Genomic DNA, 72089 nt, shown 5'->3' with positions numbered 1-72089 from the left:
AGACGTTTTGGAGATCTGGAGAAATATATGACTTTGATGTTGGAACCCCTAGTGAGCATAATTGTGCAATTAAGCCCTGTTGTTCTTTATTTAGAAGCTTTTTCATGTCATTAGAGCTAATTATCTTTCCTGGTTTCCCTATGGTACCCCTTAATTCAACTTCATTTCCTTCCCAAAAAAAATTCAAGAAAATTTCTTGAAAATTGAAAGCTATCGTCCCCAAAGATTGTGACCATTGGACTCCTAGTACAACATTAGCACCACCCATGGGAATGGAAATCATTAGACTATTCAAGACATATTCCCCCATGGTTAGGTTGATATTATGTCACTTTCTAGAGCAATTTATAGTTCCTCCATTTGAAACCATCACTTTACACTCTGGCACTAGATATAGGAAGCAATTCAATTCCTTGGCTATCTTACAATGAATAAAATTATGGGTACTACCTGAATCAATGAGCACTATTACCTTTTTCTTCTTGATATATCCTTCTATCTTGAGAGTTTGAGGAGTGGTAATTCCTGCCAATGCATTACAAGATATGCTTGGATTCATTTCTTCTTTCTCTGGGGTTTGTTCCTGGTGTATATCATCTTCTTTTGATGTTTCTTGTTCCTTTTCTTCCTCCTCTTCACAATAAATGTAGAATAATTTCTTCTCAACACACTTATGACCTTTAGTGTATTTTCTATCACAACTATAACAAAGCCCTTTTGCTCTTTTTTCCTCCAATTTTTGTGGTGTCAACCTTGTATGTTATGGAAGACTATGAGCAACAACACTTCCATCTTTATAGTTGTGAGTGGTAGACTTCCTTGTTGCCATAATTTTGCTTTCAACTTTTCTTGCCACCTTGAATGCCTTCTCCAATTAATCAGGTTCCCAAAGGCGAACCTCATGTTGGATGTTATCTTTTAAATTCCCTATGAAGACATCAACCCTATGCCCCTCTGGAATATCAGTTACCCTACTATTCAAATTTTGGAAGTCTTCAATGTGATTCGCCATTAAACCCTTTTGTTTGAGATTTATCAGTTGGCTAAAGAAGGTGCTTCTCTTTGTATCTTCATCATGTGCTATCATTTCCTCCATAAAAATTGACCAGGTGACAAGTGTTTTACGAGAACAAATCCATCTATACCATACAAATTGATTGGGTTATAAATATAAAGATGCAATGCGTACCTTTTGTGAGGGTTTCACATCATGTAGATCAAAATATTGCTCCATCTGTAGTATCCAAGTTACCAGATCATTTCCATCAAACTTCCTCATCTCTATCTTTGGAATGTGGTGGTTCATAAACCTTGCATTGGATTCTTTAAAATAAAAATTCATATTTTTTTTGCCTTCATCATTATTTTCATGGATTTCCTTGTCACCACTAGGACACCTTTCTTCTAGCAACTTTGCCAAACCTTCCTTCAACTCCCCTATCTTGACATTCATCATTGCTTCCATGTATACTTTTAAACCATCATTCAAAACTTCCACATCCCTTTTTATACCTTCTATCTTAGCTTCCATTCCATTCTTCAAACCATCCATCTTAGCTTCTATTACTTTTTGTGAGAGAGAAAGTTGTTGCACTTGGGCGCGTAATTTTGATATATCATGTTGCATTTTGTCCTCTTCTTTATGCGTAATAGTAGATATTTTGGGTTTCTTACTATGCGTTTCCATTTTCTTTCTTCGGGTCATAAATTAAGAATATTTATGCTTCCATATTCCCTTTGAATCACTTCAAACTAAATTTTTCAAACAAAACCTCAGCAAATTTTAAAAAATGCACACCTTTTTTATGCCTTGTAGGAGCTCGATATTGAATTTGTTCTAGCTCTGTAATTTCAGATCTCTAATGCTTGAAATTTCAACATGTTGTAGCCATATGAGTCCTATTTCCAACCCCATAGGTCTGATCAACATTGGAGTCTTCAAGGAAGCTTTAGGCCAAATCTCCCACGATGACCTAATTATAGACTAGTTCAGTAGAGTGAACTTTTAGAAAGTGTCATGTGTCATTGTTTCAACCTTCAGACCTAAAAACGTTACACAGAAAACTATAGTCCATCCTCATTCTATAACTTCTTATGAAATTTCAATCTGATACTGAGAGAGAAATATATGATTATTTTCCCAAGGTCACATGTTTGGGATGTAATCAGAATGTGGCAAAAACCCTAGCTGCCTTGGATCATATATCCTAAGAAATTTGGACCCCCGGTTCAGTTAGATTTAGGCTCAAATGGATTTTTCTTTGTCTTCTGAAACTTCTTATAACCAAATTTATATCGAAAATCCCACAATGACCTGTTTGGAGCAGTGAAACCCTAGAATCCAAAGCTTTGATACCAAATGTTATGCAACCAGCTCACAAAATAGAAGAAAATATAGATCAACGACTTCAAAATCAACCTTTTCAAGGGGGAAAATTCTATTACATTACACAAATGAATAATTCTTGGATGATACAAATGACAAGTGCTTCTTTCTATATATGGGAGTCTAACGGGTCCCAATATAATTAGAGCCTACATAACAATAATGTAGGGGCACAACAATAACAATAGTGGGCTTCTATGGGGCACAATAATAATAACATGGGGACTACATGGGCACAACAATATAATAAGGGGGTTTCACTAATAACAATTATGGGCTACGCTAGTAGTATAGGGACCTAACAACTTTTCGGACCCCCCCCCTCGGTTAATCGTTGGAGGGGAGGGGGCATCCAAACTCATCACCCACCATTCATCTAGGTGGGTGAGATCATGGCCTTTTAGATCTGCACCAACTTTATTACAAGTGACAAAATGTGTTATGTAAAAATAAGTGGATCGGGTCACTAGTAGTTTGCTTGCTAACGATGTCACTTAGCAATGTAGTTTGTTGACTAAGCGTTGTAACATGCTCTGGTCTCTAATGTCTCGGAATAATAAAGGGAAAGGTGAATAAATGGGTTTTGGCTTGATTTATAAGAGAAAATAGCTTACCGTTGTGATTAGGTCGTTAACGGAGCGGGTCTGTTATCACGGGAACGGTTACATAACGGGTGCAATGGGGGTGCCATGTGGTGGGTGTGAGTTGACGTGGAGTGGGAAGGGATGGGACAGTGATAAGAGAGGAGTGGAGTGGGGATCGCCATGTGGCAGAATTGTATATGAGGGGATTGGGGACCAAAGGTGCCACTTGGAAGAAAGGGAGTGGAGCGGGAGGATGGTGATCAACGGTCATATTAAGCAGATGGTGGAAAAGTGGATTTTGGAGGGTGGGGGGCGGTAAATGGTTTTAGGCGAGGGGGTCTGAAATGCACTTGGAGGAGACATGTAGCAGAAATGGTTTTGAGAGAAACAACTTTTCGGATCCCCCCCTTGGTTAACGGTCGAAGGGGCAGGGGGGGTCCGAACTCACACTCGTCGTTGATCTAGGTGGGTGAGATCATGGCCTTTCAAATCTGTGCCAGATTTATTACAAGCAACAAAAGGTGTCACGTCAAAATAAACTTTATTAAAATTCTTTAATCACAGTTTAACAATGCGATTAACCAATTAACTTTATTGAACACTCATTTAACTTTATTTAACTATTTTAACCACAATTACACAGTGGTTAAACATTGATTTATTCTAACTAAATACACTTTATTTAATTAAACTAATCGCGCTTAAACGGTGTGATTAAACCATATCTATTTAACTCAAATGTGGCATTTTAACTAGCTGCACATAATTTAAAGTTTCTAAAGGTATTTCTCATGCATATTTTTATTTTTTGAAATGTAGTGGCATTTGAATTTGTTCACTTATTGGGGGTATTTTCATTTTAGATATATATATATATATATATTCACATGTATCTATTTTTTCTTTTGTGTCCCCTTTCTTTTCTTTTCTTTTTCTTTTTTTTTTTTCTTTTTTTTTTGCTTGGAAATAATTTGCAAAATGAAACATTATTTACAATATGTGATATAAAAATCAACAAATAATCATCATTTGATCCTATAGATTATAGGACCCTAACAAGTTCTCGACATAAAACCATGTTTAACACATACTAACTCATTGACAAAACTTAGACAAACTTGATCAACAATGAATATATATCAAAATGCCACCTTATGCACATTCCCCAAGTGTAACCTGTTAAGTATGTGCGACTGCAACCCGAAAGTGTCATTTACAATAAAAAGGGTGTTATGACCATGAAATGCATATAGAGATGTTCTAATCAATGTGACAACACTTGAGAACATTCAATAACACTTAATACGTATAAAACAACACAAAATGACACTTGATGACTGAGATGACACTTGATACGATAATGAAGTAGGGTTCAAAATTCGAATGTAGTGAAATTTTGGAGGGTGTTGTAGCAGCAACAACAGAAGAAAACCCTAGGAGCCTCGCACTTGTTGAAGTTTTTAATGATGAATATTAGTAATTTTTCATTGGATACCTTCATCATTTGATGCTCCTCATCATTCTGATTCTAACCATATGTGGCACACCACGAGGCTCCTCATGGTTTAAGAGATATCAAATATTGAAGCCCCCTTCTTGTGGTTAAGGTCCCAAAATGTGATGATTAATGTAGCTAAATGGTTGGCTAAATATCATAAAATATATATTGATTAAATCTTAAAATTTGTGTCATCAAAGGAACTTAGCTCAAGTGGTATGGTTAATGATTTGTGTCCCAAGTAGCATGGGTTAAATTCTTTGGAGACATGTTGGCCCTTGTGGTATTTATAAAATATTTGTTCTGCCAAGTGGAATAGTGGCAGCCTTTTCTACGAAGTTACCGATTGTGCCTAATGGAACGTACTCATTATTATTAAAAAAGAAAAAACTTGAAATTTTTTGTCAACCCTTAAATTTAGAACTTATCTAATCTAAGTTTCCCAATTAATGAATTTTATCATTAAAGAAATAAATTAATTTATGAAGGTTAATTTTCATTACTAAAGTGGTTAAGTTAGACCTGAGAGATAATGAAGTTATTGGCTCCTAAATCAAATTCAAATTTTAAAATTCAAAAGTTGTCTACCCTCCATTTTTAATCAATTTGGCCACTTAGATGCATCCACAATTAATTTATAAGGGACTCGTTTTCCTTCTTTTGGAGAAATAATCTTGTGCACTCAACCTATGATTTTTCGACAATGTTTGGTCACCAGGGGCGTACTGTTACATCAAAAGAAGATCGAGTTTGTATATGAGTTGGTTTTATCCGTGTTTATATTTTGATAGATGGATTTCATTGGGTTTCTTAAGGCCATGTTTTGAGGCTACTACGGCCTTATTTCTACGGAAATTCTATGATATTTCTTAGGCCAATTCGTGGAGAGACTGAGTCCATTTGAACCTCATTTTGGGACAAATATAGGGTTGTTCATGAGGTATTTATTGGCTTCAAATTCATAGGTTCCTGACATAAATTTCAAGCACTAATATGAGCTTCTAGAACCCTTGATATTTTTCTTATATTTTTGTGGTTAGGGCTTGTCCTTGTTGTAATGAAATTTTCATGCAAGGAGTTATTGCTCTGTAATCCTATGCCCTATTAGGATTACCAAACAAAAAAAATAAATGGCTAACTGATACAAGATAAAATCCCCAACCATATGATCATACAAGCAAGCAATCATGCATTCTCTAATTCTATAGGGTTTGAACCAACACCTGGTATCCTCGCAGATTGGTGAAGGATCTTGAGTTCGATGCAGAATCCTCTTGCTCCAACTAGGATATCTCGCTCTTCTGCCACTGATCTAAGCTTGCACACAAGCACAAACAAACAAGGACAACAAGTGATCTTCCACAGAATATCGTCAGTTCAAAGAAATAAATAATAACATGAACAAATAGTTGCAAGTACATATCTGAAAAGAAAGGAACATATATCTCTTATTAATCAATAATCAAATGGTACAATTATACCTTCAAGCATAATATCTCCTCTCCAAAATCTGGCAGAGTCTCCCCCTCTCTGAGCAATATGACCTCAAAACAAAGTATGTCTCTCAATCTCTAAATCAAGGTAGCAACATCTCGATATAATTCCCACTCTCTCCTCTCCCTTTCCTCTTGGTGAGATTATATAGGTTTATTCTATCCTTTGGGAGAATGTATCTAGACACCTAGGGGCTTGAGAAGTTAGGAAACTTCTACAATAATGGACCCCTAGCCAACTCATACACAAGTGGGTCAAGTTGATCTCCTTGGGAATGGAAAACTCTAGAAACATTTACCACAATTATGAGCTTTTTCTCAATTATCTCAATTATGAAATAATTATTATCTCATAATTATAATATTTTGGCAAATTAATTATGATAAATAACTCAATCATGTAATTCCACCCTTTTATCATGGGATAAATCTCACATAAGTAAAAGAAAAGGTGAAAAGATATGCATTTTATCCAAACAACTGAAGTAAGTCGATATTGGGTTTCTCTCACTATATTGGAGTGGAAAATAGGGTTATAACAGTCCTAATTCAAACCATAATCTAAGATTTATTTTTGGTTTCTAAGGTACAAAAGTTTGGCCTCTTTCAGGCCTAATCTGAAACAAATCTAAAAAAATTGTTGTCATTGTTTGTGGATATTTATGGAGGAATTTAGAAGTTAAACTTTGAAGCTTCTATGGTTTGTTCGGTGGTATCTTTGTGGCACATTGCAAGGCTTGTCTATGGATTAATTCAAGGATTATTTTTTAGACTAAAATTGTGATTTTTATGATGATGCATTGAAGCATGTTCAACCCTATAGCATCACTTCTTATACCTTTGTGATTTGGTGCAAATTGTCTAAGGGCATTTTCTAAAGAATTATTTTAGTTCTATTCAGATTTTGAGGCTACGGTTGATATTTGTGCACCTATTTATGACTCATCCCTCTTAGAGAATAATCTATTGTAAATATTTTCCTTTGATATAGGTATTTTTAGGCACTCTGATTTAGCCCTCTTAGGGAACTAAACAGCACCATATCTTTAGCATGTATTCTTTCATTTTGAAGCAGAACATTAATAATTGAACGAGTGTAAAAATTTGATCTTGATGAAGCAAATTTATAAAGAAAACTATGACATATTGAACTAATTTGTATGATTATCAATACATAGATTTGTGCTACAATGAGGGAAGCCCCATCATAAAAAATTCAATAGCATGAAACCTCCTTTTAAAGGAAAAATATGTTGCAATCTTGACTCAATGTTTTGGTAATATTTGTTTGATCTTGTTTGTATCACACATGTGGTAGACCTGGAAAGGTGCAAGGGCATAATTCCTATTTCTAATGGTTCTTAGAGTAGTGCATGCATCTAAAGGACAATAATTTGATTCCCTCTCTTGTTAGGGCTTGTCCTTGTTGCAATGAAATTTGCATGCAAGGAGTTATTGCTCTGTAATCCTATGCCCTATTAGGATTACCATACAAAAAAGAAATGGCTAACTGATACAAGAGAAAATCACCAACCATATCATCTTAGAAGCAAGAAAACATGAATTCTCTAATTTTATAGGGTTTGAACCAGCACCTGGTATCCTCGCAGATTGGTGAAGGCTTTTAATTTAGATGTAGAATCCTATCATTCCAACTAGGAGATCTTACTCTTTTGTCACTGATCTAAGCCTGCACACAAGCACAAACAAACAAGGACAACAAGTGATCTTTGAAGAAGATCACCAGTTCAAATAAATAAACAATAGTTGCAAGTGCAGATCTGAAAAGAAAGGAATATATATCTCTTATTAATCAATAATCAAATGGTACAATTATACCTTCAAGCATAAGATTTCCTCTCCAAAACCTGGAAAAGTCTCCCCCTCCCTAAGCAATATGACCTCAAAACAAAGTATGTCTCTCAATCTCTAAATCAAGGTAGCAACATCTCGATATAATTCCCACTCTCTCCTGTCCCTTTCCTCTTAATGAGATTATATGTATTCTATCCTTTGGGAGAATGTATGTAGACACCTAGGGGCTTGAGAAGTTAGGAAACTTCTACAATAATGGACTCCTAGCCAACTCATACAAAAGTGGGTCAAGTTGATCTCCTTGGGAATGGAAAACTCTAGAAACCTTTACCACAATTATGAATTTTTTCTCAATTATCTCAATTATGAAATAAGTATTATCTCATAATTATAATATTTTGGAAAATTAATTATGAGAAATAACTCAGTTGTGTAATTCCACCCTTTTATCATGGGATAAATATCACATAAGTAAAAGAAAGGGTGAAAAGATATTCCTTTTATCCAAACAAATGAGGTAACTTGATATTGGGTTTCTCTCACTATATTGGAGTGGAAAGTAGGGTTATAATAGTCCTAATTTGGACCATAATCTAAGAATTATTTTGGCTTTCTAAGGCACAAAATTTTGGCCTCTTTTAGGCCTAATTTGGAACATATCTAAAAAAATTGTTGTCATTGTTTGTGGCTATTTATGGAGGAATTTAGCAACTAAACTTTGAAGCTTCTTTGGTTAGTTCAGTGGTATCTCTGTGGCACATTACAAGGCTTGACTATGGATTAATTCAAGGATGATTTTTGAGGCTACAATTGTGATGTTTATGATGATGCATTGAAGCATGTTCAACCCCTGTAGCATCACTTCTTATACCTCTATGATTTGGTGCAGACTATCTAAGGACATTTTCTAAAGCTTATTTTAGGTCTATTCAGATTCTGTGGCTACGGTTGATATTTGTTCACCTATTTATGACTCATCCCTCTTAGGCCATAATCTATTGTAAATATTTTCCTTTTATATAGGTATTTTTAGGCACTCTGATTTAAAGGTATTTAGGCCTCTTAGGGAACTTAACATCACCATATCTTTGGCACGTATTCTTGCATTTTGAAGCAGAACATTAATAATTGAACCAGTGCAAAAATTTGATCTTGATGAAGCAAAATTCTAAAGGAAACTACGACATATTGAACTAATTTGTATGATTATCAATACATAGATATGTGCTACTTTGAGGGAAGCCACATCATCAAAATTTCGATAGCATGAAACCTCCTTTTAAAGGAAAAATATGCTACAGCCTTGACTCAATGTTTTGGTAATATTTGTTTGGTCATTTTTGTATCACACATGTGGTAGACCTGGAGAGGTGCAAGGATATAATTCCTATTTCTAAGGGTTCTTAGAGTAGTGCATATTAATCTTTGCAACTGCGGTCAAATTCCACCTTGGACAGCTAAAATGACTAAGATAATGATTGCATTAGATTCCTTTTTTCTAGAGGACCAAAATCAACCTAAAGATCACCTTATTTGGTCAAGCGGAAGTTGAATTTTGAATTATTTTATTCATACGTATATTATGGAATGGGTCGGCCCTAACCACGTGTAACTGCTTAGGTCGGCCTCAACCCCAAGTGGACCCTCAGGAAATCCTATAAATAGAAGAGATCTCAAGCTCATTTGGACACATTGATCAAGCCATATTATTTTCTCTTATTGTCTTGGTTCGCACAGGTCTGTCGAAGGAGAGTTCGCACAAGGGTCTATAATATCAAGGTCGAAGCTCGCACTAATCTAGGGTTTCCTAGATCTTGGGCGTTGGCATAGAACTAGAAATTTTAGTCCCCTAGACTTTGGCATAGTGTGTTATGGGAGCGTCCAGGGAGCCTTGGATGTTGGCATAGTGAGTTATGGGAGCGTTTAGGGCTTGAGGGTCAGATCGGGTTGTATTAGTCCCTAGACACTCGCACAGAGTTTTCTTGAGAGTTTCTAGGCTGCCATAGATGCTCGCACAGTAGCCTTATGAGAGCATCTAGGGCTTGAAGCAGGTCTGGGTATGTTTGACCCTGTATGCCCTCATCCAGTTCACCTTAGAGCTTCTAGATTTGTTCTGGACATAGTCATCCAGTTATTCAAAGAGCGTCCAGATCCGCTATAAACGCTCGCACAACTCCTCCTCCCTATGTTCAAGACTCATAGATGATATTTTTGTATTCTGAAGATTTTGCTCAGTGACAGTAGTGTTCAGCAGTATCCAGCAGTTGATGACAGACGGTGACAGAACTTTACAGTCCTCAGAATTAGGGTTTTGTTTTCAAGTATGATTAGATCTATTTCATGGATATCATAGTTATTTTGTTGCATATATAAAGTTATGGATCATTGTACTCTCTTTTGCTAAATCATTTTATGGCGATCTAAGAAGAAGAAGATTTGCAAGGGTTTTCTCCATAGTGGGTTTTTCCATGGTCTCGGACCAATCCTAGTGTCTCTATGTGTGTGCACACTTTTCTTCTGTTGTTCCTTTATGTTCCACTACATTGAAGATGATGATGATGATGTTGTTTTTTCTATATAATTGCATATGCTGATGAATAATGGTGTAGATCTTAATAATGTTATGATGATATGGGGTGAACTTAATGTTTTAATGATGAAATGTAATTATCAAAGCAAAGAACAATGTAGCTCTATGAAAAATTGATAGTGCACACATCTAAAGGATAATAATTTGATTCCCTCTCTTGACAACTTAAGGTTTTGAGAAGCCCTAATATGTTCACGTCAGAGGAAGATTCATATAAATTCATTATCGTGATTTATCTTTGAATTCTTTGAATTGCTTTTCATTGAACTTTTGGGGCGGCTCCAGATTTTTGGGTATAGCAGACATTGTATATTTTAGAATGGTTTGAAAATTCCTTAAAATCAAGCAACTATAACTATTAATCAGTTTCACACCTATCCCTGAAAAGGTTTTGTCAACAACAACTAAAACTAAAGAGTAGTAGCATCAATACATTGAAATAAAGATAAGAGTGGAAAGGTAAATATAGTTCTATAATGGAAGAAATTTTCAGGATCAACCTGATTTTAAAGGCATCCTAAGGTACATGAATTGTTGCATCATTTGGAGCATTACTCGGCAGAAAGGAGTTCGTGATATTTCACCATTTCAAATAATTTGATCATTGTCATATTTTTCATATTATATTGCTAAGTTTACCAAGTTGCAAAGACAGTTGTGTTTCTTCTATAATCTTGTGAACTCACTTATTGTTGAAACGAAGTATATCTTGGTTTTTTTAGACATACACATGTGGCTTGGATATATTAATTATTGTTGATCATTGTATTGTTATTATTTTGTTAATGAAGAGTATTGTGTAAGCAAGAGAGATGTATATATGACAATGTTATTGAGTAGTACTAAAGGTTTTAAAGTATATAAAAAGCCATAATGGTTATTGATTTCTATTGAGATTTTGAGCAGAATCTACCATTGATCCAAGTGGATATTGGTGGCCACCTGCCTATTCCACCTAGACCCCCCAGTCAGTTTCATTTGTTTCCTTAATTGTAGCTCATTTTACTATTTTTTGGCAATTTTTCGGGTCCTTAACTTCTGGAGCCGTTTTGAGGCCCTAAATGATGTTTTTTGGAAAATTTTCTTAGCGATTTCTATGGAAATCGCATCAGCAGCCATAGTCCTCAGAGAAATCTTTCCAATGAGATATCATACACATCAAACGGAGATAACATGACCAAGTTATGACCCCAAGAAGTTAGTTGTCCAACTAACCCCAACGGGGCCCATAAACTATTGGTGTTACATCTCCTTGGGTTAGGGTTTTGGTTGTTTAGGGTTTTCTCTTATTGTTCAATAATAAAAAAAGGCTCTTGAGCCTCATTGTAACGCATTTCAGAGGCATGTAGCCCCCACTTCTCTTCTCAAAGATAAGCTACCATCGCCCGAGCTATCTTATTTCCATTTTGTTTGTAAGCATAGTTCAGTATTTTTCTATTAATGAAATGAAGTATTTTTCTACTGCATCTTTGTGTTTATTATTATATCAGTGAGTTGTTGCGTTCATGTTTAAGTTCGGATCAACCATGGGTTGCTATTGATCCATATGTTTAGCTAAGGTTTGCAAGGGTTTAGCAGAGGAACATGTAACTTGGGCAAAACTGATTAGATAGGGTTTTTTTTTGATATTCAGAGGTTGGTGTGGTTGATGTCTTGAGGATGAAAAATTTTGTCATGTGGATTATGAGATCATGATGCTAGGGTTTGATATGATTTGGGAGAGCTAATCTTGTTGATGTTTTTAGAGGAATCATAGTAAGAGTATTTATGTGGCAGTAATATTATCTATTTAATTTGATGTTATTTTGATTGAGCAGAGAAGGGACAGGTGGATCGATTCTAAAAATTGTGAAACAAGGTTCGCTTGTTGAGTATGGTGAAAGAGTAGTGCAAGGCAAGAGAGTAGAGTCTCCTTCGGGTTGGAGCCTGACAATACTTCAAGGTGGTAGGATGGTTCTAGAGCAGGTTGGATCCGGGGTAGGGTGTTGGAGCATCCTTCCAACTGGAGCTGGAAAATAAGACCATTGGAGCATCCTTCATCTTGGAGCCTTTAAACCAAGGTGTTAGAGAGTCCTTCTAGTTGGAGTTGGTAAATTAGGTCATTGGAGCATCCTTCAGGTTGGAACTCGTAAAATAGGGGGTTGGAGCCTCCTTCAGTTGTTGCTGTAAATATTGGAAATTGAATCTTCCTAATTGATGTAAATTTTGAAGGCCTATATTAAGAAGCGTTCAGTGGTTTTTCTCCCAGAAGGGTTTCCACTTAAAAATATCTTGTTTATTGTCTTGAATGTTGTGCATTATTGAATGGTGTTGCTAATTTTTATTTTGATTTAATGCTAAAGATAATTAATGCTCAGTGAAGTAAAAAAATTAACTAATTGAAGATAAATATTGATTCACCCCCCTCTCAGTACTTCCAACAATTGGTATCAAAACCATGTTGCTTCATTTGTAGCTTAGTAGTTGGAAGATAGATATTAAAAGTGCAGAGATGGGAAAGTCAAACAAGAGTGCATCCAAATGATTAAAGGAAGTCTTTCGTATTTGCAATAGTCTCCAAATTTGAAGAGAATCAAGTTGGTATACCAGATTTTGAGTTTGATGAAACCAAATATGAAATATGGGAATCCAGAATGAAAGTCCATTTGCAAGCTCAAGGATATGATGTATAGAAATGGGAAGTTTCTCAAGATACATCTACCAACAAATATAGAAGGTACAATGAGAAATCCATGAAGGTCATTGTTAGTGCTCTTCTGGACCCTGTAATATCCAAAGTTTATCAATACACATCAACTAAAAGTATTTTGAAGAAGCTCCATGATCTCTACTCAAAGAAGCATGTAGGTCATGATGATTGTGAGTCAGGCGAAGCGGATGAAGAATAAGTAGTAGTAGAATTGGAAGCATAATTGATGAGCACCTTATGTGATCTTAACAAAGCAAGGAAGAAAACTTAGGTACTTGAAGAAGAAGTTCCCCTTCTATGACATCAAGTGCGGGAAGCTAAAAAGAAAGAGAAAATTTTAACAAGCCGGTTAGAGTTATCTCTAGTAGAAGTTGGTCAAAAGAAAAAGGAACTTGATGCATTTCTAGCATAAATAAGCAGGTTTAGAAAGGAAAGTGAAATGCAAAAGGAGCACATGCATGATCTTAACAAAGCAACAAAAAAGGTCATCCTTATAAAAATTCAAGTAGTGGAGGCTAAAGAAAGAAGAAAATTCTTGAAAATTCAATTTCAGGAAGATATTGCTCAAAAGCAAAGATAACTTGACACTTCCCTAACTAAAATCGAGAGGCTCAAGGAATGGCACGTGAATAAATTGGTGGATGGTGAAAATAAGTATAATGTAATTTATTGACTATAGATGAAGTTAGAAGAAGCAAATTAAGCCTCATGCAATGAAGGCACAAGCTCCAAGCCCCCACAAAGCAAGGTTGACGAGAAGCCTTATAGCAAGATCCTTCAAAGGAAAATTCAAGGTCAAAATAAGATTAAAGGTAATGTCACTCCAAGAAGTAATACTGAAAAGGATCAGCAAAGGGTTGTTCCTCCTCCAAGAAAGAATGCTACAGAAGACCGTCAAGACAAGACATCTCATCCATGTACCTTAGTATGTTTATTGGTCATTGTTTCGCATGTTCTAACTTCGGGCATATGGCTAGGGACTGCAAACATTATCAAAAACCTATAAGCAAGCTTGCAGGATTGTAAGATAGATTTCAAAAATACTTTATCAGCAAAAAATATACATCGGTTTCTTCATCATTCAGGTACCTTATAGAATCAGTTTCAAATGTCATAACTATGGACATATAGCTCATGATTACATATACAAGAAAGAGAACTCTAACATCGGGTACAATAAGGTTTAGAGAAGAAATAAAAAACAAGAAAATCAAGTGAATTAAGAAATCTCAAAAGTCATGCTCTCGATATTTTTGAAGTCACAAGGCCATGATGAATCTGCAAGTACCATAGAATATGTCAAGTTCAATATGATATGGCTACAAATTTGGCTCATACATTATTCCGAAGAATCCAGCTTGTTGACTCCCTATGAATGTGGAATGGGGGGGGGGGTCTATGTAGCAATGGGTACACTTTTGAAGATCTATCCTTTGATAGCTTGATAGATGAAAGATATGAAGAAGTTTTCAGAGCAGTAATCCATGTTGTGGGAAGATTATTCAGCTTTGTGGAGTAGTAGGTTTGGAGAGTAAAGTCATATATAGAATTGCAGAAGGTCCCAGTTGTGGTAAGTTGTGAAAGACATATCATGTCAGGGGGAGTAAGGAAGTATATTGTAGCAAGAAAGAGGAATGTATTTTTTCAGGGGGAGAAAACCTTTGCCATTGATGTCAAAGGGGGAGAGAAATCAGGAAAAGAAGATCAGAAGCATGAAGTCAGGAAGATAAATGATTGCATGGGGAGTACATGTGTTTCCATCAATGACAAAGGGGGAGATTTTTGAAAGCTGTTTTCATTAATACAAACATCAGTCTTGAAAAATCTTAATATATGTCATGGATTACACCAGTTGGAAACTCCAGTAGACAAGAAGCCTTGGAAGGAAGGAAGGAATCCCTAGAAGCCCAGCACTTGAATTTTTTAAGGATGAAGATGTTGGAAATACTGAAAATGGTGGTGAATCAATATTTCTTTCTAATTGTTAAGTTATGCCAGTTAATATTTTTATCACAAATTAAACCAGGAAACAAAAATATGAACCAAATTAAAATAATTTTATTAATAAGATGATGACTCCAATCCTCCATTACAACAATTCAGGATCCAACATGTACAACAAATTTTTCAATTATTTTCAAGGCTCCAACCTTGATTGAAGACTACAATCCCCACTTCAAACCCAAGCTCAAATTTTGTCAACAACCAAGACACCAATCCCTCCAAGCTCCAACTTGATCAAAAAAACAAAATTTTACAAAATGACTTACTTTACAAGATATCAAAATATCTTCAAACACAGTTGCTTCAAGAGTGCACAAAAGGTCTTCTCCAAACAAGTCTTCAAGATATCTTCAAGTGTGCTTCAAAAATTTCTTCAACTATACTTCAAAACTTGCTCCAAAATACTCATCAAGGTTTGTTAGCTTTCAATTTGCTTTAGAGTATCCTTCTCCAAAATTCTTCTCCAATAACTTCTCTTCAATTATGCCTCAGAGTATCCTTCTCCAAAAGTCTTCTCCAATAATTGCTCCTCAATTCTGCTTCATAGTATCCTTCTCCAAGACTACTCTTCTATTATGTTATAACTGTCACTTTTCTCCAAAAGTGTCACAAGGTAGCTCAATAAGTTACCTTCAAGCGATGCCAAAACATTGTCCTCAAAACTTCAATTTAGTCACTAGGTTTCTTCAAAATATTCCCAATAGACAACTTTAAAGAGATACCAAAACTTCCAACCAAGATCCATAGGTCTTAAACATTAAATGCCATAGGCATGAATATTTTTGGCATAAGTTTGAGCTTCACATATGCCTCGGGTCTAATAGTTTCAGTGCCACAAGTTTGAGAGTTTCAACGGGTTTGATGATGTTTCCATAGGTTCGGTAGTCTATGCACAAGTATGAAGTTTTGCCATAGTCACAGGTTCGAATTGTGTGAATCCCACATGTACGAATGCTTCGTTTCAAATGCTACAGGTCTGGGCTTATCTTCAGGTCTGAGCTGATGAGGAGTAAACCAAACTCAGGAAAATATGAGTCTGTAATAGGAGGAAGAAGTTTACTCCATAAAGGATCCGATTAGTTCTTCACAAGGAAGAGATATAGTCCAAGATCCAACCATACAAAAATGCCAACAAACCAAACAATCTTCGTCCCCTTGCTTCCTTGGTTCACAAGTTATGAACCCTTCAGCTCCTCTTCTACACTTCTAATCCATCTTTGAGCTGAGTTGGATGTTTTGAATGAGGATTCCAGCTTTGTATTTATACATATTTTCCCTACAGTGAGGAGACGTATCCCTTTGAGGAGGAGTTGACTTGCACATGTAGGCTCGTGTTAGCTAGTGTAAAAAAATATAATATTTCAACTTGTAAATTCATTTTCTCTCAAACCATGAGGAGTTAGGAGACAAGTAAATGCTTGTTAGAAATGGTTTGATGTCCTCTACAAGGTTGTGCCATCATTTCCTTGAGCTAGTGTATCCTTTGACATCAATAACATTTTTTCTTCCAACAATCTTCCCCTTTGTTATTGATGAAAACAACTTCTCATAAAATGCTTCCCTTGTCATTATGCTACTCCTCTTGTCATCATGTTGCTCCCCTTGTCATTATGCTACTCCTCTTGTCATCATGTTGCTCCCCTTGTCATATTCTCCCACTTTGACATCAATAGCAAAGGGTTGTTCTAATGTGATGCAAGAGAGATGACCCCCATCTTTTGACGAAGACGTTCAAATGCTTCTCGAGCTAGGGGTTTTGTGAAGGTATATGCAATTTGTTCCTTAGTGTGGACCTATTCCATTTTGATGTTTAATTCTACCACCTGTTCTTAGAGGAATTGATACTTGATTGGGATATGTTTTGTCTTTGAATGCATAACTGGATTCTTTGAAAGGTTGATTGCAATGGTGTTATCACGGTAGAAGGTGATGGGTTGATTTGTGTCTATGTTGACATCTTTCAAGGCTTCCTTCATCCATAGGATTTGTGTACAACAATCCGCAATGGATATGTACTTGGCTTTAGATGTGGAAAGGGATATAAATGATTGTTTCTTGTTAAGCCAAGATACAATATAATCTCCTAAGAAGAAGGCATTCCCACTGGTACTTTTTCGACTGTCGACACTTCCTACCCAATCTTCATCAATATATGTTTTCGAGGTTAGAGTTTGACCTGGATCTTGGGAGGGGCCAAGATCTTGGAGACCTGAACACTAAACACTACACTGGGAGAGGAAAGCAACAACAGATATCCATTTAGGAAACCATTTATTAAATTAATGAAGCTTATGTTTGCTACGTTGTGGAGGACCAATCTATCATTTTACAAAGTGAAGCCCATTATTTATAGCCTTTTTTAAGTTACAATACCTTGGGTAAATACCACAGGTAGATACCCTAGGTGGATATCATGGGTCAATACCATGGTAGATACCACTTTTCATTCAGCTCAATCCTCCCCCCTTAGGAAGCAATGGTCCCCATTGTGTGAAGTTCCCTCTGGGAAAGCCTTTGTTGAATAGGAGCATAATTATGGGTTTGTGGATGACCCAAAACCAAGTGTTGTTGAAAACAATGGTTTTGCATGGTTGACCCATAACCATGGTTTTGTGTATGACCCTTAACCATGAGAAACGAAGATATGAGGATAAGGATACTTTGTAATTCTTATGGGCCAATTGTGATGTCGATAGTTTGCAACCTAGCAGATGGAATTCAGTGGCAAGCGTTTTGTGTGGTTGACCCATAACCATGATGAACGAAGATCCGATGATAAAGATATCCTATAATGCTTGTGGTCCAACTATGACGCTGACAGTGTGTGGCCTAGCAAATGGACTTCAGTGGAAAGGGTTTTGTGTGGTCGACCCATAACCGTGTTGAGATAGTTCGCGTATCAATCTTCTTGGTAGAGATCTAGTGGCTTATATTTGTAAATTCTAACAGGACCCTTTCCAATAAATTTATCAAGAATTCCAAGTGCCTCCGCTATGCTTAAATGGAACACTATTTCTAAATAAGCCTAAGTTGAAGTTGGGTCTCCTACATTTTTTTATGCTCTTGAAGCTAGCCTGAGATCACCCACATTCAAGGCCCTCACCATATCATACCTGACCTTGGCATTGAGATGAACTGGAGTATCCTTCTTGTCTTTCAATGGAAATGTAACAAAAAGATATTCAACCGGAATTTGATAAACATACGAAAACATGAGCTTCAATAAAGATATTGTGCCCCACGAATGATCAAAGTGTGCATGGGGGTACTGAATGATAACAGGATTAACTTGCTTTAGTTTATTTTGCATCTCGACATACCTATTTACCAGTACAGATTGCAGCACATCACTGAAGGGAAGAGCATAGTATTTTGAAAATATTAATGGCACACATTGACTATAAATTGCCTCTGCAATACATAGGCTTGCCACTTTGTATCCAATGTTTGGAGCAAAGTGCAACGTTCCCTTTGGAACCACGAACACATCGCCAGGCTCCAGTGTTTGACAGAAGAGTTTGTTTGTACTTGACTCCACGAAGCTAGCAACTACTTTTCCTTGCAACACGTACACAATTTCACTGTGAGCCAAATGATAATAATGACATGGAAGAGAATCATCTGCAATCCACCCTCCATGAAGAGGAATATTTTTCTAGCCTCGTCAACTGTGAGCATTGAGACGAGAGCATCGAACCTTATGACTACACCTGTCATGATTGCGAAGTAGAATGAGGTGTTGTTCACCATTCCAGGCTCTGCAAGATCACTGGTGTATAGAACAAAAACAAGTTGTTTCCAGAAATTGTTGGAACATCGGAATGCACGTTCCCATTATTAGTTGTGGCCCATTTCTCCTCTTCAAAAGATTCTGGAATGGATGCTTCATGGCTTGAGTAATCTCGTTGGCTTAAACCAGGTCATTGAATTCAGCTTGTACGTTTTCGATAATTCTCACCAATGCAATGCGAGGGATTTGAGCCTAGGACTAAATCTGTACCCAAAATCCTTGCTTACCACCATGATCTTCGTAATGTTACTAAAATGTGATGCTAATAGCAGCTTCCTACGCAGCATGGACTCCATGATCTGGTGGTCGAGTCCCTGGGCTTCAGCTTCAAGTTTACAAAGGAATCCAGGGAATTATAGAAATCCCCCAGCTGATCCGAGCCTAATGGCCCAACGACCTTCACATTCAACGCCAATTCTGGGTATTTTGTGTTAACTATCACAGGCCGATAAAGTTGAGCATTGATCTGTTTTTGTGGATCTATCTTGTCAACAAGAATTCTAACATAGCCTTCAAGACCTGCTATGAAAAGAACAAGTTCTACAATCTCACTGATCCTTGTTAAGAATTCTTGTAGACTAGGACGTTCATAAACAGTCACATAGTTTATATTTTGTTTTCCTTCACAATCCTTATCAATATAAATGCATTGCAGCTCAAATGATTTAATTCCAAGTTGAGCATGGAGAAAGTGAGGCAAATTAGTTGATTCATAGGCACACACCAATGTTTCATCCAAATCAAGAACTACGGTAAGATTGTTGGCGTCCTCACAGGTGATACGAGGCTGAAGCAAATCCGAGTACTCTTTTTGTTGCTCTTCCAGTTGAGGAGAAGGAGAGGTGCAGAGCAATGATTTGAACCTGAAGAATGCAATAAGGTAGGAACTGTTGGGCATGTTTTGTTGAATGAAGGTTGCAACGAGGTGAATGAAGAAAGCTAGCTGGTGTGCATAGGTCATCCATAGCCAGCGGGCACAAGACTGTTCTTGTTTTTTCTGTTGTTTCTTCTGGTTGTGGATTGATATGTGTGTCGCCCACATTTGTTGTTCTTGTTTGTAGACAAGATCTCATGTTTGAACCCTGGTTGAAATCAGAGGATAAAAGTTGGGTAGCAAAATGTGGTTGAATTACATCATTTGTTAGGTAAGCATATGCTCCGCCGGCCATGGAAATAAAATTAATAGAGACAAATTTACTGAAGAGACATCGGTCGTATCCAACTGAGCTTCTTTTTTATTTTATGTAAGATTTGTCGTCATTTAGGGCCACCTGGTTAGTTATCGACGGATCTACAAGGAAGAAAAATTGTGAGCTCATGTGCATCAGGAAAATAATGACTAGTAGTGTCGAGCACGAGAATGCAAGCCAATATTTCCATTACGACCATGTGATCTTCATCTTGATCTTGTTCATCCGTTCATGTTCCAGAGTCTCTAATCTGGGCTTTTCTGATTTGATCATGGTCGTTGGCCGCCATAATTGTTATCACAAATATCTAAATTCTATCAAAAGAGATTGAAAGAAAGTGTTGTCTCAGCCTCTCATATGATTGTGATAGAGCTTCAAGACTCTCAGATGATTGTGATAGAGTTTCAAGACTCTCGGATGATTGTGATAGAGTTTCAAGACTCGGAGAAAATGGCTGACAGATCCTCCTTGGAAATATTTATAAAACATCAATTTCCATGGAGTCATAACTCGTTGTGATACCATTTATCCAGATTTTGGGATGGGCCAAGATCTAGGAGACCTAAAAACTACATTGGGAGAGGAAAGAAACAACACAATATTCAAGATACACACTCAATACATAGGGAAGAAAACCATTATCCATTTAAGAAACCATTTATTAAATGAAATAATCATATGGTTGCTACATTGTGAGGACCAATTTGTCCTTTGACAAAGTGAGGCTTGTAATTTGTAGCCTTTTTTAAGTTACAATATCATAGGTATACACCCTAGGTGGATATCATGGGCCTATGCCACTCTCCATTCATATCATAGTTTTACTCTTAGGGTACCATAATCCAAAATCAAGGATGTCTTTTAGATATTTGAGGATTCTCTTTACAGCTAGCATATGAAATTCTTTAAGGACTAATTAGAATATTGCCACCATTCCTACTGCTTGCATGATATCTAAGATTCTTTAAGGACTAATTAGAATATTGCCACCATTCCTACTGCTTGCATGATATCTATTCGTGAAGCTGTCATATATAAGAGGGATCCAATCATTGATTTTTAAAGAGTATCATCTACCATAGGATATTCACCATCCTTATTTTGCAACTTTTAGTCATAGGTATGCTCACAATAGCACATTCTTCCATCCCAAATCATTTAAGCATATATCTAAGATATTTTTCTTGTGATATGAACATATTTGCCCTGGTTTTAGTTATTTGAAGTCTAATAAAGTAAGATAACTCACCAGTCATCGACATTTCAAATTCTTTTGACATATTTTGGGCAAATTCATGACTCATCTCATCATCGTTGTTGGCAAAAATTAGGTCATAAACATACACAAGTGTGATTAGCAAGTCATATTTATCTATCTTGATGTAAATATTGCTCCCAGGAGCTCCTCTTTTGAAGCCTTGTTGTTGAAGATAATTATCAAGTCTAGCATACCAATCTCTTGGAGCTTGTTTTAATCCATACAAGTCCTTCTTCAATTTGTAAACAAAGTCTTTTCCTTCTGTTAAATTAAACCCTTCTGGTTGTTCCCTATATACTTCTTCGCTCAGGTCACCATTTAGAAATGTTAATTTTATGTACATTGGATCAAATTTGAAACCTTTTGAACAAGCAAATGCTAAAAACATCCTTATAACTTCTAATCGGGCTACAGGGGTGAAGGTCCCTTCAATTTGAAAGTACTCCTTGCATACCAACCTTGCCTTGTTTTTTATGATTTTTCCTTCTTCATTCATATTGTTCTTGAACACTCACTTGGTTCCTATGACATTATTGTCCTTTGGACAAGGCACTAGCTCCCATGTTCCATTCTTTTCAATTTGATGCATCTCTTCTTCCATTTCTTTTATCCAATGAGGATCCTTACTAGCTTGAGTGAAATATTCTAATTTTATCATGAATAATAAGGCAATGTCTATTTTTTGTGTATTTGTCATCTTTCTATGAGCGTGTATTCCATCATCTAATTCACCAATAATTTGATTTTTTGGGTGATGTTTTTGAACAAATTTTACCCTTGATGGAGTTGGATATGGTTTTCGGCTCCTTTTCTTCTCTTGCAGCATCTTCTTCTAGATCTCCAAGGATAGGATCTTCTTCATTGATTTTGACTTCTCTTTTAGAAAAAGTTTCATCATTCTTTACATCCATACTTTCAACTATCTTTTGCAACCGATTTTTGTAGCATTTATAGGCCTTGCTTATTGTAAAGTATCTAAGAAATATTCCTTCAACTCGAGAGTTGAACTTGCCTGGTGAATCATCATTGATCTTCATAAAACACTTACTTCCAAATATTCTGAAATATTTCACTAAAGCAGGTATTCCTTTCCATAATTCATATGGATTTTTCTCACTATTCATCTAGAGTTGTGCCCTGTTCATAGTATATACTACTACCCCAACTGCTTCTACCCAAAATTTAGGTTGGAAATCAGTTGCAAGCAACATTGTTCTTACAGTCTCTTGTATGGATTTCTTCCTTCTTTCAACCACTCCATTTCGTTGTGTAGTTCTAGCAACGGAGAGTTCCCTTTTGATTCCATGTGTTCCAAAAAATTCATTGAACTCTTTAGAAGTAAATTCTCCACCTCTATCTGTTCTTAAGCACTTGATTTTTTATTCCCTTTCATTTTCAACAAGAACCTTGAAATTCTTAGAACATTTTAGAGTTTTTTATTTAAATATTATGAAAAATACCCACATCATTCTAGTATAATAATCTACAAATAATACAAAGTACATTTCTCCTTGTAGAGCTGGAGTTTTGGTTGGTCTACATAGATCCACATGGGTGATCTCCATAGGCTTTGATGTTGAGCAATCCTTTGTCTTTAAGTTGGTCCTTATCTGCTTTCCATGTTGACATGGTGAACAAATAGCCTCTTCAAGTTTTGAAATTATGGGAATGTATCTTACTCTTGAGATTTGTTAATCTTTACCAATTTGTCAAAATTAAGATGTCCCAATCACCTGTGCCATAACCAACTTTCATCTACTTGACTTATGTAAAAAAAATCTTCTTGAATTTCACCTATAGTATATATATTACATGTTGGTCTTACTCCTTTTCCCATAATTTTTCCTAAAGAAGACCTTCTTATATCATAATCCTTGGCACTAAAAATGATATCATGTCCTTGGTCACAAATTTGGTTGACGGTAGAAGATTGTGCTTCATTCCTTCAACAAATAGTGCATTTTGTGCTTTGCCTTTTCCATTGACAAGACTCAATATGCCTTTACCAGCAATTTTAGTGGATCCACTTCCAAAAGTTACATTTCCATCCTTCTTGTCTAGCGAGATAAACTTATTTTGGTCACCAATCATGTGCTTAGAACATCCACTATCTACAAACCACTTGTTTTCCTCATTTTGTGCACACAAAGCTAGACCACATTTTTCTGTAGTGGATTCCTTCCTTCTCCAAACCTTTTCTTTTAGCTCAAGTGGACAATTTTGAGCCTCATGACCTGGATTATTACATTTCGAGCATTCTAGAATATACTTTGACAAAAGGATCAAATGAATTATAAGTCTTGATCTGATCTTGTCTCCTTGAATCAACAGAGTTATTTGGGAAATTGGACCTATACCCCCTTCAATTAACATTATTATTATTTCCATGAGCCTTGCAATGCTTAGCTTGGTGACAAAATTTTTTGCAAGAGAAACAATGACCAAGGAAATAGTTTTATACATGTTAGGATAGCCTTGGCTTGATGTGACATCTTTTTTTAGAAAAGACTTCTCATTCCATGGATTGTTGTAAGAAGATCTTTCACTTGGAATTTCTTCTCTCCTCTTGGATAATTGTGAAGAGCATCAGCATAGCTTTTTGGTATTTCTTCATGATGATCACTAGTGTTCTCTTTTGATTTGGATGATTTGCCTATTTAGCCAAGCCCTAATTTTTCATGTTGTGGTCTTTGAGTGTTGGGGATGACATCAAGGGTTTGAGAGCTTTTTAAATTTTTTTGACCTAGTCTAGTTCCTTCTTTAGAGAGACAAGTTTGGCTTCCAATTTCTCGCATATCTCTTCCTTTTCCTTTAGCTTTTTGTTCAAGACGTATTTTATCCTCTTTGCTTCTTCTTTTTCAATTTTGAGAGAGATAATCTACTTTATTTGTTTTTCATTTTCTTCAATAGCATTGAACAGCAAATCATCCACCTTTCCTTCTTCTTCTTCTTCAGTTTCATTAGTATCATATGTGAGTGCTATGAACAATACTTCACTACTTCCTACATAGTCATCGGAATCATCATTATCTCGTTTGGGAAAGAAATTCCTTTTATTTGAGCCTTTCTCCCTAGATAATCTTTTCTTAGGTTCATTTTCATCATAATCATCACTATCTTGTTCGGAAAATAAATTCTTCTTGTTTGGTCCTTTCTTCCTAAATTTTCTTCTTTCGGTTCCATCTTCATCATCACTATCATCCTTGAAGGGGAAATTCGCAACATAATGTCCTATTTTTCCACATTTAAAACAAATAAGAGGGTACTTACCTTTGAGTTTGGATCCTTTCTTCAACTTCTTCACAAATTTGTGTCAATTTTGTTTCAACATCAGAATCATCATTGTTGCAACCGCAACTCTTCCCTTTTCTTGATATTTTTTATGCCTTGAACGTATCTTCATTGTGATTTGAGTTTCTTGTTCTCATTTCATGTGCAATTATAATTCCATGAAGCTCATCTATGTCCAAGTCTTTCAATTATTCTATGGCACTGATTTTGGCATCAAAGCGGTCTGGGAGAGGTCTCAAAACGTTTTGGACAACAATCTTCTCCTTGACATCTTCACCAAGCCTTTTGAGAGAACTGACAACTTCATCTACCTGGAGAAAGTAAGCAGAAATGTCTTCTTCTTTATTCATTTTGAGTCCTTCAAACTGCCTTCTAAAGTTTTGGAGCTTAGCCTTCTTGACTTTTTCATCTCCTTCATAGATGCTAATGAGCTTGTCCCACATTTCTTTGGTTGTTTTAATGCTCATAACTTTAGTGAATTTTGAATCTAATAGACCACTTGCAATGGAGTTCAATGCCTTTGCATTTTCCATATATGCCTTCTTTCCATCTAGATCTATTGGAAGAGGAGAGGGGATCTCATATCCATCTGTGAGAGATTGCTAAACTTGGAATCCAAGAGACATTAAGTAAAATTCCATTCTAGCTTTCCAGAAAGTGAATTTGTTCCATCAAATTGAGGGACTCTACATGCATCCTTTCTAACCATTGTCACTCTAAATTCCTTCTTCCAGTTGTTAGGTTGACATTGAGGAAGTTGGCTCTGATACTAATTGTTGGAAATACTGATGGGGGGTGAATTGGTATTTCTTTCCAATTGTTAAGTTATGTCTATTAATATTTTTACCAAAAATTAAACCAGGACACAAAAATATGAACCAGAATAAAATAATTTTATTAATAAGATGATGAGGACTCCAATCCTCTTTTACAACAATTCAGACCATGTTATGAGCTTACTGCCACTTTATTTCTGAGGCAATTTTTTGATATTTTCTTAAGACAATTCGTGGACACTGAGACCATTCTTGAACCTCCTTTTGGGACAAATCTATGGTTGTTCATGAGGTATTTGTTGGCTTCAAATTCACAACTTCCTAAGGTAACTTTTAAGCCCTAATTCAATCTTCTGGAACCCTTGATATTTTTCTTATATTTATGTGGTTAGGGCTTGTCCTAATTTGGACAAGAATCTGAGATCTATTTGGGCTTTCTAAGGCACAAAAGTTCATAATCTTTCAGGCCTAATCTGAAGCATATCTGAAAATTTTGTTGAGTCATTATTTGCCGCTATTTGTGGAGGAATTTAACAGCTAAAATTTGAAGCTTCTTTGGTTTGTTCGGTGGTATCTTTGTGGCACATTGGAAGGCTCGTCTGCGGAGTAATTCAAGGATGATATTTTAGGCTATAACTGTGATTTTTATGACTATTTATTAGATCCTTTTCGACCCCTATAGCATCACTTCTTGTACCTATGTGTTTTGTGCAAAATATCTAAAGGACATTTTCTAAAGCATTCTCTAAAATTTGTTCAGATTTTGAAGTTGCGGTTGATATTTGTGCACCTGCTTATGACTCGGCCCTCTTAGGGCATAATCTGTTGTAAATAATGCCTTTGACCAAAGTATTTCTAGGCACTCTGATTTGAAGGTATTTAGATCTCTTAGGGCACAGAACAATGGCATATCTTTGGCACGTATTTTTGCATTATGAAGCAGAACATTAATAAGGGGACCACTGCAAAAATTCTATCTTTATGAGGCAAATTTATGAAGGAAACTATGACATGTTGAACTGATTTTTATGATTATCAAAACATAGATTTGTGCTACCCTAAGGGGAGCCCCATCATCAGAATTTCGATAGCATAAGACCTCCTTCTAAAGGTAGAATCTGATACAACCTTGTCTCAATTTTTTGGTAAGATTTGTTTGATAATTTTTGTATTACACTTGTGGTAGACCTAGAAATGTGCAAGGGCATAATTCACATTTTTTAGGGTTATTAGAGTAGTGCACACATCTAAAGGATAATAATTTCATTCCCTCTCTTGACAACTTAGGGTTTTGAGAAGCCCTAGTTTATGCACTTCAGAGGAAGTATCAGAAAAAGTCATTATCATGATTTAGCTTTCAAGTCTTTTGATTGTTTTTCACTTAACTTTTGTGGCAACTCAAGTTTATTGGGTATAGCAAACATTGTCTATTTTAAAATAGTTTCAAAATTCCTTAAAGCAGGCACTTGTAACTACTGATCAGTTCCAGACCTCTGTGTGAAAAGGTTTCGTCAACAAGCAGTAAAACTAAAGAGCAGTAGCATCAATACATTGAAAGAAAGATACGAGAAGAAAGGTAAAGATGGTTTTGTAGTGGAAGACATCTTCAGGATCAAGTGTGTTTTAAAGGCATCCTGAGGTACATGAATGGTTGCATCATTTGGAGCATTCATCATCAGAAAGGAGTTCGTGATATTTCACCATTACGGAGAATTTGATCATTGTCACATTGTGTTGCTAAGTTTACCAAGTTGCAGAGACACTTGCATTGCTTCTATAATCTTGTGAACCGCCTTATCGTTGTAATGAAGCATGTCTTTGTTTGTTGAGACACAAATGTGGTGGCTAATTTACCTACTATTGTTCACTGTATTGTTAAGATTTTGTCGGTGAAGAGTATTGTGTAAGCAAGAGAGATGTATATATGATGATGTTGCTGAGAAATACTAAAGGTTTTACAGTATAACAGAAGTTAGAATGGTTACCGATTGTTATTGAGATGTTGAGCAAAAATTGCCATGGTTTGCTATTGATCCATATGTTGAGCTAGGGTTTGTGAGGGTTTGACATAGGCACATGTGACTTGAGCAGAACTATTGAGATACGATTTGTTGTTTATATTCAGAGGTTCGTGTGGTTGATGTGTTGAGGATGACAGAGTTTGTCATGTAGATGATGAGATCATCATGCTAGGGTTTGATATTATTAGGTTGAGGATGACAGAGTTTGTCATGCGGGTGATGAGATCATTATGCTAGGGTTTGATATTATTAGGGAGAGCTGATTTTGTTTATGTTGTTAATAGTAAGAATATTTATGTGGCAGTAAGATTATATATTTATTTTGATGTTATTATGATTGAGCAGAGAAGAGAGGTGGATCCAATTTGAAAATTGTGAAACGTGGTCCGCTTGTTGAATAGGGTGGTCGGGTGGTGCAAGGTAAGAGAGTGGAGTCTCTTTCAGCTTGGAGCCTAAGAGCACTTCAAGGGGCAGGGTGGTGCTAGGGCAGGGCGTTGAAGCATCCTTATAGTTGGAGTTGGTAAATCAAGGCATTGGAGTTTCCTTCAGGTTGGAACTTGTACACCAGGGCATAGAGCATCCTTCCACTTGGAGCTAGTAAATCAAGGCATTGGAGCATCCTTCATGTTGGAACTTATAAATCAGGGGGGTTGGAGCCTCCTTCAATGGTTTCTACAAGTCTTGGAAGTTGGAGCTTCCTAATTGATGTAAATTTTGAAGTACTTTATTAAGAAGCATTTGGTGGTCTTTCTCCGAAAGGGTTTACACCTAAAAATATCTTGTTTACTGTGTTGATTGGTGTGCATGGTTGAATGGTGTTGCTAATTTTTTTGTTGATTTAATGATAATGATAATTAATGCTCAATGAAGTAAAAAGATTAACTAATTGAAGAGAAATATTGATTCACCTCCTCTCAGTATTTCCAATAGACTCCAGCCTCTACCAATTGTCACAACAATGACCTTGCATTGTTTATTGCTTACATGATTTATCATGTTCTGATCGATTCACATTTTTAAACTAAAAGTCCTTGTTTTAATTAAAAATTTGCATTTTTTACTTCAATGCCGAATAATTTTTATGGTAATTTATGTACTTCCTCACAAGGTTTCTTCAGATTCATAAGATAAATTTCAATCTCTCATAATTCTAAACACATAACGTATTTTCCTTTGATCTTTATTTCACCATTCAATTATTTGTTGATTTTATTTTTTCACTACTTGCAACTTCCTAAGCCTTTTCATAAACACAATTATTGTTTTCATTTCCAGTTTGAAATTTATCCAATAATATTTTTTATATGCCAATTTGTTGCTTGCATTTTGAGCAATGAATTAACGTATTTTCCTTTGATCTTTATTTCACCATTCAATTATTTGTTGATTTTATTTTTTCACTACTTGCAACTTCCTAAGCCTTTCCATAAACACAATTATTGTTTTCATTTCCAGTTTGAAATTTATCCAATAATATTTTTTATATGCCAATTTGTTGCTTGCATTTTGAGCAATGAATTCAAAAGCATCTGTAAGTTTTAAACCTTCGAGTAAGTCATGTTCTCAAATCCATCTCAAAAGACCTCTCTACCCTACAATTTTTTTATTATATAAATTATGTGTGTCTATCTCACTTCGCTAGAAATTTGCAATTATATATGTTGTGTGCATGTACCAAAAAATGGTGTCTTTATGAGTCATGTTTGAATGTTTCTTCTATCCGTAGTCAATGCATGTTAGGGTGTGCACTTAAAAATTAAACGTATCAATGCACTTCTATGTTTTCCTTTTATAAATCAGGCGTACATGTGAGGGCTTATATCAATGCCTATTGTACACGTTAGGGCTTCATTCAAGTCCCTATTGCACATTTTAGGGCTTCATTCAATGCCTACTGCACATGTTATGGCTTAAGCCAATGTTTGTCATTGTCAACAATCGAATACTCCATGGGTCTATAGCTATGGATCTCTAAAACCTTCTGAATCTTCTCAACTTCATGGAAATAAATCCCTTGCATTCAAGGAAAGTTTATCCCTTTATTCAGCATATGTAGGTCAAGGAAGGGAAGGCCCTCTTAATTCATTTAACTCCATTAACTCACTCTCTAGAAAGTGGCAAGGAAAGTTTATCCCTAAGCAAAGTGAAAAAAAAAAAGCATATGTAGGTCAAGGAAGGGAAGGCCCCCTTAATTCATTTAACTCCATTAACTCACTCTCTAGAGAGTGGCAAGGAAAGTTTATCCCTAAGCAAAGTGAAAAAAAAAGGAAGCAAAGTGAAACAAAAAAGGAGAACAATCAGTCGATGCTCCATACAGATGTATTATTCCCTAAGAAAAGGAAAGAAAATCCCTTCTGCAATGTTCTATAATGGTGTTTCCACATAGAATAATTCTGATTTATAGAACTCTTAATACATATAGTTACGTCTGAAATTTTCCAAGCACACGAGCTTTTCTTGGCACTTTCTAAGATCTCTCAATCATTGAGAGCAATAATCTTGGGTTGACTCTTGATTACTTAAATTGATTGGATATCACAGACCCATCATCAAAGTTATTTGCCAAACACATTGGAACTAGGTCAAACTTTTACATAAAATTTAGCAACAGAGCAGCGAGAAAAAAACATTTTGAAGTAATACACATGCACAAATTTCATTCAAAACATATCACAAAGACTCTCAAGGTTGCACAGGTACAACTATGGCACATCTTCTAGTCTTAGTATGTCGTGATACTTTATATAGGTACCAATAAATCTGATCAACATTTCTACTCGCAGGACCAACCTTTAAGCTAATGATGACTTCGATACCAAGTTAAACATAAGAAACAAATACACCATCAACATCACTTCATTTTATTTATTGGTACAACACTATTATTCCTCTTGCATCGTAACACGACAGTCAATCGTGTGATCCAGGTTTAATCTATTTTCGAGATATGGAATCATATCATTGTATCGTGCACTTTTTGTGGGTTCCTCAGATTAGCAAATTGTGTAAAAATGCAAAATATAATATTAGGGTTCCCCAGAGAATATCGAATTCCTTGCAAACAACTGTTTAGATGTTAAGCACCCACTCTTGATCATTATGGAGCATATTTAATTCAAAAACATGCTAGTATCTAGAGTTACCCATTATATATAGAATCATTTTCTTTCATTAGTTGGACAAATGTCACTACAAGGACACTTGAGTAAAGGCACATTTTAATATAATTGAATCATTATCAGAGTGACTAAGGCTGCTTCCAAGTCAACTTTTTATTGTCAAGCCTAAAGTCTCATAAAAGAGAATTCAAATTTTCATATCTATGACTGTCTATGCAGGCCAGAAAGAAGATTTAAGCTCAACTAAGATAATTAGGTCATTTATCAAAATAGTTACGTGACACATATCTGAGACAAAGAGCATATGCTATACAAACGGGAAAAAATGTTCATGTGATTGATGTGGAGACTACTGTTTGACAACTTGTAAAGACGTAGGCAACCATATCTTTCCTGCAAACACTATGGTTTCTTGGCATCAATATACCTGCCTGACAAACTTCATGACCACAACCGTCAACCTTCTTACTAAATCACAAGTATATGATGAAGTAAGTATTAACTCGTGCCATAGCAACAACAATACTGAAAGGATCTATCTTTGCATTGATAAAGGTGAGGTTGAAATTGCCATAATTTTGACAGACATATATCCCTTATATTTAAATAAGCAGAGCAGTTAAAAATAAACTTGTTCAACATCAGCAGTGTTGAACCACTACCTCAGCGGTGTTATTTTAAAGTTTGGACTTCATAGAACCATGATAATAATGGATCATAATTCTCAAAATTGCATACAAAATATCAATCAACTTTAAAATTATTTAAGCAGATGGTATCTAAAAGTGAGAGGCAATGCATGCCAGAGCACTCCCGGAGCTTTCAGAAATTCTCAAAAAATATTAAATTAAAAAAACCGGATGCTGATATAATTTAGCTGTATAAAGACAATTGATTGTATACTGGAAATCTATTTCTACAAAACCACTTTTATGCAATACATGCTGAATTTTTGCAGCAGAGAAAAACTATTTACAAGGATCCCTATATGTATTGCAGGGTATCCTGAAGATTTTACTTGGTTCCATGTTTCCATTTTAGGTGTTTAAATTATGTAGTAAGTAGACTATACTCGAATATATGCAGAATATCTACACCAAACTCGGGTCAATAATGACACACAATACACAACCAGGTTTCATTTCTTTGTCAGAGAGATGCAGGTGCATCCTGATCAATTGCAGTAGTAATCCAGGAGGCAACAGAAGTGCGTGCATCCAATTCAGCATTACATGTCAGTCCTAGAGGTGTAATGGTTACCTGGAAGTTGAATAAGCCATTGTCAATCATGGGGATCCATTGCACTGGGCAAAAATTTAGCTATCCAAATGATAAATGAAACTAACAAGGATAACCTCAAAAACTTACAAATCCTTGTTGAAGTGCTCCATAGTCAAGATCATCATCCATTTCTCCATGTTCATGCTCCGAAAACTGCATATAATCAGTGCACGAGAGAAATGGTTATAAACAAAACAAAACAAAAAAGCAGAAGAAAAAGACAATCTAAGTGCATGAAACTAGTTCCCACAAATAGAAATTGCAACTAACATGAATGTCAGAATACTAGCACTCTTTTTCCAAAAAAATAGAATCCTATTTGAGCAAATGCAATCACAGGTCTCTATAACAACAGGAACGAATTGTTCAATAATGGAAAAAAATTGTAGCAACAGTGGACCACAGCAACCTTGTAGTTAAAATCAACCCATTGACCATTAAAGAATTAAAAAGGAAGTAATTTTCATCTTGTCATTAGCAGTTGGGACAATAGAACTTTAACCATTTAAAGAATGGTTGATCCTCATTAAGTCATCCACTGTCACAAGTCACAAATAAACTACCTAGACCCCTCATGCTAGTAAGACTAATGGATGCACTTTTGTGATGACTGAGCGACTATTGGCTGCAAAAATTAAGATTTCACCAACAAGCGCATGAGTTGGAGCTTTGTCTGTTTCACACATTTGTCTACACAGCAAAAAAAAACCTCAGGAAGGAAAAACAATTAATCGTGGTGCCAGTAGGCATACCTGAAAAACAGTTCCTTTCACAACACTAGGGCAGGCTGCAACATATATCAAGTGCAGGCAGACCAATTAATCAACATATCAGATGACTTCTCAAGGGATTTTGGCCCAGATGGATCAAAGCGATGATAAAGAGAAAGGTTCCACAAACAGACATCCTGAAGTACGGTTTGAGACCTACATTAACTCCTTTAGCATAAAACTGTTTCCTTCAAGAATGTGGTTGATGAGTTCTGCTGTTCCCTTGGAACAAACCAACTAGGTTGTTGGTATCCCATAGAATAGTTAAGGCGTAATTCAAAGCTATTGGTTGACTCATCAATTCAATATGAAATAGAAAGCTTTGCCCTAAATTTAAAGTGACAATACTTGAATGTTTATCTTCAAGAGTTGAAAGAGTGCCAGTGGGCTGTTGCAAGGGTCTGGCATCTGGTGTCTTTTCCAATAGGGCAGTGGCTGGATTCTATGCTGAGAGGCAGCCATACAATGCACAACCAAGTTTCTTAGGGGCTTGTGAATGACAGTTGCTAGAACCAGGAAAGGTAAAGAATTACCAAGTTCAGATTCAGATTCAACAAACTTGGCAAAAGGTGGATGTGGACCCATTTGATGAACTTCATCAAATCACAGTTACAAGGGAAGAGGGTCGAACTAGGGGGCACATGTAATTGATGGTTAATGAAGATGCACCTTATAAATACTGTTTCCATCACCTAAACAGAAAACAAAAAATAGCAGATTTTAGTTATGCAAGATCACAGCACCTTACAGAGGATGAGAAGCAAATTCGACAGATTTTTCAGGAACATTTCAAAGGTTCTTCACTTCAGTTGGTCCAGACCTGCTTGACACTTCCATGGATCTTGTTCAACAACTTCTTCCCAGAAGATAGAAATTTATGAGCAAGTTTATCTTTCTAGGGCACTGGAGTTGGACAAATTAGGTATAGCTGTCAAAGAGCTCAAGAATGCAAAATTTCTAGTTTTAAACTTGTGGATTTAATCTTCACTTGATGCCACAAGCCGACCTTATTGTACTTATTATGGAAACATACCTACATTTGTGTGACACTATTATTTTGTAATTTTTGGCATTTTTTGCTTAGGTGGACCTAGTCAAACCCACATGTGGCTAGTGCCTGACCCCTCTTGGATGGTGTATAAATACGACTCCACCCTTCCCAATCATTAGATATAGAGCATTAAAAACAAGGATGAGGTGACTAGAGAGTATAAAGAATCAAATCTCTAGTGGAAAATCAAAGCAAGAAGTTTAAGTTTTTCAAGATTTATGGAGGAAATAAACACATTAGTGATGCTTTCTAGTGATTTCTCATGTTTGTAAGTATTTCTCATTCTCAAATATTCCTCATCTCTCAAACCATCTCTAAGCAATGAACGGTTCCCTACACTCCACAGCAAAATGGAGTAGCAAAATAAAAGAATAGGGTTATCATGGAGATGGCTCATTAAATGCTTCACTCTAAGAAAATGAAGCTCTCGTTATGGGGAGATGCAGTGGTTTGCACAGCCCATATGATCCACTGGACACCTACTTGTGTTGTTATAGGTATGACTCTCTATGAGAAATGGTATGGAAACAAACCATCTAATTTACATTTAAAAAAAACAATCCTAGTGCATGGTCCCATGCTTCTAATAAAAGGAGAAACATCTCGGCATCTCCAGAATCTTGCTACGCTCCTGTTAGTTACAGTGAAGCTTTTCAAGGATACTGCCTCTATAATCCCACCACTCACAGCATGGTTGAATATACAGAGGCTACCTTTGATGAAGTTCCTACTCATGGCCTGCCAACATCTCTCCTGTTACTTCTTGCATAAGACTCTTCAGATGATCCTCAACATGTTTCCATGGATCATGTTTCTTCCAATTATTATGTTAGTTCTCTTTTAGATGGTTCCCACCATGTCCATGTCTTAGTGGACCTTTCCCCTTCATAGTATGATGTTGGTCCCCTCTCTACTTCTAACAGTGCTTCTCCAAGTACTCCTACAATAACAGGATAGATAGTTGGCACTGATGGGATCCATATTGATGATTTCATTTGGCTCCATAACTGTCAAAGTCTCCTCCCAAAATGTTCCTTCCAATGCTCCTTCATTGGATGAGAAGATCAATAACCCCACTCCGCCAAATGAGTAGTTCAACGTCATGCCTCTAATTGACGACCACTTCAATGATGGAACACCTCCCCCAGGGGAGCAAATTAGTGATTCAACTTAGGCAAATATGTTAGTTTTCTAATACCCAGCTGCTAAGTTAATAAAAATTCTGAGATGAAGAAAACAAAACTGAACTCCAAACGCTTTTAGTAAATATGCTGAGTATTCTAACAATCAAGAGCAGCGGAAAATAAGATCACGAAGACACAAGAACACAACAAATAATACACCAGAATTTACCCAAGAAACCCCAACTGGGAAAAACATACCAACTTGCATGTTTTATTAATATTCTGCACAGCAAAAATCTCAGAAAATTGGTTACAACTACTGGGAAAAAAATCCCCTTCAATTTGCTGTCCCTCAACACACTGTTATGCACCTCTCTAACCAACTCGGCCTCTGCGTACACGGCTGTATGGACTCGTATAGCCTATTCGGCCCTCTTGCGCAGGCTGACTCAGCCTTGGAAAGTGAGCACGCTGCTGAAGAAATCGTTGATGCTATTCAGCCCCTGTCTCTCTACCCTAGCACGCTGAACTGGAACCTCTTCTTGCTGAGCTAAAACACACAAGTCTCTAGTGTATAATGATGATAGCCAAGTTTGCACCCTTTCCTTTTTATAAAATCAAACTGGCCCATCAACTCAAGTCAAACTGGCCCATTAGCTCAAGTCATTAACTAAACTCGAACTGCTGAGATCAATTTACTTTTTGACAATAGGAAAATTAGAATTTTCCTATGTTCAGTTCCGCTGCCAAATTTAATGCACTTCTAAACTCAGCAGAACCCCTCCACCTCTAACTTCAATTAACACTCCCTCTTAGAGAGGAAGGTGTTGAGTACTACAGTCTACACCTAGTTTATCTCTGAAGTAGACAAATCTGCCCCTTCCCAATGCCTTGGTCAAGATATCTACTATTTGCTCCTTTGTAGGTATATACTAAAGTTTGACTTTACCCCTCTCAACACACTCTGATATGGTGGTACCTAATCTCGATGTGCATGGAGCGGTCATAAAACACTGGATTTTCAGAGAGCTTGATGCAGCTCTAATTATCACAGTTTATGACCGTGAGTTCCAATCTCCAACTGAACAATCTAACAAGTAGCTTCCTCAACCAAATAGCCTCGCAAGCTACCAAACTGGCAGCCATATACTCTACCTTAGTTGAGCTCAGTGCCACTGATCTCTGCTTCCTGCTGCATCAGAAAACAATTGTTGACCAACATTGAAAGCACAACCTTAAGTGATCTCCCTGTCTACTAAACCCCCTGGCCAATCTGCATCTGTGAATCCCTCAAGACTCACTCCATCAACCTGTATGTACAACAACCCATAACTTGTTGTGCACCTAAGATACCTCAAGACGTGCTTGGTAGCAACCTAATGCACTCTGGTCGGCTCAACCAGAAATTGGATCCACTAGTTGATGGCGAAGCAAATGTTTGGTCATGTGTTCACTAGATACATCAACAATCCTATGAGTTGCCGAAAGAGTGTGGGATCAACTCATTCACCTCTAGTAGTATCCACCTTCCTCCAGTTTGTGACTAGAGATGTGGTCATGGGCCTGCATGTGGAATCTCTTGAGAATCTCATGCGCGTACCTGCCCTATCCCAAGAATATCTCCCCATCACACTGCTAAACCTCCAATCCAAGGAAATAGTGCACAAAACCTACATCCTTAATCTCAAACTCTTATACAAGATCTCTCTTGCAGTCACAGATGAGCTCTTCGTCCCCTATAAATATCAAATCATCAACATATAACACAAGAATGAGAGGTTGGCCCTCAATAGGTTAGGGTCAACTTCACTCTTGTGAAGCCCAATCTGAGAAGGTAGTTGTCTATCGAGGAATACCATGCCCTTTGGTGTCTGCTTGAGCCCATAAAGATCTCTCTTAAGCCTGCACACATGCATGTCTCTGTTGAAAGTCTCAAACCCCTCAAGTTGCTCAACATATATCTCTTCCTCAACAACTTTGTTAAGGAAGGTAGTCTTCATGTCCATTTGGTGGATCTTTCACCCCATCTGTGATGCAATTGCCAGAATACTCCTAATGGACGAATATCGAGCCACTAGTGCAAACGTCTCATCATAGTCTATCCCTTCGACCTGAGAGAACTGTTTGGCCATCAATTTAGCCTTAAACTTCTCCACACTCCCATCAACTACATGCTTAATCTTCTACACCCAATGTGAACCAACCACTGACTTGCCAACTGGTCTTGGCACAATCTCCTAGACATCATTCTTCATGATAGAGGAATATTCCTCCACCATGGCATCTTGCCATACCTGCTGAGAAGTTGCTTCCTTATAACAAGAAGGCTCTGAGTCTATCACCTCAGTTATAAGTGCCATATACTCGGAATATCTTTGTGGTTGTTTACTCTATCTGAATGTGAAACTGGGAGCTCCAACTCTCTCTTGAGCCTCCCTAATCAACTGGTCTACCCACCTGGCTCGTCCTCTCCCTACACTAGGAGTCACTCTACTCTCTCCTCCTGTTCCTATGCTTTCTCCTCAATTGCATGTTGGTCTCATCTCCAATGTTCCCCTTCTACACTTCCTAAGACCCGACACACTAGAGTATCACACTCCTCACTAAGATGTCTCTCTCAATGTTGTGTTGTTGTATAGTGTGTCTTCTCCTCTCCTTAGCCTTGCTTCTATAACTTTACATTGAGCTAATCGCTAAGCCTAATTTCCAAAGTGATTGACAATCAAGATTAGATCTCGCCTCACTTGAGATCAAGGTCTAAGATTAAAACATAATCATTAAAGTAATTATTTCATTTTTCCTAAGTTTACTTTAGCTCAATTAGCCAACATAATAATTATGTGCTTTCCTAAGTCAAAACTTAGGCTAAGTTACAAAAGCAACTTGCTCACACTTGAGCAAGTGTCTTGAGGAGACTTTAGGCGACTTCTTGCACACCTAAACTTCTCCGATCTTGCATTGTAAATTCTCCTTATTGATCATAATGTGTAAGTGATTCAACCGTATCAATAGTTATGAATCCTAGAGAAAACTCGGCACTGATGAATATATATATAATGTGATCCGGGCTGTGGTCCTATTTATAGAAAAGGAAAAAGATGTTTCATCACCATAATTAATAGTGATATTCTAGATAATAGACCTTACATGTATAAAGTCTTTTCACTCACGAGACCGAAGAGAAATGAAGGTGGAAAAATGTGGGAAACATATTTCGAATTCTATAAAATAAAATTAAAATAACATTGTCTAATGATTAGAAGGGATGTAGCACAGCTTGGTAGCGTGTTTGTTTTGGGTACAAAATGTCGCAGGTTCAAATCCTGTCATCCCTACCTTTCCCTTCTTTTCTATGGAAAGAAAGGAATGAAAGATCATTTGATATCGATTCGACGGGAACATCAAATAATTGAATCGTATCAGATGCGAAGGCATTTTTCCTTCATCTCCGAATATTAAAGAAAGTGCTCTTAGTTCAGTTCGGTAGGACGTAGGTCTCCAAAACCTGATGCCGTAGGTTCAAATCCTACGACACTCATCTTTTGAGTACAAAATCTAGGCGTGTCTTATGCTTCACCAAGGGGTTCGCTATTGAGACCAACCTTCATAAAGTTGGTGCTACAAATGTTGCAAGCACACTTTGCAGTAGGGATGAAATGTTTGAGCATAGCTTTCGGCAATCTGCATATTCCAAGTTTTTTGGGATTTGTTCAGGCTGAATTTAACTATTTTTTCACTGCTCTGCTATCCTTTAAAAGGTACTCCCTTAGGGGACACTTGTATGATTAGGGATAGCTGCAAATCTCATTGATGTTAATAGCTCAGATAGGTGCTTCTGCATAGGCTAGTGTCAAGCATGCAAAAGATGTTAGATTGTCTCTTTAGGTTCTTGCTCATGAGGAGTATAATGACTTTTATAATCTCTTTCATATATTCAACTTAGAAAAGTACATTAATTAATGTTGACTATTGAGCTAAAGTTTCAAAGAATAAATACTTTAATTATTTAAGTAATCTAGAACTGATCTCAATCATTGATCTCAAGATAGGCTTAGGATCTAACCCTAACCGTCCATCACTAAGCAGATATAAGGTTTGAGATCTAGCTAACGAGAAATTATAAAAGAAGCCTAAGGGAGAGGTGAAAACACATTATTCTTGGGAGAGCAATTTTCTCAAGTGAGTGAGAGACTCAAAACTAAAGAGGTGAAAAATGCGCAGCTACAAGAATTTTCAAGCACAGGATTGTAAGTTGAGTGCAGAGGAGGAAGCTGAGACTTGGGAGTACAAGTTCTAATAGGCAGGCCGTGAGTTTGGGGAGGCCATGAGGGTTTATGCCAGACTTGGGAGGAGGTCAAGTTGCTACAGGTGGGCCGAATTGTGAAAAAAAACCAAAACAGGTGCAAGCTAAATTTCTGAGGGGGCGGAGGAGGTCAGACTTGGGAGGAGGTCAAGTTGCTACAGGTGGGCTGAATTGTGAAAAAAACCAAAACAGGTGCAAGCCGAATTTCTGAGGGGGCCTTGTTGCGAGGTTCCATTTGTTGTATTTTCTGTCTATTCTCTATAGGTCAATTTCCTTGTTAAAAGAGGCCCTAATTTGCCAAGTAATAGAAAGTGAAGGCGAATTTGTTGGGCATAATTTTCTGCTGTGTTTTGTAACTGATTTTCCATTTATTTTCCACTGCAAATTTTATTTAAAGTTAAAATACCAGCGTGTTTATTTTCAGAAGTTTTCAGAAAAAGATTTTACTGAATGAAACATTTTCTGGATATAAAATAACTTGCTAGGAAAATCAAAACAAATTGGGTATTAAAAAAATTAACAAATCTAAATGGTACACAGTTCAATAGTCAATTATTGGCTTTCATGGAATTATCAGCACAGGCTGTTTTTCATGAGGAACGCTCCCTTCTTAGGCTAGAGGTTGAGGTTGGGAAACAAGCTCATACGCTCACATTTCTAGTTTTTTCAAGGACAGGAATCTCCCTGTTTTCCTGGGTTACATCGTTGTAACACTGTTTGTCCAATAATATAACTGTGTTCCACGCAGTAATAAGTAATACATTTCTCCAAAAAATGTTGTAGAGTTTCTGATAAAAACAATGTCACTAAGTAATCTTATGGATAGTTTCAGACTGATTTCATTCATCTAAGTTATAAATGAAATTAACTTAATTCTGGACCAATATTGGTTTCATTTAAGAAAGCATTTTCTTAGAGTTGCTAAGTCTTATTAATTCCCTGGGATGCTTCTGGACCAAAGCTGAATTAAGATATTTCTCATGTGACTAATTTTTAAATCTCATTCCTCAGCATACTGACAAGAATAACACAACTCAAAGCAAGATGTAAGCAGGTGTTGACTCTTGAGTAAAATATCTTCCACATATTTTCCATCCCAAGATAAAATTGCTAACCTGCTAACTATTAGACGGGGCTTCACTAGAGGAGCAATACCATACCACGTAGGTTCATATTGGAGGATTTCTATTGAGGAAAAAATGGCATAATATATTGGGGGATATATAAGGGGAAAAGGGTTTTTATATTGGAAGTTATAAAAATGGAGCTCAAAATTAATGATAAAATATAAAAAGGTATAAAAAATGTTAATAAAATAATGGATACCTACAACATCTAGTGGAAGTAAGGGTTTTTTAAATTAGGAAGGTGTATTGGGTTCGTACTGGTAGGGTGTTAAATAAAGTGATTTTTAAGGGTATTTTCCAATATGTAGTCAAATTAAGGGTATTGTTTAATATGCCACGAACGCACGTGATAGGTAAGAGGTTCATTGAGTGAATCCGCCATGCTATGACATAAACCTGGGCAATAGATTACTACTACCCTGTAGATAGAAGAGTTGCATGAAAACCATGAATAAAATGAATTGGGGAAAAGACAGAAATTATACACACAACCCACCATATCCAATACAAAAAATTGTAGGAAAATCATCAAAGCAAATATGCAGAATAATGTGGAATAATTCAACTGGCCAGGCATTGCCTTCTACTTTCTGAGAAACAGTGATTGACTAAGGATGGCAGCAAATCAAAACAAAGCATTGAAAGTTGGGACTATGCTTTTGTCTAGTGTTACGCATTCATACATACACACACACACACATAGATTTCATGTAGCACCAGGTAATTAGGACCACAAAAAAAAACCTCGTATGCAAATATTTAAGTGGCAAATTGCAAATGCAACAAACTTAAATGGGATATCAACAACAATGATGATATGCACCTCAACACGGAAGTACTTTTTGACTGCCGCATTCTGTGTTTCTTGTTTGCCTGCTTCTCCAACTGACTCCACCTCTACATTCTTCCTTCGTAAATTAAGACGACGAGCTGCACCCTGCACAGAAAATGATTTTATGTCAAAATTTGTACAGCACCCAAGAAAGGCCACCTGAACATCTACAAAGGCACTTTCGTGTTTTACTCGCTGTCCTCAAGTTATTTTGTCATAGATAGAATTTTAACTCTACTGACATGTTCATGCACTAGAGTCTAGATCATCTCATTTCGGTTTATTTAGTCAGTTTCCATGTTGGTGCCGGATCATACCAGTGGCACAATATTGCAAAAGTTATACAGATGCAAAAAGGATACCCAATAGATTTCAACACAAGTCATATATCTAGATGGCTAGGTCAGATGTTTTCAACTTTGTCCTCCAATTACACAGAAAATCAGATTAATGAGTATTATGCTGCACTAGAAATGGAAATGCCCATATCAATGGAGATTTATTCTCAAGAATGATAACTGAAATTGACTCCAGTTACTAAGCTCTTAGCCTGTACAGGAAATTATGCCGCAATAAGTACATGAATGCAGTGTACCTAAACATGAAAAGATTGGGGGAAATGATTGTTATCCTCCCCACCCAGGTTCAACTCCCACTTGTGACATGTTAAGCTCATACTGAGTATACTGTTGTAATGGCTTTGCGCCTTGCTAAACGGCCCTGATTCTTGAAGAACATCTTACCCTTGCCTACAGACTGGAAGGTGGGGTGCTTGGTTACATGGAAAAAAATGTAAAGTGACTTAAGAGATTTAATTAACTCACATATCATTTTGGTTACCTAATGGTGGTTGGCAAATTACCACCACCTTACATCTCACTCATAAGACATCCCATTCAAAGTCTTCATTATGAATTTGTAACACATGATTAATATATCATCTCTTCTCTCTCTAAATTTTTTGTGTTAGTGTATGTGCAAATTTTATAAATGTCAAGTCTGCCTTTTAATATGATCAAGGCCTCTATCTTCGAAGCAGTTTTGGCCATTCAGGCTTCTTCCAGAATAGCCATTTTTGGGAAAGATATAGTCTCTCATCCAATTGGAGCCAAGGTGGAGATTGTTGAATACATAAGTGAGTGGATCTATGGTGAATTTATCCAACAAATCCTGATCCAACCATAACAAACACAACAAAAATATAATAGCACTATAATGATGAACTTAAGAGAGACAAACCGATACCATACTGCACTTAAGCAAGAGATCAACCACCAAAGCACAAGTAGAGCACAAATTTCAAAGTTCCCTTTAGGCTTTTATTAAATAACACATTGAATATGATATGATACGAATAAGTGTATATGTGTATCTATACACATCCTTTAAGGTTAGAGCATGAATCCCAAGAGGGCTAGGCTGATCTAGTCAAATACATAAAATACAATAAAAAGGTTGAATATCAACCCATTAAGGGCCTCAACTACCAAGTAGGCACACAGCCACAAGTAAACATTAACTCTAAAACCTCATGTTTGCCAGGTAGAGGAGATCCAGCTAAAATCGGGGCTCATGATAGGAGTGACTCTCACTACAAATAAAATCAATAGCATTGATAAGAGTGGCACTAGACCACCAAGTAAAGATGGAGACAGTGAAGTAGAAGGATCATCGTCATCATCTAGCAGCAACTCCAAGCAGAATTTATCATCATTGAATTGTATATCACTAGAGAAAGAGGGATCTCCATTGAAAAGAGCTCATCACTGGACTGCTCATCAAAAGAGGGCACAACACTGCATTGCTCACAAATAGAGGGCTCGTCACTAGGCTACATATGCTTGTCAAATGACAGAAGGCCAGAAGAAACCTCAAAAAAATGAGAGGGACTTTTTGATGCAAAATCTAGCAAGCCTAGTGCAAAGGCCCACTAGGCAGAACGAGACCTTATGGCAGCAAGAGAAAGGGTTGTCATTGTCACCTCACCAACCTTTCTCCTGCTCTTTAGCAGTATTTTACCACAAGGAGACTTCCCTAAATCACCTAAAGGATAATCAACTACTAAGGCTCTAGGTGATGGATAAGATGGTCTATAATATGAGATCGAGTATCAACAAAGCCTAGAAAGACCTAGATATTCTATGCCACAATTCAAGTACTCAATTCCTAGACCAAAAATATCACTGTAATGAGTTAGGGTTTTATTGATTTGCAATGATAAGGTGCACAATGTCACATATAGTATAGTACCCAAAGAACAAGTCTTTCTAGGATAATTAACAAAAGGGGGTAAAGGTCATCCAATAAACACCTAGGGTTAGGGTTACTAATGGAATATTATGGCTGAAAAGTATGCACAAACAGCAAATTAGGATGGCATCAGCCCCAGTAAAAAAGGATTTAACCGTGCACAATGCTATATTTTGCTTTTGTGATTTATTGATGCAATTCCTAATTTATAAGCCACAAACATCCAACACAAATTCAACTTTATGCAAAATTGTGCCCTAAAACCCTAGATACTAACCCTCGATGTCTAGGAACGAGAAAAAGGATCTTATGGATAAACAACACAAAAATTGATTAGTGCCTTATCCTAAATGAGCTTAACGGAGTCTTCTAGGGCTAAAATCCCATGAAAAGCTTTTGGAGTAAATGGGATGACTTAGGGCATCCACTTTTAAAACCCCAACTATTTTCCTTTTGAGGGGAGAAATTAAACATAAGGAATGCACAATAAGAGTTTCCTTATAGGTTTCAAGAGTACAATTTGGCATAATATAATGGAGCAAGATTTCAACATATATTTAGCATTTAGTCATGGCACAAAACAGAAACCCTACTAACACAAAAACAATATGCAAAATTTAGAATATAAAGCATGAAACTTACAAAATTCTCCAAGAAACACTCCTTTCAATCCCAGGAAAACATCCCCATAGAAAGGACCATGACCATAAGAATTCGCACAAAAGAAAAGTCACATCTTTGCCACATAACATACAAGGACTAGTTCGTACTCTTTGCTAGAGAAGTGTGATAAAATGTGTGATGATGAAATTAAATAAAGGGAGCCTCTATTTATATGAGGCTTAGAACCCTTATTTTCACAAAAATACAAGTAAAATCCCTATTACAAGCTTACTTGAGCATTCAACAAATGTGAGGTTACAAGCTAACCTCATAATAACTCAAAAACATAACAAATAATGCCAAAAGAGCCCACATGTGTGGGAGAAAAGCCTCCTCCATTATGATGTCATCCTCCAAAGGAGCTCAAAATGCCACAAGCAAGCGACATATAGGCCAGTGAATGCTCCATACTCCAAAAGGGTAGCTCAAAGTCCATGGGTACGCCTCCAAACCATGACGTCATAACTAAGGTGCCCTACATCACCCTCTAAATGGCAAGAAGGATGATGTGGCACCAATATACTCAAGCATTGGGGTCAAATAGTGATATGTAAACCCTCCCCTGCCTTCTCAAGGATAACCATCATCATCAAGGCTCTAGAACAAGCAATGCCCATCAAACAGAGTCAAGACCAATCTAGGGATGCACTGGATCCATATGGGCACATCATGTATAAATCCAACACCAAGCCTTAATAGATCAACGTTTCAACACCTGTGGAGGCCTCAGAGTATCAAGTACCATATGGAACCATCATATAGCCCAACGCTTTGCTCTGGGTGGGCAATGATGCATCAAAAAGGTCATATCTACTCTCCGAAATGGGTAAAACATCCTCTAAAATACTATTGAATGGAATAATCATCTCCAAGAGGCCTCTACTGCTATGATAGAGAGGCCTCTATTGCTATGATGACACCACCTACCAAAACCTTACTCAAAATCAAGTGAAATCACCAATTATAGGGACAATAACTATAAATGCATGATAGTGGAACACACCTAATGTTAGGGGCACAAAAATCCTTCACACAAACATCACCTTCAAATGTCTAACTAGATCAAGGCCTGTAAACAAATCAACTCCTTATGTTAGGGATGGTTAGATGGATAACCCTATTAGGTGTTTCCAACCCTCAAGGGGAAGTGACATGTCCCAAGTTAGCCCATCAATACATAAGTCTATGAAAATGGTGGTAGCAGAATGGGAATGACTTCATGGCAAGGTGCCATAGCCAAATAACCAAATAATGGAGGTCCAACATCCCAAGTGTATAGATGTACAGAGGGAGAAATTGTGGAGGCATGAGTTGCCCCTTTCGCTCAAGGGTTGAGACAATACAAGAGTTCCTTTTATAGATGGAGCATCACGTGCGTAAGGAACTAGGTGATAGATAATGGGAGGGGGGGCGGTTACCCACAAATGGTAATCCCATAGAAAAAAAAACATTTTTCTCCTATCTTGGATAGCAAGCCAGCCAGTAACCCTACACATTTGCTCATTGATGATTACATGCAAGTTTTCTACGTTGTCTTTGTCGATCATGCACCTCTCACTATATGGCATTCCTCTTGGATGAAGGTGGGCTTCCACTCAACAGGTACTTTAACCATTTTGCAACCGAGTGCTTTTTACTTAATGTTTTGGGCATATTGACATGGACAAAGGGGTGATCTGGATGATTGACTGATCTTGATTGTAAACTTGTTCTCTCACCTTACTATGGGGGGCTAATCTTTAACCCTAGTCAAGTGGGTCCTCCTCTAGGGCCTTAGGGTCATAAGAGGGGCACTACTTGAGAAACTTGGATTGAAGCAATGTCACATGGTTCGGGTTCGGGTTCACGTTCAACAATGATTGGGTTCGGTTTGAGTTCGAATTTTTTGATGAGGTTCGGATGAGGTTCGCTATTAGGCTCCTCTATATATATACACATTAATTTAAAATGAATTATGGGATAAAATAGTAACAAATCAACATCAATAAACATAAAATATGCTATCACAAACTTGGAAACTGCAAAGATAAATTACAAGCTTGAGTTGTGACATGAAGTTATGAGTTTTGATCTATGGACTTGGTCAATGGCTATGAGGTTCGACGAGGTTCGTCGAACCTCAAAATATTTTTGAGGTTCGTCGAATCTCAAAATATTTTTGAGGTTCGTCAAAATTCGAACCTCAAGGTTAAAGTTTGACGAATCTTGTGACATAGGATTGAAGTAGAGTTTTCATTATCATTTACATACTTAACATCTTCCATATCACATCACTTTCTTTGATATCATCTCCATCTTTTGGGTTAATTGTCATTGGTTCACTAGGATTTGGCACTCATATCCACATCCTTAGGTCAGGCAAAAAAAAAAAATTCCCTTGAGGTTGATGTAGCTAAAAGAATAAAAAAGCATAAGATGGCCAAAACAAAAGAAAAAGAAAAGTTAAAATAAAAAAGATGGATGGGTCAAAAGTTAGCACGTGGGAAAAAGCCTAGCATGAACTCTAACCCCATCATCAACCATCACCCAGTTCCTGAGCACTTGTTGTTCCATCTCATCATAAGGAACCCTTGCATGTCACAACCCTGATGAGCAAGACACTATCTCATCGTAAAGGGTAAAACAAATGCTATATCATAGAGAGCAAGCTTTGATCCTTGAGCTATGCACTATAAAAAAGCGTAATCAAAGATAAGTAAAAGGCATACCAGAGTGGAAAAAACAAGCCAAGAAGGGTAATCCATGTCTCCACAATTACTTCCTCCATTACATCTATACACTCAGGATGTGGACTCTCATTAGTTGGTCCCCTAACCATGGCTCTTGGCCATGAAGTTTTTCCCCTCCATTGCCACCTATTCCCACTAACACCTATGGATTGAAGGGTTAACCTTGGAAATGCAACCTCCCCTTAGGGGCTGGAAGCACCTAATAGGGTTGTCTACTTAGCCACCCCTACAAAGGTGAGGAATGTTTTTATGGGACTTGGCCTAGTTAGATATTTGAAGGTGATCCCAATTTAGTATCATTATGCCCTTAACACTTAAGTGTGGTCAACTTAGAAGCATTTATGGTTACGGTCTCTAATGAATGGCAGCTTTCACTTAAGTTTGACATGGTTTTGCCAAGTGGTTTTGAGTAGTTGATAACCTATTCCAATCTTACTCCATATAATGCTTAGGCAATACTACAATTCCGAAGAGCATGATGAACATGCAGATGCAGTGTTCCCTATATTCAGCAGAAGTGTTGGGCACTTACATGGTCTTAGCAATTGTTGGACACCCCAAAACACCCTTAGATGCTAGAACATTGAGATTCTCTTGCTTAGCATGGAGGATTCTTGAGATGTACCTGTGGACCCAACATGCCCCCAAGCAAGCCTTGACACTGCTTGATGGGCATGCCTTGATCCAAAGCCTAATGAGGATGGTCGCAACAAAAGTTGGAGTGTGGGAAAAAGCTAGCATGAGCTTAACCCCCCTCATTAGCCATCACCTAGTTCCTAAGCACTTGATGCTCCATCTCATTATAAGGAACCCTTGCATGTCCCAATTGTAGTGAGCGAGAAGTTGTCTCATTGTAAGCGGTAAAACAAATGCTATATCGTATAGAGAAAGCATTGATCCTTGAGCTATGCACCAATAAAAACATTGTCAAAAATAAGTAAAAGGCGCACCAAAGGGGTGGAAAAGCAAGCCGAGAGGGGTAACTCATGCCTCCACAATTGCTCCATCCATTACATCTATATCCTCAGGATGTGGACTCTCATTAATTGTTCCCTTGACCATGGCACTTGCCCATGAAGTTTTCTCCCACCAATGCCACCTATTCTCACTAACACCTATGGATTGAAGGGATAACCTTGGAAATGCCACCTCACATTAGGGGTTGGAAGCACCTAATAGAGTTGACTACTTATACACCCCTAAAAAGGTGGGGAACACTTTTACAGCACTTGGTCTAGTTAGATATTTGAAGGTGATCCCGATTTGAAATATCATTAAGCCCTTAACACTTAAGTATTGTCCACTTAGATGCATCTATAGTTATGGTCTTTAATGAATGGTGGCTTTCACTTGAGTTTGACATGGTTTTGCAAGAGGTTTTGAGTAATTGAGGCCTTAAGGGCATCTCATTCCACTACTACTCCACATGGTTCCCAAGCCATATTACACTTCTGAAGAGAATAATGATCTTGCAGATGTAGTGTTGCCCCTATTCAACAAGGTGTTGGGCACTTACATGATCTTAGCAGTTGATGGACACGCTAAGGCACCCTCAGATGCCAAAATGTTGAGATTCTCTTGCTTAGCATGGACGATTCTTGATGATGTACTAGTGGATCCAGCATGCCCCCATTTATTTAGAAAAAAAATACTAATATATCTAGTGTCTTGTTTACCTGTGCCCGCTTGTACAAATGTCAATATTCGGGTTGTTGAATCTATCAATGTAATCAACGGTAGAGAAATTCGCCAGCTTGACACTAGAAAATTCTGTTTCAAATATATTGACTTCAGTGGTGTTCATAGCGCCAAATAAGGTGTGGAAGAAATCCTAAATCCGTTTGGAACTTCTAGTGCTCTGTGTGATAAACAAGGTCTGGTTCCACAAAGGGGGTAATCAACTCAAGGGCTTCAACCTTTTTCAGACACATTAGATCATAACCGTCATTATTTACAGTGGGAAGTGGTTTCTCCAAATACATCCTTAGACCTTTACTATGAAAAAGGGTTGTCATTCGATTGGACCATATACAAAAGTTCGCCCCTTTTACCATGGGAAAAGAGCCATTTTCCATGGATACCAAGTACCAGTGCAGACCTGCACCAAAGTTTGGTTGAAACAAGGAAAAAAGGACTCTGATGTGTGCTTGAAAAAGAGCACAGAACATAGCAAATCCATCAAGTTCACCAAACAACAAAGAAATAAAAAAATGTCACAGGTGCACTGAGAAAGAATACGCATAAAAACCTTAGAGCAGCTTGCTGTCCTGAAAAAAGAGAGTTCAAAACCCTAATTTCAGGTCTGAAACAATCCTAGGGGACCCAAAAAACCCTAATTTCAGATCTGAAACACTTGAAAAATGCTGGATAGAGAAAGAATAACCTACACTAGCTCTGATACCGTGTTGAATTCATAAGCTTGTGATCTATGAAGAATTCAAACCCCAATCCAACCCTAACAGAAACAGCGGAAATATAACATCTAGTGCATTTAAGCGATCAACCACCAAAGCACAAGAAGGATGAAAGCTTCAACAGTGCCCTTAGGCTTTTATCAAATAGCAATTGAATATGAAATAATACAAACAAATAGTTTATATGTGTATTTATAGTATATACACATCCTTTAGGGTTAAGGCACTACCCCAAGAGGGTGACTAGGCCGACCAACTCAAAGATGGATAAAATACAATTAATGGGTTGTATACTCAATAAGTTGGCCCATTAAGGGCCTCAATACCCCGGTAGAAGGTAGGCACGTGGCCACAAGAGAAGATTAGCCATATAATCTCAACAGATATGCTTGCCCTCCTTGCTTATGTACAGGCAGGGGAATTTGGTTTGGCCTCTCTGTTGCATCTGGATATGTTACTCTTGATGTACATGCCTATCGATTTTTAATGTAATATGAGGATTTTTCAAAAAAACAAGGCCTAATCCATTATAAATGACAATCCATGTATAAGATAAGGTAACTAGGGATATCTAAAGATTGTGCATCAAATATACTAAACAAATGGAAAATCAAAAACCACTCATGTCAAGGAATATGCTGGATACAGTAAGATGGATGAAAAAGGATAGTATACTAAGATACTAATAATTAAGTAAGTTACTTACTGCAGCAGAAGCAGCTTGACTCAGTTGTGCTAGCTGGATACCAAGGCTTTGTTCCTTGGACATGTACTTCCCTGCCAAATGCCGATGTAGAGTCACAGGTTGCCAATTTGAAGTCAAGCGCGATGTGCTTTGCCCAGTAATTCTAAATCCCTAAGCACAGAAAACAATAATTTGTATAATGAGAATCCTTGTCAAAGTTCCCAATGCAAATTGTACAGAAGTAAATTAAAAAATATTACATAAAATTCACAACAAAAGAATCGGTATTATTTAACATATAGCATTCAAATGAGCAACATAGAAGATGGCTAGGGCTATCTATGACTGCCAAGCAAGTTCACTAAGAACAAAAGTATAGCAGCCACTAGCATGTGAAACTCCTTGGTATTGAAACTCACTTGTGAACACTGAAACCACTATAAAATGTTTACTAATTCTAGACAAATTACAAACATGAAGATCAACAACAAATATAGCATAATTGGGTTATACTTAAAATGTGAAGTTTCAGGTTTTCCATATGAAAGAAACCACCTGTTTTTGTGATAGAAGGAATGCTGTAGATACATGTCAAGGGATTTGACAATTTTACTTTCACTTGAGAGGTTTGTATGTCAAATACTTTATGTTCTACCCTAAATAGATTCTTTTGCTTATGAATCTTTCCAATCATTATGCAAAATGGCATTTCAATTCATTTATTAAAGCAGATCTATGACTGTAAAACAAGCACAGGGTCCATTCCACCATTTGAAACAGAAACACTGACTGATCCAGTAGATAACCAGTTAACTGCAATGCGATGCATGCACCAAGGACAAGGCTCTGAGCCATCATAAATAATAAATCATTAATCTAGACATTAATATATGATCTGTCAAACAAGATTTCAACTAAAAAATAGCAAAAAAAATAATTCTCAAATTCTCAACCAGCAATACAATAGGATACATATCTAGTTGGGCGTTCTGTTCTCGGGATATTTTTCTCATGGTCTCTAGGCTCCAACAACTTCGGATATTTTTTCTCATGGTCTCTAGGCTCCCAACAACTACTTTGTGTAAGTTTTATACATTGTTTTAATTGATGTATGAGCAATGTTCCACCAAGACCCCGGTGCGGGGAGACGCGGGTGCGGGGAGCCGCACAAGGGGGGACGTGTGGGAGTGCCTCTAATTTTAGGGAAAATTTTGGGGTGCGGGAGACGTCGGGGTATATAATTTTTAATTTATATATATATATATATAATTCAAGTTCATATTCATTGTTCAATAATGAAACAAAATATTAAATAGACTAATAGTAAATATGGATACCAATACATTGAAAATTGAAATTCGATCCACACATAAAATTTAAATTCATAATTGAATTAAATAATGACATACATTGATCCATCCTCGTCATTCATTTTGATACATACATCATTAATATGACATACTCATTATTCATCCATACCATGAGATTCAATAAATAAATTCAATAATGAAATATTCAAATACATTGATCCCTAGGTTGCATGAAACGGGGAAAAGGGTACAAGTTTCTAAAACGGGAAACGATACGAAACGCGATCTCCCCAAATTTTGGAAATGGGGAAACGCAAATATATATATATATATTAGGACATTTAAGAAATATGTGCAATCATAAAGCATATATGATACATTCTAATTTATTACATTATGATAAAATTGTCAATTGTCAATGCATAAACTATAAGTCTCTAAATTTACATCGCATTTACTCATGAATGATCACATAATGAAAATAGCAATATCCAAAATCAGCCACGAAAAATTTCTAATTTTTTGTCTCGTGCTTGATTGAGAGTCTCCTCCTACATAGTCAAACGACCTTAGTGCTCTTGATTAAATACAAGTTTCATACCCTAGTACCCTACATGCTCTTGATTATTGGGAGTCTCCCCTGCATAGAGGGCTTGGTTCTCTTGATTAAATACAAGTTCCACACCCTAGTACATGATAAAATCCAATGGAAACATTGCAATCCCCCCAATCCTGAAATCCTAAAAAACATATAAGTCTGCTGGATTTTGAGTGAGATCTAAAATTCTACTTTCTCCATATGAAATCCAATGAATGCGAAACCACTCTCAAACATCTTGAGTCATTTCATGGTAATGTTAAAAATGAACTGCATATCAACACTAGGGCAAACATTCACTTTTATAATAGACAGGCATCTAGAAGCAACTAGAAGTCACTAGGATAACCTAAAAAAAAATTAAAAAAAAAAAACACAAGTAAAAAGCTGAAACGTGAGTCGTACGGCCCTGAAACGCATTTCAAGCCGTACTGGCCACGTTTCAGTTTCGTGAAACATGGCAGTATGGCCTGAAACACGTTTCAGGGCCGTACCACACGCGTTTCAGCATTTCGTACTCGTTTCCGTACAGAAACGCCCCCTTGCCCTATGTTTCCTGCAACATAGATTGACCCATATCATTCATCATTCATCATTCTACAATCTACATTGATTTAAAAATTAAATTCATCATTCATCATTCTACAATCTACATTGATTTAAAAATTAGATTCATCATTCATCATTCTAGAATCTAAATTGAAAGCAAAACATACTAGTATATTACCATATACTATATACTAGATACTAAAGTTTTGAGGGGGGCTGCCTAGACGCACCCCTTTTGGGGAGTCTCGTCCCCCACATTGGGGAAACGCACCCCCTTGCGTCTCCCCAAGACTCCCCAAAAGGGGTGTGTGGGGAAACGCACCTCCAGTAGACTCCCCGTCCCAGGTGCGAGGGGTGTGTGCACCCGACCCTAGGGGACGCGTCCCCGTGGAACACTATGTATGAGTGCCCTAGCTTATGTGATCCCTTTAGGCCTTGGGAGGTGCTTGTTAGATGCTTGAGTACACACATACAAGGAGTGTTCCATTGTTTGTTGCTTCATGGCACACATATTGAGGATGAACATTTCTTTTTATGATTGTTGATCGGGTCATTTCCACATAATTGGATCTTAAGCTTGCACATGGATCTATGCATGTGCAGTTTCCTTGTTCATGGATCTAATGTTTGGCACACATTTTAATTTTTGGGGGTGGCTACATTACGAAGGTTGAGCTTGTGGACCTTATTGAGGAAATGTCATAGTTTGTGGAGTTATCTATGGCATATGACAAGCATTTATGAGTTCTCACTTCATCCAAAGGTGGGTTGGTACATGCGTGGAGGCACTTTAGCTTACATTTTGAGAACATCTAGTTGACCACACCATTGGAGAAAGATTAAGTGGACCTTTGGAGCATTATACATAGTCAAACCCTACTGCTATGATGGAGAGATCCCTTCTTTATGGTTTGATGGCATATATGTTGAGGCATTAGACATTTTTTATTGCTTATTGGAAGGGACCACCCTCTTACTTTGTGAATATAGGAGGCTACTTTGAGGATAATGCTTGTGGATGTACATTAGAATGGAATTCGGTTGGTTCCTTCACTGATGGATTTATTATTTGGCACTTGTTTTGCAATATTTGCACCTCGAAGGACAAGTTGGTTAAAACTTGCAAAAGTAACCCAAGGGAATCATGCTATTTTGAGTTCACTTTTGGTCTTCAAAGGCCATTAACCAGAGATCCAAATTATGTTGAGATTTAGATATCCAGAAATCTAGAAAACCTTAAGTGGCCTTTTCCAAAATCCTAGATTCCAAATGGAAAAACCCTCGTGTGACAAAACTCAAAGGTGGAAAAGTAGGAGAGTCTAGAATCTATCAAGAGACACAGACTGGAAACGAATTCTATTAAGTGTCAATGATGGACTGTTGGAATCTATCAAGGTCCAAATATCTGAACATCTGAAAGAATCGGCAAATGGCACTTTAAGAAAATCCCAGATGCAAGTGTAGCAAGCCACAAGGAGGGTACGGGGAGTCCACGTTAACACTCCAAGCCTTGTAGGTAGGCAAATGACAACATGGCATGTTGACATGTCATGATGATGTGGAACATAAACCAATTTTGGATGATGTGGCATGCCAACACAATGTGGCTGTGGCAAAGTTGGTACAAAAGAGTTGATGTGGCAACCAACTTGTCCCATGTCATGGCAAGTGAGGTGGAATTCGGAAATCCAAAAATTAAAGATTTGTGAAAATGGATCTTTTGGGGTTTTTCCAAATCCAAATGGATCCAAATCTCTGTCATTTGACAAAGATGTGTCCGTCGATTGATATCCATCAACCGAACCAAGCAAGGGTGCAAGGATCATTTCCAAGTTTTCTTAGTGGTGTATTAGCCCCGTGGTTGGTTAACATGTAAATTGACAGTTATCCAAGATTTATTGAATTACAGGAATGGCTATTCGAGATCTACAAAGATCTAGAAGATCGAGAATCCAAAAAACTCTTATAACGGGGATTCATGGAAATCCTAGATCAAATACAAGGGGGACATGTTTTGCACGGTGTTGACAAGTGGGCAAGGATTGTTATTTGTCTGCCACATAAGGCTAATGCAATATTGTACAAATGTTGTCATGGCACCTAGAGGACAAATTATGGGCATATCTTTATGTCCATAGCCAGAATTTTGATCAAATTTATATAGTTGGAAAGCTTTGGATGAGCAGAAGACAATATTAGTGTCGGAATGAGCTTTGTAGTTGAAAGAAGAGGATCTTGGATAACCCCACCTCCTTAAGATTACTTAGGGGGTTGGGTGTGTTACAAGCATACTACACATTCCTATGCTAGTTATTGATGGTGCCCACATACTTGGATATATCCACTCGGGATCGTGATAGCACATGTCACTTGCACTTGAAGATAAACTCACCTTCAACATATTTCCATGTATCTTAATGAGGATGTCCATGTCCACTTACTCTTGTATCTACACTCTATTCGGTTTTCCTCCATTCCATCTATCTTAGGACCATGCATGCACTTCCACTTATATGTTCATTGACTCCTTCCACATGGATTGACTTTGCTACACATATGGATGAGATAAATACTTACGCACTTACTCATGGCTCAAATGCAAATGTCCTATTCTTCTCATGCATGTTCATATCATACATGGGACTCTTCTAGAACGGTACATTTATGGGTAAGGACATGATTTGCTATTTTGAGAGGATAAGATTTGGTCTATTATCAAACAAAGGAGGTGCCCCACTTGATGGTTCTATTTTTGGATTGTAGTTAGAAGTTAGAACTAACTCCTAGTATATTCATTGTTTCCTTGATCATTGTTATTAGTTAGATGTAGATACTATTTTTTTGTTTTCCTAAAATATTTTATTGGGGGAAGTTAAGATCTCAACAAACCTCTTGCTAGTTTTAATAAGTCGTGACTCTTAGGCAATTTGATCAAAATTGGGCAATGTTGACTAATATCCCTTATAGCGTGTATGAGGGTATGTGATTGGCATTTAATCAAGAGCACCAAGCCCTATATGTACCCCAGTGTCTGTGGTGTTGATTGTTGAACTCCTTTGTCATGGCCCTAGCAAAATCATTGATCAACATGTCAAGCTTTTTCTAATGGCTTGGATTAGGTAGTTTGATCAAAATTGGTCATGTTGACTAATATCCCTAGAGAATTGGAGTAGAGGCAAAGGCTAGACAAGTGGAGACGATTCTAGATTCTAGATGGTTGATGCTCGAATAATTTATCATTAATGTACTATGGATGCCATTTCTATCCTGATTTGTGTACAATATGCATCCTTTGATATATTTTGCAGCTAATTTGCCACTATATATATATATATAGACGCTTCCGTGACTATTCACTTCTGAGGATTTTTGGAAAATGACGCTCCTAACGCTTCACTTCCAAAAATCATCCTTGCTTAGTCCCCGCTTTGTGCAACATTGGGTTGATTGCACATTCATACATGCATATTTATGAGGTCACTTTGCACACTTCTCCATGAAACTTTGATGAGGACATCCACACTTTTGGAGCATCTATTGGCTCTTCCACCCACTACTACCTTCAAATGATGCATAGGTGCCACATAGAGTTCCTATTCTGTATTCCCCATATAATTACATGGAGGCCACATGTGGCTCGATTTGGTCATTGAGGATAAACTTGATGTGTCCACACATGGAGCTTATGTGTAGACATGTCATCCCACTTTATTGGCCTTTGATTTACGTATGGGACACATTTCTAAGAGAGTGCAACTAGTGGAGGACTATTTTATCAAGTGGAGCCTAGACATGGTCAATCCTTCAATCAAAGGAAGCACCCAACTAATTGGCTTTATTTTTAGATATAGTTGTAACTTCACTATTTTATTGTTGTTGACTTGGCTACTAAGTTAGGTACTTGAGGATATTATTATATTTGTTTTCCTTGGGTATTGTATTGGACTCTTTGGAAGAAATTGTAGATCTCAACAAACTTCCTACTATTTTTAGTAAGCAAGTTGTTGAGAGGAATATGATATTGTTATTCCTTGGAGAGAGAGATGATCTAAGAAAACAAATAATATTTTATCGTAGAATGGAGATGGAGCTTAAACTTATTTAAGGGTTTGTTCTCGTCATTTGTAATTGGGATATTTGGTGTGAGTGAAAGTGCTCTAAACATATAAAATAAAGCAGCCTTATCTTTGTCTTTTGTGTATTGTATGTACAAATTCTCTTTGTGTGGCATAGTGTTCTAAGTGCACCATTAGAAGCTTTATTTTTCAAGTTGATGGATGCCAGAGCCAATTAAGGGTCATAGATGAGCATGGTTGCTACAATGAAAAGAGCTTGAGTAATTGGTTTCCTTCCTCTTATCTAGAACCAATTAAACTTGTAGATCTAGAACCAAACTGGGGTTGTTGTCATGCACATCAACTTGGATGCCTTCAAACCCCTAATACACTTTAAAACTACCAGCTAAAATTGTATACATGACCCCATAGCCCAAGCAAGAAATTGGTCTCGCTTTCATACACTACCCCAAACACAGAAAATCATAAAAACCATATTTTGTTTTATCTTACTAAGCTCTATTTTGCTCCCACTCCATACTTCACAAATTGAGCTTAGTTAACCTTGAAGAAGCGCCCCTTGACTAGGTCTAACCATAGCCTAAGTGAGAAAGGCAAGGCTACTGAGGTGACAATGGGTAGCTTGCCTAAGTTGCCCTTTGGGGCCTAACGCTTGTGGTTAGGACTTTTGCAATAAGTGAGAACTTGGGAGGTAACACATCTCATTTCAAATGCCATCAAAAGATATCCTTGAGCTTAATGTTGTTTTGTATGTACCAAGCTTAACTAAAAATTCCTTCCAGTTTCAGTGATGATAGATCTCAAATATATGGTTGAGTTTGATGATCAGCAAGTCTTCATCCAAAAGAGATGCTTAAATCTTGGTCGAGTGTTGGCTAGAGATGCTCATGAGGGTGGTTTATATAAATTGCAAGGGGATCCTATGAGAGATCTAATGCATGATAGTGACAACTTGTGTGTGTTTTGGCACTAGAAAATAGGTCACTTGCACCATGGAGCATTGTCAATCTTGAAGAACATGGTGTAGGGATTGCCAGACTTCAAGGTTGAGAAGAAAGAAGCGTTCAAGGGTTGTGCACTTAACAAGCATGTGAAAGTTGCTCCTACTAGTAGCGAGCCTGGTTAAAGAGAAATTATTAACCTAGTCCACTTAGATGTATGTGGATAAAAATTCTTGACCTAGTTCACTAAGATGCATGTGGACTCATGTCTTCATCTTCCTTATCAAGTAACATTTACTTCATATCTTTTATTTATGAATCTACTCAAAAGTCTTGGATTTACTTCATGAAGTCCAAGGATGAGGTCTTTGGGAAGTTTCAAGAGATTAAGGCTCTTGTAGAAAATCAAACAAGTAAAGAGATTAAGGTGTTAAGATTTGACAATGGAGGGGAGTATACCTACAAGAAGTTTGATACCATTTGCAAGGAAGCAGGAATCAAGAAGGAACTAATAGTTCCCTACAGCCTTCAACAAAATAGGGTTGCAAAGAGGAAGAACATATATATCATTGAAACAACCAAATCCATGATTCATGATTTGTTGTCCATGTGCCTCTAGATAGAAGCATGTCTTACAACTGCCTATATTCTAAGCAAGTTTACTCATAAAATTTTGAAGGATAAGACACTAGAGAAGACATTCATGGTGAAAAGCCTCAAGTATCACATCTCTATATTTTCAGTTGTCCTGTCTACATTCGCATTTCTTATGAGAAAAGGGCCAAGTTGGAAACTTCTAGTTTGAAGGACACCTTTATAAGTTACAGTGAGACCTCAAAAGCTTATAAAGTCCACATTTCATCTCAATAGAAGGTAGTTGTGAGCAGAGATGTCAAGTTGACAAGGATTCATGGTCCTCTAAGCTCAAAAAAACCTCCAACGGTGACAATGAACGTAGAAGAGCTTGCTATCCCAAAAAAATGATATGAAGAAATCAAAAAAATCAGACAAAGCGCATTCAAAAGCAAGCTTTAGGAGGTGTAGGGGGGTGCCTCTTTACCTTTAAGTTCAACAAAAGAACCTAAATGGCTAACGCATACATTACAAGAGGCAGCAAAGCAAGTTAGTGCCCCATCTACTTCCTTTCTAGTAAACCATAATCCTAAAAAGTTCCCTAGTTATGTTGTGTTGTTGTCTTCCATTATTGATACAAAACCTTCCAGTGATGAGGAGGAAGCGGGAATGGTACAATATCATGATGGAGGAGTACAACCCAATGTTTTAAAACTCTGACTCGGCCGAGGGTCGACTCCAACTCCGACTCGGTATCGACTCGGCCGGCTCGATTTCAATGACTCGATCGTTGTAAAAAATACATATAATATTTATTTTTTATAAAAACACGTAATTTTAAAGATTTTCATTCATGTTTCCAAACACACAGCATTAGAATATACATAGAAGACAACATATGATCAAAGTAGGCTCATGAATATATCCATTATATCAAAATGGCACCCAGTGCATTGTCCAATACATACACGATGATGATATAGAGATCAAAACAAAAACACATAACCAAGGAGGCTATAAATGGCCTCTACAACAAAAGTTTGTGACCAGTACTACTGGCTACTACTAGAGTTGCCAACATCATCTAGCTCAGTGTTACTTGGGAGCGGGAGCGAAAGTGGGGAGCGAGAGCGAAAATGGGAGCGAGAGTGACATTTTCAAAAGCTCCCGGTTTGGGAGCGAATCCCGAAGGAGTTCGACAACCAATGTCACTAACATCAAGGTACATAGAGGGATTGGTGCTCTTGATTAAATATGAGTTTCATACCCTAATACATGACAAAATTCAATGGAAACATTGCAATCCCCCAATCCTGAAATCCTGAAAAACTGATAAGTCTGCTGGATTTTGAAAGAAATCTAAAATTCTACTTTTTCCATATGAAATCCAATGAGGCCGGAACCACTCTCAAACATCCTGAGTCATTTCATGGTAATGTTAAAAATTAAGTAAAAGGATGAAAATGAAGATTAAGGAGAATTTAACATTACCATGAAATTTGAATAGCATATCAATACTAGGAGAGGGGAATGGACCCCAAAGACCAAAAAACCAATTAATAAAACCATTTGGAGTCCCCCACACTCAGAAAAAAACATAAAAAAAAATTAAAAAAAATTGTGTTTTTGGGGTTTACTGGTGGCATGAAGTGACCCAGCCGAGTTGATACCGACTCGGCCGACCGAACCAGTTTGACGGCCGAGTCGCAAATTTTTTTACCAGCTCGGACCAACTCGACCGAGTCGGTTCCGAGCCGGCCGGCTTTTAAAACACTGGTACAACCCCATAACGAAGAATGATATGTGTGAGGTAATGCCCAAACCAATGGGGAAGTCGGTGGTTGATTCTAGGTGGTCACACCAAGTTAAGCATGTAGCAAATGGTAGCATATAGAAATCCAAAGCTCAATCTGTCACTAGAGGGTTCTCTGAGAAAGAGGAATTTGACTATGAGGAAACTTTTGCTCCAATTGTTTAGTATACCTCTATCAAATTTGTTAAGTCTTTAACAATAGTCTTTGATAGTAGCTTATATCAAATGGCTGTAAAGACAGCATTTCTTAATGGGTTGATTGAGGAGGTATACATAAACTAGCCAAGGGACTTTGGGTTGTGTTGTTGCCGCCTAGTAGGCTAGCAAACACACCTAAGTTAGTGAGAAAAAGCCCTGAACCCCACAAGGTGTGGTTTGGTGGCAAAACTAAGAGATGGGGTTGTCACCTATTCCCAACTCTCTCTGTTAAATCTCTCTCCTAGGTAAGCTAAGGGGGGTGGTCCCTAATGAAAAGTTATATGATATGAGTTTCTAGGAGATTAAGTTAAGTGGAGTGTTTGTCAAAAATAACTTGTTTTCAAGAATTAAGCAAGCATATGAATAAATGAGCAAATCTCAAAGATATATTCAAAGTATAGACCAATGCCTTCAAATAAATAACAATAGCTTGCCCAAAAAATGAAATCAAGATACAATGATAGACAATCCTGCAAGATCAAATGTTAGACCAAGATGAGCATATAAACATCAATTGCAACTATAAAGGAGATAGTACTTGAAAGTAAATGCTCAAATGACAAGATAATGACATCAACTACTCATGAGCAAAATGATCATCAAAGCAACAAATATATGAAATAACTTGAAATAGAGTTGCACCAATGAAGGATATTCCAAGTACAAGAAAGCTAATTGTTGCAAAAGTAAAAGATCCAAATACTTGCACTATAAAGCAAATGCTTCTTGAGAAAATGAGGATATTTGCAAATATGACTCAAATAAATTCAAGATATCATAGGAAAGTTGTATTGCAAGTAAAGTGAAATTGTGATGTAAAAATGCTCTTGGTTTATTTTATTAGTTGTATTTCTAAAACAAAGTTTCAATTGAACTCCAAGCCCCAAACCTCATCCTCGTACGGAAATCTGGATCTCACACTAAGGAGTCAATAGGGGTGGAGGGTCCTTAAAGTCTATACATCCAACTTAAGTTGGAGGTTAATTTTTGGAAATGTCAATGAGTAATAAAATGTGCTTAAGTGAGATGCTTGAGTAAATGTTGCTGCTTCCAAAATAAAATATTGGTGCTTGAATATAATGGACAATGCTTAAGTAAAAATACCAATATCTTCAAATGGAAATGAAAGTGAAACTTCACAAGTCCACAATTGCTTTGCAAGAAATAGAGTCAATGCCAAATTGCTTCAACACAAGAATGTTCAATAATAACCAAGATGCCACATAAATTAAATTTACAATGATAAAGCAAAGAGCTCAAGAGACTTGTGAAACCAAGATGGCTAAATTAAACCAATTTAAGCTTGCCAATTGTGTAAAATACTTGCTTGCTTTTGAAAGAAAAGGATATTGCATGTGTTGTAATAGAAGCTCAATGCAATTACTCAAGAAATTGAAATAAACAAATGTCAAACTTGTGCTAAAATGAAAATGGATGTGAGAACTATGTCAGAAACTAATCATGCATGAGTGAAATGAAATTAGCAAATGAGAACTAGAGTAACTAAACTAAGATGATTAGTTCACCCACAAGCAAAGATCCTCCCTCTAAATGGGGAGAAGGGATACCATGGGAAAAATCCCAAGCTCCCTCACAAGAAAATTTAGTGCTTTTATTAGTGAATAGTTACAATGAAAAGAGACCTCTCAAGAGACTTTGAAAAGAAATGAAATCTTTACAAAATCTGTGCTTGTGATGCACTTGCTCCTTAGATGTCCAAAGTAATTGGCAAATGAATGGCATGAAGAAAAGGCCTCTAAATTTTGCAAACTTGGAGAAATGTTTACATGTAAAAATCAGATTGTGAAACTCCCCAAATCTGCCCAATGTGTGGATTGTTTTGGTATTCACAAATTAGCCACTTTACAATCACAATGCATGCAAGAGGAGAGAGGCTAAGCCTCCTCTAGCTCTTGGCACTTGAGAAAAAAAAATTAGCAGCCCTCACAACAACCCATGGCCTCCCTTGAAAACTAGTCTTAAAGTGAGAGCCCAAGGTCTTGCACACAACTTGTTAAAAGTTTCAAACAATGAATCCCGGAAGTTGCCACAAGAACAAGTTAGAGAGAGTTGCAAAACAAACCAAGTGTTAGCTATGAAATTAATCGAGGAAATTACAAATGTATATGTACAATAGTCTACAAAGGTTAAGCTAAAGAGTATGAGTGAACTCTCATTTTTGCTTATAGCCATAATTTGGCTCTAAAATAGCAAGATTATAGCAAATGAAGCACAATATTTGGATAAATAAATAGTAAATGGATTATGTTTGAGATATGAGCCCAAAGCCCAAAAGAAATCCCTACAAAACAAAATTGAAAAATGAGGCTTTGGAAATTAACAAATGTGGGTTTTCCCTTAGTATTTCAAAAGTAGGTTGGTTCCTCCGAGAACTTCCCTTCACGCTTGAAGTTTGATCCAAAAAATGATTTTCTACACAACTTCACATAAACAAATTAGATCCACATGAGCTTAATCACATGTAATGATGAGAAAATTTTAGAGATATATTAGACATCACCTAAAACATTCTCTATCGAGAGCAAACAAATAATCTTTATGCTAATGTAAGATAGTTATACATCAACACAACTTGAAAAGCATAATGGAAATAATAGCATAATGAAATAAGTAGAAAGACGAGCAAGAATATCAAGATATTACCATACAATCCAACAGAGTATCCTCAAGCCCAATAGCTCGTATTCAATCATTACATAGTGAGAGCCTATAGTTTTACTATATAAAAGTTTGGGAGCCAATCACAAGGCAAATGGTGACAATTCCAAGACAAATAGGTGACAATCCCAATGCTCCTTCATGCAAATTCGAATTTCCCAAGTGGCAACTCGATTTCTCCCTCAGAGGCCCACGCAATCCTTGATGAGGGAGCTCAAATTAGATGAGAGGACATGTGGGAGAGTGAAGTGGAGTGGTAGGAGACCACTCTCCACCTCACTCGAGCGAACTCTAAACCAATCTCACGTCAACTTATGATATCTCCTTGAAGCTCGAGTTAACTTCCTCAAATCGTGGATCTTGTCACTGGAAGTCGTTGTCTTCTCCATAAAAAATTTGGTTTGCTTGATTTGTGGCTTATGTAGAGTCCACATCACTTGATAACTCAACTTTGACCTTTAGATGAATTTACACCTCATTTCCACATCATTTGAGCATGTGTGGATATTTATTTTTCTCCATTTATTTAATTGTTGGGCTAATTTATGGCCACATTTTCTACAAAACTTAGAAAAAGTGGGTTTTGAAGGTCTAGAACGTATTTTTTGCCCCTCTAAGTTGTAGTGAGCACACATGCCCCATACAACTTCTCTAGACATCACTTATTACATTTTACATTCAAATTTTTTTAATTTTCCGCCTTGTTGGAAATTTAAAAAATTAAAAAATTGACCCCTAGTGCTAATAAAATTCCACAAAATTTTATGAGTGATCTAGTATGGTAATATACAATGACTCTAGACACTAGACCTCACCCAAGGCCTTGTCATCAAGCCACACTCTGGCTTTGGTGTTATGCTTGGGGAAAAAACTTAATTAATTATTAAGTCCCTGTAAGCGCCTAAAAAAAACTCCCATGTTACCTAGGCATGTTACATGACTCAACTCATCATACTAGCATCATCCCTATAAAGATTGTGGAATCTAAGTACAACAAAAGAAGATGAGAAGAAGAGATAGATGATATAGTGAACGTTGATGGTACATGAAGCTTCTGATACATCCTTGCGCATGGAGCCTTCAAAAAAAAATTGGGTACACTTCAGTGTTCAACAAGTTGCATGGGCATGAGACCCATGTTTGCAAGTTGAAGAAGGCCCTTTATGGGTTGAAACAACCACCATGTGCATGGTATTGCAAGATCAATGAGTATCCTTCAAGTTTGGATTTTACTAAGAGAAATGCAGATTCTAATCTTTGCTATTTGGTTTATCATTCTAATCTGCTTATTTTAGTCATATATGTTACTTACAGGACATTCAAAGAAACTCATAAAATGGTGCAAGGTAGAATTGGTTAGAGAATTTGACATAAAGGGCATGGGCTTGATGCACTACTTTCTAGGTTTAGAGCTGTGGCAAAGTCTAGGTGAAGTTTCCCTTTGATAGGTTAAGTATGCAATCGAGATTCTGAAGAGATTTCAAATGATGGACTGCAAGCACATAGCTACTCCTATGGTAGCAAATTTAAAGTCCTTTGTTGATTCTGATTCTCATTTGATTGATCCAATATTGCACGAATCGGGGACGAAGCGGGGACGTTTTTTGGAAGCGTCATTTCCCAAAAATCTAGGAAGCAAAGCATCTCAGAAGCGTCGACTATATATATATATATATATATATATTTGGTTGTAGAAAACATGAAAACATGTATATTTTTACATAAATCAAGATAGATATGGCATCCATTGTACATCAATGATTAATTATTCCAGCATCGACCATCTAGAATCTAGATTCCTCTTCTCTTGTATAGCCTTTGCTTCTACTTCGATTCTCTAGGGATATTAGTCAACATTGCCCAATTTAGATCAAACAGCCTAATCCAAGTGTTATAATATGGTAGAGAAAGCTTAACATGTTTGATCAATGATTTTGACTTTAGTGAAGGGTACATTATTGCTAAGACCATAACAAAGGAGTTCAACAATCAACAACACCAACATTGGGGTACATATAGGGCTTAGTGCTCTTGATTAAATGCCAATCACATTACCTCATACATGATATAATCTAACAGTTCAAAATTTCCAAAATAAAAACAAAAAAGGCCACACGCAACCGTCCACATTCTCTCGTATCCGCTCGTGATCCGTGGCGGATACACGCCCGAACCTCCACGGATCTGCACCCAATCCTTTCTGGATTCGTGGCTCGGGCAGCCGGAACCACAGATCAGGGCCCCACGGATCTGATTTTCTAGGAATCGCCAAAAAAAGGCATAACCACGGATCCAATTTTCGGATTTGCAATTCCACCGAAGTATTAGTGGTGGATCCATAAGGGACGTGATTCTGCCTCTGGATCCTTTGGGGGGACGGATCTTGCAACACTGGATTGATCCATCCGTGTACAAGCGATTGATAGGTTCCATCATGTACTTAGTAAAGATGAGCTCTAACATTTGTGTTGTGGTCAACATCTTGAGTCAGTGCATGGTGCAGCCCAAGCAAGTTCATTGGGTTGTGGTAAAACACATGCTTTAGTACTTAATGGGCACAATGCATTTTGGACTCAAGTATTGGTGATGGAGAGTTGGCGGTTCAAGGTTCTTCAGATTCTAAGGCAGATAGTGCTGGTGATAGCAGGAGCATTTCAGAGTGTTGCTTCAGTTTAGATTCAAGCATGGTTTCCATGTTCAGCAAGAAACAAACTTTTGTAGCACCTAATTCAACAGAGGCAAAATATATGGCAGCCAGTTCTGTTAGTTGTGAAGCCATCTAGCTTCACAAGTTACTAGCAAACTAACAAATCATACTTTGGATGCTAACTGTAATGTACTGTAACAATCAGAAGGGTATCAGACTCTCAAAATATAGTATTTCAGGATTGATCCAAGCAAAGACAAGGTTCAAAAGGGAGTTGTGGTTCTGTAATACATTCCAACAGATCAACAAGTTGTTGATATCTTAACTAAGCCACTTGTAAAAGGGAAGTTCAAGATGTTGATGGAACAACTTGGTGTGGTGGAGAACAGTTTCCTCGATAAGAGGGAGTGTTAGTGAAAGTACCTCAAACAGTCTTCTACAGTAGCAAAGCTGGGCACCCATTAAGGAGCACTGTATTGTGTCCTGTAAAAGCTAGTGAGGGAGCATCACAGTTCTCAAGGAAAGGTGCATCACTACAGTTATGGAAAGAGAGGGCACATGTATGCATTCATCCATGTGCTTGCCAACAAACTTTATACAAGGAATGCACCATCACCAGGTAATAATCTTACAGGCATGGACCAGCAATTAAAGATAGACTAGAAGTCAAAATAAAAATAAAATTCAAATTCGTTTTATTTTTTAGCATATTCTATGTCTGTGTTTGACAGTGACTTGGGATAAAGCAAATGCCTCTTTCTGTAAACCCTAGTATCCCCTTCTCAGATCTCTAAAAGAGAGGACAGAGGTAAGGATTATTGATTGAGTCTTCAGTCTAGCAGCTAGCAGTTTAGGAGTCTTTTCCTGTAGCAGATTTTTTATGTTCAGAATTTATAAAAGCAGTGATAGATATCGACAATCATCTGTTGAATTCCGTTCAATGATTTCAACAGGATGTGTTTATAGATTCTAGCATTTATTACAGAATGTTTTGATAGACTCTCAGTTCTGCAAGTTTTTTAATTCCCTGTATGAATTGTATTACAGTGCAGAATCTATTGACCATGAGTTATAATATTTCTTCTTGGTATCAGAGCAGAACATCTGTATGAAGTGTAACATTCTTCTCCACAAGATGCCAAAGCTCATGCTCCTCCAAAAGAATCTGCACCAGACACTTCCAGAACGAAATTGGATGGACCTTCCAATCTGTATTCATATTTAAAACTAAAGGTAGTCATATTGCTAGTCTTGGAAGTTGGAACACACTGCTAGACAAAACAGTTCAGCCACCTAAAAATAACTTATCACATCTCGGGCATTCCGCCCTTGAAAACTTTCAATGTAGAAGCCCCACTATCCATACATGGATTCCTAGAAGGTTTCAGAAAACAAACTCTGATACCATGTTCAAATTTCTGAACATGGAAAACACACCCCCAAACTGTTAATCCTGGAGAGCTGGAAAAACTTATAAAACTCACATAACTACTTCGTACGCTAGATCTCAAAACACATAGGGTAACTGAAAAGTACTAACAGTCAAAATCATCTGTGTTTAGCTTTGTTAAATCAGGATAAGTAAAAAATCTAGTGCGCACATTGTTAAACTGAATGTCAATAACTCACTCACTCATCGTTCCTTTATGGGAGGAAGTTATGGTTACAATGCATGAAAAGACCTCTACTAGTGCACGCTACTTGATAGAATCAAACCCTGATTCTATTCTATGTAAGTGACCCAAGCTACAAGCTGAAGTTGCCCTAAAATGGAGCCCTTCACTCCCAGAATAATGCATCCTAGTATTAAACAGGAAACCTCATCTACCGAGTGTTTTTCCTCTAATTTAAGAACAGCAATTAGAAGGATAAAATAGCACCTAAAACAGGCACTTCTAAATCTGAAATGTAATAGATAAGACAAGAACTGACGCCTCATTCATAGATCAATGTAAAACAACACCCTCATCCTAACTCCATCTCCGCTGCACAGAGGAACCAATGCAACACATACTAAATGCTGCTAAAAGGAAAATATCTGAAAAGAAACCATGCTATACTGATACACATGGCCCAAATACTGTCCAATCATGTTAACATGGCAAGAATAGGTACATTTCTTTGAGAATTATTATATTACAGTAACAAAGTTACATTTTGACAAACAGTCTAGGCTAAAATAATTTAAAATAGACAGGTCAGAGTAAATTAAAATATTGCTAAATAAATTTCTTTAATTTCTGTACAATGTATTTTAACATGGTATTTAAATGCTGGTCAAAAATTAGTTGGCATCCTTAATCAAAAACGGTAACAGAGTGCAGTCTAAATGGGCAAGAGTCTGATAAAAGGCACTAATAGCAGGGAATACCAACCTTATTCGCAGATGGGTGTGTTGGAATATCAACCTTTAATAGACACCCTTTAGGAAATAGATCTTTTTCAGTATCTTGTACTGCAGCATATATTAAAGGCAGACATACTTCCACTGCTTCCTTGAAATCACTGTCGCTGCTCTCATCTTTTTTCCTGACCAAAATGTAACAGAAGAATCATCACACAAATATACATAGTAAAAAGGATAAAATCTTTAAGGACCGGTTAGATGAGACCGCATCAGTCCTTACCAATTCAAAGATATTGCAATAGAGGGAACCCCTGACATGAGAGCTTCCCTTGCACCTGCAACAGCGCCAGAATAAATGCTGTAGAGATTGCCAAGGGTGAAGCACCAACTGTAGGTTAGGGCAACTGTATGAAACTTTCTAAATAAAGCAATCCCATCTTATTCTATAATACCACAGCATGGTAAAAAAAACTGGCCACTTTGGCTACATCCTTGCTCTAAGTTTCCCGGAAAGACATGTATCAATGATACCTTGACCTCTACAGCTATAGAATGGTGAGAATATGAAGTTATGAACAATGAAGTTAGAATGTAATTCCTGACCCTCTGTTTTGAAAAACAATGATTTTCCCATTAAAGAAAATATCATGTGACGAATTCAGATAGTGGGCATGGTATGTTCTCGTCTCTGATTTTTCAGGAGTAAGGTGAAAGCAACATTTGAAAGGATACAACTCAATATAAAAGCAGCATCTATTGATTTATCATATCCATGCATAATAACAAGAAGAACAACCTATACAAAAAGATAGGATGTTCAACATACATGTGATATCCACAGTCTGATCCCTTGTTGATTCCACTAATTACCTGCATATACAACGATAATTTTTTATTCAGCTTCTGCAGCTGTGTTATATGAGTTTTGCAATATACAGGTAACAACATAATCAATGTTTTAATGTTTTGCAGAAAATAATTTAATAGCAAGAAGAAATAATATCCGACAATTACCAAAGAAGGCTTCTTCCAAGGAAAGAGTGCTCCAGATAAACCTAATGAAACACAATCTGCTGGGGTACCTGTGCATTAACAAGTGTCAAATACAATCTGAGACAGCTTCCACAGCTTCCTTATCTCAAACAAGATAGAGTCACTAAGATATGTTATTAATGGTGATTAATACAATCAATTTGTCAACAACAAAACAGATAAGATTAAGTCCCAGGGTTAGCTCGATTGGTAGATGCTCCAGTGCCAAGTCCTCAGAGGTCTAAGGATCAAATGTCATCAGATCCTTTGGGGTTACCAGCCACCTATGAAGCTGGCACCGATTCTCTTTCCATCTGGAAATTCCAGGGAAGATGGGGGAAAGCTCTGCAAGGGCTGGCATGGCACCACCATCCCCATTCTTTGCTTAAGTGAGTAATTGTTTCCTCAGAAAAAGAAACAATATAGACAAGATCAATCGATCATACATAAACTAATCATGGCACCACCACCCCCATTCCTTGCTTAAGTGAGTAATTATTTCCTCAGAAAAAGAAACAATATAGACAAGATCAATTGATCATACATAAACTAATCATGGCACCACCACCCCCATTCTTTGCTTAAGTGAGTAATTGTTTCCTCAGAAAAAGAAACAATATAGACAAGATTAATCCATCATACATAAACTAATAAAAGCGCATTAGGGCAATTCATTTTTTTTCTATAGACACTTCTAGTCAACACATGCAAACAATGCATCTCCCGATATGAGAGCGCTGATATGTTTCACAACTCAGGAAAGCGATCCTTCAACTAAGATGCTGTGAAACAGTCCACAAGGGGCAACCATGTCTAAGATCCTTCAACTCAGATGCTGGTGAAACAGCCCACAGGGGGCAATCATATAAGATTTCTATAAGGGATTTGAATCTTGAACAGAATAGCAACATTTCCACTTTACCATTGACATGGGGCCATTCAATTTACCCTCATTATGAGAAAACAAACCAATTATGAAGTAACAACTTAAAAACGTAAGAACGTTTAAGTTAGAGCCCACTACCCCTTCTCCCTAGATGCTTCATTAGAATTTATTCTTCATACTTCATAAGTAAAAACGTCTCAAAACATCTGAGAATCCGGCTTCTATCATTTGCGGATTTATAGGACAAAATAAATAACTTTTGAATCTCCCTTCACAGCAAGCATGATCGATATTTAAAATTATTGAAAGAAGAAGTAATGAGGAAGCCCATTACCAGAAACCTCATAAGCTGTAGCCCCTTTGATGCCAACAGAGCTTGCAACCAGCGTCTGACGAACCGATAAGCAATGCCCGCTTCCAGATTTATCTCTGCATCAGCAAATAAACAGTTGAACATGACGAGTATGAAATTAAAAATGACAGTTTTAGGTTGTATTCACAAAACACGACACTTTCAAGTCGAGAAAAAACACTTACGATTCGGGAGCGCAGACATGAACATTGAAGCGACCTCCATTGACAAGAGCTTCGACAAGGCATTTGAGCCCTGGAGCTTCTATTCCATCCTCACTGGTTACAAGAACAATGGGCCTTAAATCCTCATTCCTCTCTAAATCTTCATTGCGTGTCTTCTCTTCGGCTGGAGCCTCGATCTTAGCTTCTTCTTCTTGGTGTTTTTGTTCTTCTTCTTCTGGGGGTTTTTCTATCTTTCTGTTCTTCAAGACATTTTGCAAATTAGAAACAAAGGAAGGTGGCAAGAGCCCGTTCTTCCCAGAAGTCATACTGCCGGATTGATCACAAATCGAAACCAGAATCAGAAGTTTCGGTCTCTAATAGAGAATTTTCAGATTTGGTTTTGGATGGAAATCCCGATTTGAATAGTACAGGCAAGAATCAAATGGCGCAATTAGTTTCAGACAGCGTCTAATCTCGATATGTATAAATAATGGCTCTGAGATGGAAACGCTTCCCAAAATTTACACCTCCCCCATGTTTAATCTAATCTAAAAATTCTCTTCCCAAAATTTACACCCCCCCATGTTTAATCTAATCTAAAAATTCCCACTCTGTCCGACGCCTACACATGGGCATCTAACAAAACCCATGTAAGCAAAAAGGCAAAAGCAAATGGGGGCAGGTCGTATTCACTGGTCCACCCAACCAATTAATGAAAAATGCCGTGTAGACAGGCGAGCATCAGAGCCTTTTGCTTTTGAATTCTATCGAGGAAAACCAACCCAAAAAAATTCCACAATTTGGAGGGGGAAGCTCCAAATTTTGACTTTCATGAAATTTGTATCCAACATCACATGGTGCCATCATTTCGTGTAGATTTGGATAAATGATTGTTTCGTATTTACAGATTTCTTTGTTGAGATAATTAGCCAGAACATTTCAAGGAAGTATTTTATCCATTGATAGTCAACCACAACTCCTCCAGAAAAGGAGAGAAAAGGAAAAGGAATCCTCCACAAGAAAGTGGGACCTATTATTAAATTTAAATACAAAATATTCAAAAGTCTTTATTCCAACTTTTTCCAATTGTATCAAAAAAATATTCCCTAGAGGTGTGTTATGTATAGGTGTAAATAATAATAAATAGTTGGATATATTATATCTCAATTTTGAATAATTTTTTATTATTTTAAAAATAATAATTCTTTATGTTGTTTTATATTGATTATGAGATATAGTTTTAGGTAACATATAAATCTCAATGATCTTTTTGCTGATTGGAGTAATAAAGTAGTGTTTTCTCTAGTTATATAATGGGTTTTTTTTTTTTTTTATGGGGTATGTTTCAATGAGTTAATTAGTAAATTTATTTTTTTCTAAATAACTTTTTTTTGTGAGGCAAAGTTTTGCATTAATAGACTCATTTTTTTAATTTTAATGATTTGGTTTTTCTTAAAATAGGTTGAACTTTTTTTACAAAAATGTCTACCATGTCTGGAGAAGAAATAATAAATTCATTTTTTATTTTCCAATGATTTGGTTCTTCTTAAAATAGGCTAAACCCCTTTAGTAAATTAATATGCCTTTTAAAAACGCAGCCGTAGCAGCTCGCAGCAACTCTAAACGCGGCAAGCTCTCACAGCAGCACACAGCTGCCCTCAGTGGCCTCCTGCTACTGAGGATCGATCAACATGGTGTTATGAAACCAGCTCACAAAAAGATAGAAAAGATAGATCAATGCCTTAGAATTCAGCCTCTTCGAAGGGACAACCTCCTTTACATTACATAAATGAACAATTCTTGGATGATTCAAATGACAAAACCTCCTTTCTATATATAGGAGTTTGAGGGGTCACAATATAACCAAGCCGACCTAACAATAATAATATAAGGGCACAAAAATAACAATAGAGGGATTCTATGGGGCACAGTAATAACAATATGGGGACAATAGGGGCACAACAATATTAATAAGAGATACAACTACAATATTAATGGGGGCATCACTAGTATTATAGGGACCTAACATGCCACTCTCCTTCTAAAAAGTGTTGTCCTCAACGCTTGAGTAGTTCTGGATGCTTCTGTATAAAATTTTCATCCTCCCATGTAGAATCTTTAGCGGATAAGTTCTTCCACTTGATGAGATAATCTGAAATGGATTGATTTCGTAGTTGTCGAGTTCTTGTTT

The 72089-nt window shown here is 37.1% G+C and overlaps 3 protein-coding genes across 3 annotated transcripts; all 3 read right to left on the bottom strand.

The window, feature by feature from the left end:
• Window positions 1-19111: 19111 nt before the first annotated feature.
• LOC149143693 (putative phosphatase PSR2) lies at window positions 19112-19747 on the bottom strand. Its single transcript, XM_089451906.1, has one exon. The coding sequence runs from the start codon at window positions 19745-19747 to the stop codon at window positions 19112-19114; it is 636 nt and encodes a 211-aa protein (XP_089308032.1).
• A 5029-nt stretch (window positions 19748-24776) lies between these two features.
• LOC149143692 (uncharacterized) lies at window positions 24777-25121 on the bottom strand. Its single transcript, XM_089451905.1, has one exon. It carries the CDS (start codon window positions 25119-25121, stop codon window positions 24777-24779), a length of 345 nt encoding a protein of 114 aa, XP_089308031.1.
• Window positions 25122-31324: 6203 nt separating this feature from the next.
• LOC149143691 (uncharacterized) lies at window positions 31325-70752 on the bottom strand. Its single transcript, XM_089448248.1, has 10 exons — window positions 69920-70752; window positions 69717-69811; window positions 68479-68546; window positions 68291-68334; window positions 67745-67822; window positions 67493-67646; window positions 49755-49904; window positions 40984-41097; window positions 31873-31938; window positions 31325-31764 (listed from the first exon to the last, which is right to left on the bottom strand). The coding sequence occupies exons 1-10, from the start codon at window positions 70222-70224 to the stop codon at window positions 31654-31656; spliced, it is 1185 nt and encodes a 394-aa protein (XP_089304374.1). The 5' UTR covers window positions 70225-70752; the 3' UTR covers window positions 31325-31653.
• Window positions 70753-72089: the final 1337 nt, after the last annotated feature.

The sequence above is a fragment of the Pinus tabuliformis genome, chromosome X, assembly GCF_031772625.1.
Source record: "Pinus tabuliformis cultivar Carrire ecotype Pingquan chromosome X, CPIR1, whole genome shotgun sequence".
In the NCBI taxonomy this organism is placed as follows: domain Eukaryota; kingdom Viridiplantae; phylum Streptophyta; class Pinopsida; order Pinales; family Pinaceae; genus Pinus; species Pinus tabuliformis.
This window is presented reverse-complemented; position numbering and strand designations above follow the sequence as displayed.

Bases quoted from the DNA above. Each gene is read 5' to 3' on its own strand.
- LOC149143693 (XM_089451906.1), bottom strand. From the start codon at position 19,747: ATGCCCAACAGTTCCTACCTTATTGCATTCTTCAGGTTCAAATCATTG.
- LOC149143692 (XM_089451905.1), bottom strand. From the start codon at position 25,121: ATGGAAAATGCAAAGGCATTGAACTCCATTGCAAGTGGTCTATTAGAT.
- LOC149143691 (XM_089448248.1), bottom strand. From the start codon at position 70,224: ATGACTTCTGGGAAGAACGGGCTCTTGCCACCTTCCTTTGTTTCTAAT. The intron at 69,812-69,919 runs GTAAGTGTTTTT...TTGCTGATGCAG, and splicing joins CATGTCTGCGCTCCCGAATC to AGATAAATCTGGAAGCGGGC. The intron at 49,905-67,492 runs GTTGGTATTCCC...TTCTGTGCTTAG, and splicing joins CACACCCATCTGCGAATAAG to GGATTTAGAATTACTGGGCA.